This window comes from Echeneis naucrates, chromosome 19 (assembly GCF_900963305.1).
Source record: "Echeneis naucrates chromosome 19, fEcheNa1.1, whole genome shotgun sequence".
Classification (NCBI taxonomy): Eukaryota; Metazoa; Chordata; class Actinopteri; order Carangiformes; family Echeneidae; genus Echeneis; species Echeneis naucrates.
The window spans coordinates 9,709,123-9,781,211 of record NC_042529.1 but is presented as its reverse complement, the minus strand read 5'-3'; the positions used below and the strand labels follow the sequence as shown (position 1 = coordinate 9,781,211).

General features: G+C 41.4%; 3 protein-coding genes across 10 annotated transcripts; 2 read left to right on the top strand and 1 right to left on the bottom strand.

Annotated features, from left to right (window-relative positions):
- Positions 1 to 1,080: 1,080 nt before the first annotated feature.
- LOC115059979 (pentraxin fusion protein-like) lies at positions 1,081 to 3,142 on the top strand. Its single transcript, XM_029527759.1, has 3 exons — positions 1,081 to 1,325; positions 1,436 to 1,496; positions 1,598 to 3,142. Exons 1-3 carry the CDS (start codon positions 1,323 to 1,325, stop codon positions 2,206 to 2,208), a joined length of 675 nt encoding a protein of 224 aa, XP_029383619.1. The 5' UTR covers positions 1,081 to 1,322; the 3' UTR covers positions 2,209 to 3,142.
- Positions 3,143 to 22,380: 19,238 nt separating this feature from the next.
- prr35 (proline rich 35) lies at positions 22,381 to 24,821 on the top strand. Its single transcript, XM_029528388.1, has 4 exons — positions 22,381 to 22,692; positions 22,741 to 23,789; positions 24,065 to 24,435; positions 24,580 to 24,821. The coding sequence occupies exons 1-4, from the start codon at positions 22,381 to 22,383 to the stop codon at positions 24,819 to 24,821; spliced, it is 1,974 nt and encodes a 657-aa protein (XP_029384248.1).
- A 4,720-nt stretch (positions 24,822 to 29,541) lies between these two features.
- mprip (myosin phosphatase Rho interacting protein) lies at positions 29,542 to 71,838 on the bottom strand. Of its 8 annotated transcripts, XM_029527297.1 has the most exons (26): positions 70,997 to 71,838; positions 68,495 to 68,572; positions 66,707 to 66,772; positions 52,138 to 52,289; positions 50,982 to 51,066; positions 47,907 to 47,960; positions 46,688 to 46,913; positions 45,910 to 46,468; positions 44,541 to 44,679; positions 44,292 to 44,408; positions 43,292 to 43,348; positions 43,124 to 43,192; positions 42,936 to 43,025; positions 41,052 to 41,161; positions 38,693 to 39,473; positions 38,490 to 38,606; positions 33,916 to 37,671; positions 32,903 to 33,050; positions 32,706 to 32,811; positions 32,323 to 32,482; positions 32,134 to 32,241; positions 31,966 to 32,052; positions 31,698 to 31,860; positions 31,506 to 31,588; positions 31,197 to 31,279; positions 29,542 to 30,232 (listed from the first exon to the last, which is right to left on the bottom strand). In XM_029527297.1, the coding sequence occupies exons 1-25, from the start codon at positions 71,114 to 71,116 to the stop codon at positions 31,247 to 31,249; spliced, it is 7,464 nt and encodes a 2,487-aa protein (XP_029383157.1). In that variant the 5' UTR covers positions 71,117 to 71,838; the 3' UTR covers positions 29,542 to 30,232; positions 31,197 to 31,246. The 8 variants fall into 8 exon arrangements, with proteins under 8 accessions (XP_029383157.1, XP_029383156.1, XP_029383161.1 ...); XM_029527296.1 differs by lacking the exon at positions 31,197 to 31,279; XM_029527301.1 differs by lacking the exon at positions 33,916 to 37,671.
- Between the last annotated feature and the right edge of the window lie 251 nt (positions 71,839 to 72,089).

Genomic DNA, 72,089 nt, shown 5'->3' with positions numbered 1-72,089 from the left:
TGACCATCTAAATCTCATCCATACCTCAGTCTAAGTTTTGCATGTGCTCGTTCGTTGGCGCTCTCTGTAAAACACATTTTCAGTTACATACTCTCGGTTTACAGCTGAATGTTTGTCTGTGGTGATGTAGGTCGGTGGTTCATGTCAGGGTGCAGGCAGTGTAAATAATGTGCTGGTGTATCTCAGATTTTATTTCTCGACAATATAGGGTTCTTTTTTTTTTTTCTTGAGAAATCCTAGAACTTAAGAAACTGTATTAAATGTAGATATGTTGATAATATCGATGCTTGGTTCAGTTTTCATTTGTCCCAATGAAATCATGAACTTTTAGGTTGTTGTTGTGTTTCTAATATTAGATTACTATTAAAGAGATACCAAGTATGATGGCAATTCTGCTGATTATTGGAAATCAATAAGACGGTCTTCAGCATATAAATTCTTAAACCGCACTACTAACGTAAAAGCTTTGCAGTACAACTCATGGCACAGTCCTGCAATAAATGATGATGATGGACTTGTAACTCTTTTATTTGAATCATCTTTTTATTATTATTATTATTATTGATACCAAGAGTACTCCCTCTTCCCATATTTATGAGTTAATATTATCACTGGTCCTTTGGTGGCTAATGTTCATCAGTGTTGCTTATTGTTCATATTTCAGCCATTTGTCTTCAAGGTGACACTTTTTTTCCTTTTTTTGTTTTTTTTAAATCAAAATTTATTGATTTCTGAAGTGTAGCTTTGCTGAACCTGGAAAATTTCCCACTGTTGGCCCAACAGATATTTTAGTGTTTGCTTATGTTTAAATGAATGAGAAATGAGAGCATGACATCATTGTACAGCAGTTGTCAGGCGTAATATGTCTGCGTCTTTCCCACTGGTTTAATTCATGCTTTAATGTGAAAAAAATGACGTGATGTGGAATTGAACAGCTGAAAACCTAAACTGAACTTCGAATAAAATGGCCATCAGTCAAAAATTATTTAGTTTGAACGATTCATAGTCATTTCAGGTTTTCCTCTTATTCTTCTCTCTTATTTTGCCACCTTCCATCAATTCACAGTTTGAAATGTACTTGTACACATAAAAAATTAAGAGCCTGAAATGTGTGTTGGTCTGTTGTGATACAATCACAGACACACACAAACACACACTCCCAAACAGGTGACCAGTGTGTGTCAGTCAGCGTCACTCAGCCCTCACACACCGGGTCTATTGTCCGAACACCAACTGAAGAGCTGACGTCTTGGCCTGTGCTAGGAGGGCAGAGGACTGAACCAGCTCATCAGCAAGTCAAACAACAACAACACAACATCAAAATGGTAAGAAAATAAACTTTATCTTGCATTTTATCACTTGATTTGGTATTTAATAATCAATACCACAGGCTACTGTCAGGTGATCATGGATGTTCTGTGTTTGTTTGCAAAAGTTGGCTGTGGTTCTGCTTGGTGTCATTGGATTGTCTTTGAATCTGTCCCAAGGAACACAAGGTAGAACAAATACTGTTGATTCTTATTGTGGGTTTGTGTACTTTATTCCTCACACAGATCCAGGCTTCACCATTGTTTCTTTCTTGTCTGTGTTGTTACAGTTGGCCTGAGTGAGAAAGTCCTCGTCTTCCCCTATGAGACGGACTTCAGCTTTGTGGCCTTGATCCCACAGAAGGAGATGGCGCTGAGAGCCTTTACACTTTGCATGCGTGTGGCCACTGAGCTGCCAGAAGACCGGCAGATCATCCTGTTCGCCTACCGCACTCCTGACTACGATGAGCTGAATATGTGGCGTGAGAAGGATGGGCGCATCTCCTTTTACCTGAGCGGAGACGGTGCCTTCTTTCAGCTGCCGCCCCTCACCACCTTCCGCACCAGCCTCTGTCTGACCTGGGAGTCTCGCACCGGCCTCGCTGCTTTTTGGGTTGAAGGTAAGCGCAGCACCTACCAGGTCTACAAACCTGGGCACAACATCCGTCCCAATGGCTCCGTCCTCCTGGGGCAGGACCCAGACAAGCACCTGGGGGGTCTGGAGGCTGGACAGAGCTTTGTAGGAGAGGTGACCGATCTGAATATGTGGGACTTTGTGCTGTCAAGGAGTATGATCCAGGCCTGGCACTATGGCCACAAGGTACCCAAGGGAAACATCTTTAACTGGGCTACTATCGAGTACGAGCTGAACGGGAATGTGATGGTGGTGGATGATGACTGACTCGGCGGGGAGGTGCTGGAAGAGGGGAATGAGGCTTTAGAGATCTGTGTTGCATTTGTGCTGATATTTGTATTTGTTGTTCTAAGATTTGCTGTAGCTTTATGTTAGGTCCCCTCAACTGTTCAGATCAAACTGCATAGTTCACTAGCAGCAAATGCAGTCAGCTGTCATTCCTTTTACAGTTTAATGGACTCACTCAAATAATTAGCTTCATGGCAGCTGCCAATTTTTATCTTCTGAGTCATATCGGTCCTTCTATATCTCAAAGCTTCATCCTCTGATTGTTGTTAGCACACTAGTCAAGATCAAGCAGCAAGGATTTGCCAGATATATCCATAGGGTGGCAGTCTGCACTTGTTCACATCAACAAACAAAACTAAACTAAAAAAAAAAAAGAGCTTAACTGTCCGCTGATGTGATTCTTATTAACTGAAGCTAAAAATAACCAAAACTCAAAAATCAATATTTGATAGCTACAATTCAAATTCAATTTGTGCTTTATTTGCAGAGGATTTTTCAAATGATGAAACATTAAAAAATGTAACTAGCATAAGCTTATATTACTATAAAATTCACAATATAGTGCATCAAACAGCAAAACACAACTGACATGAGATTTTTATAAAAGCAGGCATATTTCATAAATCTGCTTTCAAACATATCACTGAGAATGTATCTCAGTGATACTGATGTTAAAAATATGAATGGGGATGCTTCTTTCAAGAGTAGGCCTGATGATTTAACTGCACAGAGAGACAAACAGAAATTATCGTGTTTAAAATCCACTGCTATAATGTTTGCCTTCAGTTACTGTTCCCACTCATGAATTTTCCATGTTCCATCTGATGTAAGACCACTTTGGGGTCTGAAATATAATCTCATCATGTGCATAACTAATAATGCTTGTAATTAAAGAGAATATTTTGTCTTTGAACTCCGACAATTTTCTTTTAATGAATTATCTTTTTGACACATTTCCAGAAATAATGACTTGTGTCCACAATTCCAACAGTGGACTAAATAAGACGTATGTTAGCCTTTATTTATCTATAATGCCGTTCTTTTTAATGAATTTATTTCTTCTTTTTTTCATTTCTCATTTAGGCTGGAAGTTGTAGATCTGTAATGCCTAAAATGAAATATTTCCGAAGACGTTGGTGAACTGGAGAGAAAGACATATCACCACTTAAATCCCCTTAATCCCCTTTCTTATGAGCCTTTGTTTCCACGTGTTCCCATTTCTGCACTGTTCATTAGCTAACTATCAAAAATCATAAGATGGATGAATTAAGTGTTACTTGCAGAAATCTAGTCGTATGGAGTTGCTTCTGTGAGAAAGGCCCCTCAGAATAAGCCCAAGGTCAGATCTTCTCCATCCAAGTGTAACACAGTAACCCTAAGTTCCTGTGTGCCGTCTCCATTTGTCTCCATGTATCTGTGCACTCATCCTCCCTGCCCACACCATCGCTGTGACCTCCTTGCAGAGACGAGGGAGGAAGTTTCCAGCACACAGCCTGTCCAGGCTCCCTTGAGGGTGGGAAAGTGCTGCATTCTGAGTGTGTGTTTATTCCAACCAAATCCGCCGTTGGCTCTCGCAGCAGCTAAATAAGGAGAAGGCAGGGCCAATGAGTTCTGACTGCGGGTCAGCAGCCAAATGTTCCACCTTCTTGGATGTTGCAATGCATCAATCGCGGTGCCCACTCACTGTGAGGTAACACCTTTGTGGACCATCTGCCTAAGCCTGGCTTCTCAGCCCTCTGGTACACACACACACACACACACACACACACACACATAAACGGCCTGTTATTTCCTTCTCTTTGTCTCTCTGCCCAAAAGGGCTACTAATTCCTTCAGATTTACATATGTATGAAAGAAATGCCAAAGTTTTACAAAGGTTTAACTTTATTGAACTCCTTTTTTGTAATTTTCAAAATAATGGCAAATAGATTTGTATTTATTGTATAAAATATGACAGTAATAGTCTATAGAAACTGGAGACATTTCTGTTTCTGTCACACAAACACTGGAAACCTTTTCATTTAACTTTTGTACTGACACACTCCTCCTTTTCTTCCCAAAAGACAAGCGGGACATCCTGAACAGAAGGACAACGAGCACTGGCCTCTTCCCAGAGTCTGTAGTTATTCTCTCTGTGTCCCTGTATTGCATGTTTTATCCAACTGAGCAAACACTTGCAGGGCCCCGCAGAGGATGCCGTCAGTGTGGGCCTGTGAGATCTGCATATTGGCCCATGGTGGTTTAAGCTGTCTGAGGTAAGGCAGTGTCACTGACTCCATGTCCATGCGTGCGTAGCTGGTAAAAATGTTTTCCACACGAGAGGAGATCAACAGCAAGAGGGAGACCCGCGTGAGCCGGGTGAGGGGAGACAGAAGGAGGGCCGTTCTGGATTCCTTCGAGCAACTCCAAATAGATTTCTAGGCAAAACATATTTGCATACGCAAGACAGTGCTACAAGCTATCTGACTGAGCTCTGACATGTGTGCATTGAACAGATGGATAATTTTTTTAGGGCTTTCTTGCAGAAATTTCAGCCCATTAAATTGAGATCTTAGGCATTTTTCATCCTGCTTTTGTTCATGAAGCCCACAAAGGATAATCAGGATCAAATAGCTCTTGTTCATTGAACGTAGTACGTGACAGATGATCAACGATTAATCAAAAACAATATTGGAAATCTCTGTTTTTTAAATGTACTTCTAGGAGTTAGTGCATTAACAAAGCTGTGTCAAAAGCCTCAGTTACTCAGTTGCTAAAAGTCACTCAAGATGTCAAAATTATTCCTCCGTATAACTGAAGAATCTGCCGTATTGTTTTGCTGTATTTTTTTCCAAAGAAAAGTAAATGAAATTGTCAGAAGGACTTTCAGAAGGACTTTCAGAAGGACGTGATTCAAAACGAGTCTCAGGACCTTTACATATTTTGGAGTTGGTTTGAATCATCTTTTGATGGCAAATGTTCCCCAAAAGCCTGATAAACGATGCCGTTTCTTCCTTCAACCTTGTGTTGAGCCTGAAATCTGCCAGTGTGGTCCCTCGTCCTCCCCCTCTGGGCTGTATGAAAAATTCACCAGGCCTTCCCATTACAGTTAGTCCGAAACAGGGTTGCGCTTTTATCACTCAGCTTTTAGGAAGGCAAATGTTATGTTTATAAAACACAAAATCACAGCAGACACTTTTTTCTTTTTTCTTTTTGTTTTGCTTCAGGTTAGGTCAAACACACATTGTATGTACTGTACACACACATCAGCAGTCCTGAGCTGTTAAAAGCAGATGGACTATACCCTTTTCAGTGCAGGCTTTTCACACTGATGGTGCGAGACCTGACCTTTGCTGTGTGTGAGTGTGAGAGCAGTTGGCTCCGTCCGGTGTGATACCTCCAGGCAGGACGACCAACACCGCACTCTAATCACACTGTACTGTATGTCCTGACAGGGAGACTCAGACTGAAATCAGGTGGAGGTGCTGCAGCAGACCAAGACCAGTGTTTCATAGAACAACCGCCCTGTGACTGATAACGCCCTCAGGAAGTAAGAGGTCATAACTTTGGGGCTATAATATTTGATAGTTGCATACTTACTTGACAGGAGATTAAACTGGCCCTACACAAATTTAACATTTTTGAATAGTCAAATCTAAAAAAAATCTGTGACTTTGATACCACGATACTTACAATATTTATTAGGCTAAACAAATACAGGCTAAAAAGAAAAAAAAAATGCAGCCCAAAAAGGATTCAGCTCCCTTGCTTTTATTCCTCGAACATTTTTTTTATTTTTGTGTTTTATTCTGTTATTTTTTTAAAACTAAGCACACAGCCTGTGTTATATAAGATTGACAGATGTGCTTGCTGACCAGTGAGGGTCTAACATGAAAGATATTTATTGAAGGATCCCAAGTCTACTCACACTGATGTTAACTTTTAAAATATGTGTAATATAGAATAACTGGAATCTGCTATTAATTGAGTTCATTTAATTTTTGAAATGTAATTAATTGGTTAGATTATTTATGAGGATCAATTCCCAAATTTTTGCAGCTACCAGCTTCTGAGATTTAATATGTTTTTGATAGATTACATTAAACTGATTAATCAAAAAAATGTAAAATATCTGATCATCATTGATAAAAGAAGTCATGCCTGATTCATAATGTGTTGACGGTGCAGTGTCAAAATGCAGGGGATGAAAAGTGTCCTGATACTAATTGCTTCAAGAAGTTTACTTGACAAAGAAAAAAGAAAAATGACACCCGCACAAAAAATTATTGTTGCAAAATGTCCCATCTTTCTAACCTTGTTAGTGTTTTTGTGTCTCATCCACCCCAAAGGAAGGCAGGATCAGAGCGAGAACGAGTGTGAGCGTTTCTGTGGTTGAATGCATTGTGGCTTTTAGCAGTGAATTCCCCTCCGTCGCCTCTGGGCTGCCCTCTCCTCTGAACATATGAACTGTGCCACAGCGTGTGACGCTGGGAGTCGGTCCAGAGCCTCCTGATTAAATATTACAGCCCCCTAAATGGATGGAGATTAGCCTCAGTGGGAATGTTAGTTAATTTAGCCCCCGGCCAAATGTGTGTGTATGTGTGTAAAAGCAAGAGAGGGAAGGGGTTGTCGTACATGTGTCCCAGTGTAAATGGACTGCATGTTTCCAGCAGTAGGTCAGTGGAGGATGCACTGTGGTTTCATGATAGGACAAAATCAGAGACAGCTGATCTCAGGTCAACTAAGACCTTCCTTTTGTTATGTCAGTTTTCATCTTTCACATTTGAATGTGACCATTTTGTTTCTTTATTTCCAAAAGACAGAACCAGATTAATCTTTTGTGCTTTTAACTACAACATCAAATAGAAGGAAAACAGTCTGGAGATTATATCTGAAGTGGTAATTTGGAATAAAGTGGAAGGAGACACAGCATATATATGGGCTTATATACCTCCACATTGAGTTGAACAAAATATTCCCCATCTTTATTCCTGGTTCTCAACATTTCCCCACACATCTTAACAGGTTTGTAGACTGTAAATCATCAGTTCTGCCATTTAGTAAATTAAATGTTCATGAAACTGAGCTGAAACTGAGAAAATCCTAAAAATAAGATTAAAAATACCTTCTTATTTTCCTGTAGTCTTATGCCTTCCCTCCTCCATCCTAAGAAACAGTGTCATTGCTTTTGTTGTAATTTATTTCAGTTCCATCATATTTCTCAGCTTTAACTGTATGTGCTAACTGTAGAGAAATAATGTACGCATTTTATTTTTGTTGATATAAACAAATACATTTGCACACATATATGCAGTAGTTTATATAAATCCAACTAATAAAAATTTAAGAAAAAGCCAATTGTAATATATTTGTAGTACTAACAGCCGCCATGTTCAAAGGAAGCCTTTAAAAAAAAAAAAAATCTTAAAATTTCAGTTTGTCAGCCACCAAGGACTGTACGAGACAGATATAAACTGTATTTAACATAAAAAGTGAATCCAGTGTATTCATAGATAAGAAGATCAGTCCACAGTCGTAGTTGTTACTGTCTGGACAACTTACTGCTCCCACCGGTTTCCTTCTGCAGCGCAAACAAGCATATGCGGCTGCACATCATTCTGCTGGACTGCAGGTGTTAGTCGTAGTGAAGAAATCATTTCATTCGCACATCAGCCTGTTATTTTAATTGCAGGCTGTTTTCCGTGTTCTGTTATGCCAGCTCGACGTTTGCTCTGAATTATTGATCGGTTGGTTTTGTAGTTCACCGCGTTTAAAATGCTTTTAAGGATGTGAGTGCGTGTTTTGAGGTCTTTGCATGGAAACCCCAAAGTTTATTATTTATAAAGACACGTAACCTTTATGGAAGGGAGAACTATTTAATCATCCACTCAAAATGGATGTGTGCATGTTGTGCATTCAGTGACTTGGCCTTCACTGTGGATAAACACGTTTCTCTCAGTCTTCTTCAGCAGACGTGTGCATCAGATGCATCACTGCAAGGCCTTGATTCTCTCTTAATTTTCATCCCATAATGGACAAACACATCCATCAAACACACACCACATATGTGCACAGCATCCACAGACAATAACTGTTCACGTGAGCACACCACATGTGCACAGACGCCCGCGCACACAGAAATACACAGAGAAGCACAATCTCACACATGCACAGACGCACACAAGCACTCCGCGCCACTGGGCAGGGACTAGCCTGAAAGATTGAAAGCAATTAAAACTATCATCTGCAGTGGCTCTGGGCAGGCCTGTGGCTGCGAGGGGGGAGCTGCCACTGTGCATCAGCCTCTCAGTCTCAGCAATGCACAGCGACATGAGAGGGAGAGTCGCAGCTCTTTCCAAAAACACACAGTCCCCCCCTCATAACGCACACACACATGCATGCTCACATGGGGCTTTGTCATACAACTGCCATAACACCCCTGCTGCTGATCTTTCACCTGCTCCGATGTTTCAGTGTCTTCTTTTGAGAGCTCAACACACAATGAAGTCCAGAGAGATGAAGCCTCCCGACAGGGGGATTCTCATGTGTGACAACTGAGCTGAAGTGTTTCTTAACTCATAGACAGCATTGTGGAGGTTTAGTGTATGACTTCATAATGGCCTGGCCTGAAGCACAAGGAGGCCGTGTGTCTCTAGAGGTAAACCAACACAAATAATGGAGAAACAAAGTTTAAGTTGCGATGCAAAGATTGTCCAAGATGCCTTTGGAGGTTGGATAAATGTTTTGTTTTGTTTTTTTTTTCATGTGTATGTCTTGTACAAAAAGCCTTGGGTACATGTGCTGGTCAACAGAGCTAATAATTATTGTTCCAGTAAAGACTGCTGAGCTTTGGGATGCTTCATCGGTGCACATACAGAGACACACACCTGCACAGAGAGCTCATCAATCTGGTCTCATTAAGTGGCAGTGCTGTAACTCCGAGCAGTTCAGGCCGAACTTGGAGCAGTTTACCTGTGTTCAGATCCTTGGGAATGGTGGCTGTCTGGCTCTGTCTGGACTGGCCCTTAACAAGTCTCCTCAGGTCAACCACACCCCCATTATCAACTACTGCTACTGTCTCTCCCTCTCTCTCTCCTCCTCCCTTGCCGTCCTCACCCTCCGATCAGCTCTCAACCTGTCACTCTCACTTACCATCGACATTAGCACCGGTGGTTTCCTCATCCTGGTTCTCTTCACCCCTCCCTGCCACCATCTCCCCTTGGTGCGTTTGAATACATATCTCCAATATTCAGCCCCTACTTAATTTGACAGGCCCCTGTTTTGTCAGTCTGACAGGCCCATAGCAGGACACTAATAGGCCACAGAGACCACCAGCAAAGGCACCAGCCAGGGAGGCCCCTGCGGTGCCAGTCCCCATCACTCTCTGTGTCTCTCCGGGCGATGCAGGCAGGAGAGTGGGGGTCAGGGGTGGGGTGGTCAGGCGGTGATGCTGTCACACCAGGCCAGAGCAGACTGGACCCGGCTTCAGTACTGACACCCATCACTGCTCCTCTGTAACCCCCCACCGCTGCCTCAATACAGTGCACACACACAGACACACACACGAAAGAGGGTAAAAAGAGCAGCCAGTGGGGGTATCTAGGGATCTAATGACTACGCCTGCCAGTCACAGCCATGACTGCCGTGGTCACAGACATGGCTGCTGAGAGACTGAATGAACTCACCCCTGTTTGTTTGGTGATGGGCCCACAGTGCAGCAGCTGCGATGGAGATGTGTGTGTGTTTCCCTTTAGGCCGCCTGTCTGACCGATTGCGGCCTGCTAAACTCTGATCATGGTTAATTGGTGGCCAGTGGTGTGAAAAGGTAGGTGGAACCCCAAATTTGAGACTGTGGCTACTTTTCTTGTGCCTTTTTGCTAGACAGATAGGAATCTATACCATGACATGGATGTTGCCACTTTTTTTTTTTTACCAATTTTTTGAATAGACAGATACGAATGAGGCGTCATGCTCCCCTCAAACTCAACCCTCCATCTTTGTAATATTCCCTGAATTGCTATGAAGCTTTGTACAGACAGTGGTGTTTCCCTAAAAATGAAGCCTCTTGACTTTGGTAAACCTTTTTTCAAAGTGAAGTATCCCAGCAACCATTGGATGGATTATCATGAAATCAGATTAAGATGGTTAAATATACACCTTTTATTTAAGTTTCATCCAGCCAAATTTCCAATCTGTCTCAAATTTCGGCCTGTGTCCAAATATGTCCAAATAGTTGAAACAATGTTGTCAGCAGGACGGCCAAGCTAATTTAGCTCCAAACTCTGTTTTGCGTCCTTACACTGTGTTATACAAAACATTTTAGTCTTTTTCAGTCTTCAGATGAGTCCCCTTTTCAATTTCACACTCATCAATATGTCAAAACAATTGACTGAACCCATATCAAGATTTTTATGATTATTGCACGCTATTATTGTGTGATTGTCAGCCTGGTGATGCCTGCAGAGAGATGATGGGGTTATCTTTTTTTGAGCGCATCACAATTTGTATAGTGCATTAGCAAATGGATATTTGATTTACAATAATAAAAATCCTGGTGAACTTTCTCTGCAGCTGATTTTCTGTTTGAAAACAGACAACTACTAATGCAATTAGTGATGAGATTCTCAACTACTGTCAGAGCTTGTTCACCCTGAGTCCCCATTGAGAGGCCTAATTCAATACACATCACATTGATATAATAAATGCAATTTTAAATGACAATGAGAAAAATACCAATGGTTTTAGATTTTTCTGTCAATTGCAGAGTTACAGGATTAAAGAGACAATGTCCAATAGTAATATTGTCAGACAGCTAAAATCCTTCTTTATTCTTCATGTCTTTGACTATTAGCAGGAACTATGACGGTAAAAGAGCGATCCAGAGGATGTCAGCGCAAGGATGTGAACCAGAGACACGGGGTCAGTCGTGGGACTCCCGGGGTCTTTCGTGTGGTGAATTATTAAGGTTTACTAATACTTCATAAATCCCCTCTTTGTCCTGTCCATTACCGGCCTGTCACATCCTCTCGCCACCGCAAGACTGACTCACTTGCTTCATCTAAATGACAGAAGTTAAACTGTGTTCTAGAAGAGATGGGGAGGAGGGGGTGGGGGGGACAGCCCTCTGCAAGTAGGCCTCAGGGCTGGATGGCTTGGTGAGGGTGCGCGTCAGTTCAGATTGTGTGCTTATGTGTGTTTCTGCTTGTGTTTGTGTGTTTTATGCCTCTCTATTCAAAATTGTCATTTCTGTAGAAAAAGTGTCTGTGTGCACTTAAAGACAGTGACTGAAAGGATCAAAAGGGGAATTCACTGTGTATCATTTCTTAGACTGCTTCCTCACTAACTCCCCACGCATCTACACCACCAGTCCTTCACTTCCCCTCCTCCATCTCTCCTTCTCCCAAAACAGCAAACCTTGCCTCAGTGCGTGCCTGGCGGACTCTCTCCGTGGTCTCGACAGCCGAGCTGGTCGTTGCCCCAAGCGCTGAGGAGCTGTCGCCTCTTGTTAGTGTCGCTGCGGTGACCCAGAGTCCTGCCTGCCTGCCTGCCTGCTCCTTGATTAGAGATTGAGGTGGATGGTGTGGGTGCATGTGCATCAGTGTGTGTGTGTGTTTAGTGCTACTCACCCCCCCTCCTCCCCTCCCGCCCCACTCTTGCCTGTAGAGCTGCTTTTAAAGATCAGTGATTTGGTCAATTGGCCTGGCAACTTCAATCCCACGGAAGGTCATTGATGACTCAATGGACCAGTCAGTGTGGCAGGCTGTCATGTCGCTACGTGGGCATGTTTGTGTGTGTGTATGTTGTTGTGTGTGTGACCGTGTGTGTATATGTATATATATATGGCAGTTACCAAACCTCTGACTAAATCTATGGAAACAAAATCTACAAAGATACAGTCAGGATGTCTAAACTCAACAAGATCAAGCAGGTTTTCTCTAATCCACAATCATACATGAATTATAGCATCAAATGGATTTATGGATTATAGAGATACATCTACGGAAGCATTACAGTCTTCTTCTTCCTTAAGTTTATTCTGATGTCTATTACCCTGTAAAGCACTTGGAGCTGCATTTTAAATGAAATACTGCTGTACATGGGGTATCCCAAAGAAATGTAGCATGTACCAGTTCCAGTTTGACTCTGAGCAGGGACCTTTGTTATCTGCCATCTTTTTTCTTATGTTCTCTGTCTCTGTATTGCTCTCCAGTAAAGGTAAACATGTCAGAGGGGGGGAAGTAAACAAACGTACACATAATCTATCTCAAGCAAATATTTTGCCAGATATATGACAAAAACATATAGTGCTATTGTGCTCAGCACAGGAAAGGGGAAATGCAGCTCTGTCAATCAAAACAATGGATTGCTTGCTCGCTTGTCTTTTACTGTGAAACTGTGACTGATGGTGTTTGACCTTGTGAAAAACTTTGGAGCGCCAACTGTCTGTCTGTCTGTCTGCTGCAGGATGGCCAGGTCAGTGAGTCGCAAGACCCTGAGGGAGCCATAAATACTGTGTGTTATTTCACTTCCTATATGCCCTGCCCTGGGCACAGCTGTCCATCTCTGGACAATTTCTCTGCCCAAAGGGAGGACTGACTGACTCCACGGACCTTGTACACATGATGCCCATCTGTTTGCAACTGTCTTTCATTCACCCCCATGGAAGGCAGAACCAAGCAGGCTCATTATAGATTAAAAATCTAGATCTAAATCATTGATGCTTAATGTCAATGACAGTATCTTCCCATTATACCATCGTATCTCATCATTCAGTAAAAATGTTTAGCTAAACCTTCCTCATGGCTCAAGGGAGGGCATGTTGGTGTGCAGGTTAGTAGCTTCACCAGTTTGACCAGTACTGAATTTCAGCGCCATTGAAAGTTTAAAATTATCCCTGGAGCCAAACCAATAAATCCTACATATTGTGATGATCCCCAGAAAATGTATTCTAAGACCAACCTGCATTTTTTATCGATACCTAACCCTGACCAAAACAAATATCATTCTCATCTGCTCAGTTGTACGTTGTGTTAATCACTAATTATCAAATGTCAACATTCTAAACTAAGATGTTCCAGTATTTGGTATCATTCTTAGATTTTAGCTTAAAGCGTCACTGTGCCTCACAGAGATACTGCCATGACTGTGGAGTAAATGCAGTTGACTAATGACCCGTCTGAGTTTAAGTTTAAATCTATAGATGTAGGTGCAAAAAACAAAGGAAAAAAAGGATTGTCTCAATGCAGCGAGGCAAAAACAGAAAGATATCACACCTTCACCCATCGACTGTGACTGGGCAGAGTGGGCAAGCAGCAGTGAGAATATGCGAGAACTACAGCCAATGAGAGGGAAACAAGACTTCCCTCTGGCTATGGCTTCCTGACTTGTTTATTTGCTAACTGGGTGGGGGGGTGGGGTGGAGGGTGAACATATGGTTTGCTAAAACATGGACTTGTAGTTGGGAGGCCGAGGCCCCCTAAGGGATGGAGCTGACGGGCTTTGGTCCCTGTCTCCCTCAATTCCTCCCGCTTGGGCAGCCAGAGCCGAACAGCCGTCCTCCAGGAGTTAGCGGCAGAGAGTAGCCTCTCTCTCTTTCTCTCTTTCTCTCTCTCTGTGCTGTCGCCTTTATCCCCACACCCCTTCCTCCGACAGACCCAGAGATGGAGAAAAGGGGGAGATGAGGCCACTGGCTTTGGGGTGTACATGACGGGGCCCAGGCTGCAGCTGTGACACTGCCTGACACCATCCTCTGGTCCCTGGTCCCCAGAGTGTGGTACTGCTCTGAGCCCTGTTGCTGAGGGAATAAAAGCCCCGGTCCCAGCAGACATGCTGGTACTGCGGTCTCAACACATATGGACGTTTGCTGCGCATCAATGTTCAGATCTGGACACATTTGAAGCGTCACAGATACTCTGCACTTTGGGAATTGATCAAAACTTTGATTGAGGCTGCTGAGTAAGGTCAGGAGTTTTGGTTTTAGGTGTTGAGGGTCGTCAGTGACCTACCAGCTACTGCAGCTATCTTATACAGATCACTGCACTGCGATAGACAGATGCACAGACACACACTCACACACACACACCCTCCAGGTCTATGTGTTTACGGACACACTCACTCAATGGGATCAAGGCGCTACTGTACACACATGATCTCACACACCCTACATTGATGAACAAACATATGCACACACTCGCATAGACTCCCTGTGGGTCAATGACTTAATATGCACATACTTATACACACACACACACGCACACACACCGGGTCAGTTGTTGATAGACTGACACACGCGCATGCACACGCACACCCTGAAGGTCAGTGCCATGATAGACAGCAGTCCTGATGTGCTCTGACAGAATCGGCTGCTTCCTTTCATTTCCACTTGCTTTTCTCCCCATCAGGTGACACCCACAGGTGCCTCAGCAAGAGAGACCCCGCCTCCTGCGGGTGTATCTGGAGGCAGCTGGTGGAAACAGGGGGCGGAGACTGAGACTATGAGCCAAAAAGCGGGCGACCAGGGCACCAGCTGCTTCCTGTCAGTGACCCAACAGCACAGGCCTTGGCGTGAACTCCACCTCTTGTCACATTCAGATATATGAATGATAAGCAGCGCACGTTAGGCATCAGCTGCATCTCATTCCAACTGAATGCCTGCGACAGTCTTAAAGCAACGAGCCCTTCTCACCTACTGATTCTGCTGCAGAGCTACATCCACATCTGACGTTAAGACACGGAGAAGGGCATAGATATCTTCAGAGAAAAATCCAACGAGTCATATGTCCAAGTCATGGCTGAACACCAACATCTGCCCTTTTCAGATATCAGCCCAGCTCAAATTGAAGGCTGCGCTTTCATCCTGGAAAATAGCCAGTGTTTGTCTAGCTGTCATCTGTATAATTGTGTGTTCATTTAAGTGTGAAGCTGAAAATGTCTCACTGGGTGCTCCCAGCACTGTTCCTCCGTTTACCTCTGAAAAGGACACGACTATTTTCTCAGGACCTTTAGAGGCAAAAATGGTCTGATAGCTGTAAAGACAATAACTGATAAAGAAAGTGTTCACACACTGTAAAAAGCATATGAAGATTGATAGCAGTCATACATCTGTTGGGTCAAAATGGTACAGCAGGATTCTGGCTCTGTCCAAACGAGCTAACAATGCTCACCTGCCAGCACCTCAAGAGGCCAGCTACCCACTGAGTTATGTGTGGGACTAGTTGTTGGCCAAGAGAAGACTTTTCCTAGTGATGCCGTGGTGCCAGTGTAAACACAGATGGACGTAGCCTCCAACTTCTGAAGAGCTCCATTAGCATCCCCTCAGTTATGTACAACTTTAAGCCTTAATAACAATTTAATCGCATTATTTATATGAAAATTCAAGATGAAGGATGAAATTTGCTTTAGAGAGTCTCGCAATAGTTTTGTACCAAGTTGTAAACAAGTTTAAGTTTATTTTTTGCTGTAAAGTTGAATATTTTAAAGTGAGGATTGATTCACTTTAGGGGAAAGCAAGCGGCCATTCAAAGGACTGCAGTTCTTGGTGCTTCAGAGGCTTCATTTTTCAACTCCAGGGGCTGCAGCCTGTCGATATTCAAGAAACCGTTGATCACTCACCCACTAAACTGACATTGCCTGTGTAAGTGGAGGTATGTAGTCACTGGCTCACTCTCAGCTTCACATTAAAGTGACAGTTTGGATTATTTGATGTGGGCTTTTTACAGATAACAGAGATAAAAACGTATTCAGGCACAAATATTAAAAGTGGCTGAAACAAGAAAAAGCTAATATTAATTCAAATTAAAATTTTGTTTTTGATATATTCACTGTGTTATCTTGCCATGAAAAGTAAAGGGCAACTTTAGAGCTATGGTTTTTGAATAGCAGAACGACTGTGTTCCTATGGACCAACAAACAGCTACCACACAAACTGTGTTACTCTACTGATTAGTTGTGGGACAGAGCTGAAAGTAGCTGAAATGCAATGCCAACATTTTTTCACATTTTTTAACAGTCCATAATAATGCACATGACTCTGAGGGACTGCTGCTGTCCATAGTTTCAAGCTTCTGGAGGGAAGCTGGGTTCTGCTAAAGTGTCCTTAAGCAAAAAAACTGAACTTCTGTTTGCTCCAGGACTGCTGAGAGCCTGGAAGGAGAGCAAGAAAAATACTGGTGATTTAATATATGCGCTCCAAAACTGTGAAAAATGAGTTCAAACTTAAGTCTACAGTGTATATAAAGCATTTCATTGCAACAATGATGTAAGCCAGTTATTAGCATAGTGTATGAGATTATAAGATTAGTAGAATAATTTGTGGTAGTCACTGCGAAGGAAAGCCAAAGGAAGTCACCAAAGGCATGAGGTTGTTTTGTCTCTGTGTGTTAGTGAAGCTGGGAATGGCTGCTGAAGTTGTTCTCCTTTGAAATCGGGGGAAAGGGGGGAAAGAGGGGAAGGGGGAGGTGAATAATTGATATTTGCTGAGAGCGATATGAGTTTAGTTAATGTGCCCGGCAGTGCAGGCTAAGAGAGGAGCTGTTAGCTATTCCACCTCGGGCCTAAAACTCATGCTGTGGAAAGAGACTCAGTCTGGGTTAGAGGTCACGATTTAGTCATCCCTCTTTCCTTTCTTTCTGTTCCACCATATAGTCCATGTTGTTGAATGGTGGATGCATGTATGTGGTGATTTCTTTTAATTTGCATAGCTTTGGTTGTGTGGCAGTGTGTGTGTGCGTTCGGAGGCATGTGCACAGCTGGATCTCCCTGGTAGCGCCGTTGTCACTGCCCTCAGGTTCCTTTCTCTGAGTGATAATAGAGTGCTCCTGTCAGCCTCCCCAGATGCCGCTCCATAAGGACCGTCAACTCTCTCAACTCGCCAGGAGAGTTCTGTGTTCACGCTGCAACACTCAGCTTCTTCTTCTTTTCCCTGTGAAGGTAAATGCTGCAGTTTATCTTAAACTGAGAACACAAACTTTTTACTTTAGGAGTGGGGCTGCATGGTCAACCTATCTGTGTCAGCTACTCACGGTATAATCTGCCAGTAACTAAATCAGTGAACCAAAGTCAGATCAACGCTGTTAAAATGGAGAGATGATGAAGACATAGATACTTTTTAATATTCATTTTATTTAATGACTAAACAAATTCACAAAACCTCTGCATTAAAATAAAAATAAATACAAAGCAATTATTTAAACAGACATTTTTTGAATATTCAGCCTGGTAAAACTGATCCAGTTTTTTGTCCTCTACAAATATGTTTCCTGGTTCATTTATCAGTACATCTAATTTCTCAAACAGACACTTTTCTCTCAAACTTTCATCAATATATAAAATTAATGTATTGGTGGACAAGACAGCAGTATATCTGCCTAAATGTACAATTTTAGTTTTTCATGTGTGAGAAGGGAAATGTGGCTGATGTCTCACCATCATCCACATTTAGCTCTGAGTAATCCTTCAGTTTCACAGGTATATTGTGGGTGAACAGTGGATGGCCCAAACCGAGGTTTGACTGAGGTTTCTGTCACATTACCACTGACGTTGATGGAGTTCATTCTTTCAGCATGGCTTACTTTTGATCGACAACAACTTCTACATAACTACTATTTAGATCTGTGAACGTCAACAGAAACAATGTCCTCAAATCGGAGCAGAAGTGGCAGCATTGCGGCAGCCAGTCCTCACTTAACACACTCCTGCTAAAGAGAAGATACTGACACCACCTTCCCAGTGAGGAACACTTTCTTATTCTCTGGGAAAAAACTGACATCATCTCCCAAGTGCTTGTGCTTCAAGAAGCAGAGGATCCTTTTCTGTTTCTCTGGCCTCTCTTCCCGCTCTGCTCGCTCCTACATGTCATTGTGCGCTCCCGTCGTTCCCCCTGATTTACCAGACATCCTCTTTCCCCTGCTGTCACATTTAGTACAGATGGTTAGGCTCTATGGAGTGGCCTGTCAGTCTCCATTCGGCCTCCTCGGTGTGACAGGGGGCCTGATGGCTTGTGAAGGGCCCCTGACTTTACCAGCGCATGGACATTGACATTTCTCAAAGGAGTTCGCATGTGTGCTCCCCACCCAGCTGGAGGAGAGAAATGAAGAAGCTGCAGTTGACCCAAAGCCTGCCATAGGCAAGGAGAGCCGGGGATTTAGAGTAGACAGTGTGGTGATCGAGAGGTTGAGGTTAAATTTAGGATAAATCGCATGAGAAGAATGAAAAGAAGATGCGGAGTTGAAGCGGAACAGGGAGACAAAGAGATGAATAAAGAGGGAAGAAGGAAAAGAGGACAAAGAAAGAGCAAGCGTTAAAGAGAAGTGAGTTTGAACTGTCAGGAGAGACATATGTCAGTCATTGCCTGTGGACGTGATCCTGTAGCTCATGACAGCTATCCAGCCAGTTCCTTGTGCCACTGCGCTAATCACTCCCTGACCCAACCCCCCCCCACCAACTGTCTGTGGTGGTGGTGGTGGTGGGGGGAGAACTCTACGCCACCACAAAATACACTTCCACCTACACCACCCAGCTCAGTTTAACAGAAAACAGCTCATCGCTGCTCAATGCAAATATCAACACTGACAAACATTTCTCTGTGGTAAGAATTACAGACATCCCAATCAACTGAAAATATTCTCTAATAATAAGATAACATTTCAAAAATAAATCCCATTGACTTTGACACCTATAAACTCTAGTTGGCTTTAGAAAAATGTCAAAGTCATCCAAAAGAAAATATCCTAATTCTAATCAGAATCGCAATGTGCTGCAAGATGAGAGGATGTCAAATAATCTGTCAGACACTCAGTCTTCTCTTAGCTTCTGTCTTGGTTTTCTGTAAATGAAATAGATAAAATTATTAAATGATCATCTTCATATAATTCTCATGGAAATGTATTCATTCAATAGTTTTTCAGGGGATTGTTTTTCCTATTTCTTGTTATTTTTCTTTATTTGAATACCTATAATTTCTAACAACCAAATGAAATAAGATTAAGAAGACTGTGGAGTCCCTCAGGTCCTCCACCTGCCTTCTCCTAATAAACTCTGATTAAAGTCCAGCTCATTCACTTGTCATGGAGGCTGTTTGGTTTGAATGGAGCTGTTGTAAGAGAAGTCATCACCAAGCAAACCTTTGACAGCATTGTGTAAGTTGTTATATTGCATCCTGGCTGCAAGGTGGAGACTGCATTTGACAATCCAGAGGGGAGGGGGGCGGTTGTAGAGCCTCCAGGCAAAGCTCCCAGTCAATATATATCTGCACTCCGGCTGCTGCGCTCCCATTTGAGCGGGACGCGCTGCCCTGTCGGTGCCGCTGCAGAGGAGACGGACTCACCGGGACTCTCTGTGGGTACGGATCACTTCATTTCCTCCACACCTCCATTCTCCTCGTCACATGCAAGCAGGTGCTTTTGTTAATATCCGGTGATCAGCTGATAGTTTATCTGAAAAAAAAAAAAAAGAAAAAAGAAAGGGCAAAGTAACCTACATGATGCTTTTACTTGTATTCAAATTATTTCGAAGTGCGCAGCTTTCATTTTGGAGTTTTTGAAATATAAATGCAATTATTTTGTGGCTTTTTGACAGTTTTTTTTTTTTTTTTTGTTTGTTTGTTTATCGCTGATAAATCATTTTAACGCGAACGCACGAATATAATGAGTTCACTGATTTATTTTCTAAGTGAACTGTCACCTTTGCATTATAAAAACGTTTTGTTCCTTATAGCATTTTATTTTAATACTCTTATATTAATTTATCAATGTTTATGTGACTGCAAAACTTATATAAATTTTTCTATTTATAATAATCAAATTGAGGTGTGTGTTTCCGGAAAAACCGTATTTCTAAGAAAAATTGCAATAGATAATCAAATCAAAGATTTTTTATAATGCTGAACTTGAATTATGAAAAGGCAACAATCAAGAAACTATCAGAGGAAAAATTGTAATTTTTATTCTTCTTTTCTTTTTGGCAGGGATCTTTTGTCAGAGGAAGGCAGCCAACTAATCCTCCTGATCTTGGGTAAAGTATTTAATCTCATTTTAAATGTATTTATAATAACATTTAGGCCAAAGCCCTTTTGTGTATTACTTACCGTAGGAATAGGCCGTTTCAGAGTTAGTGTCAGTGGTCTAGTCAATGCTGTGTCTGCTGTTGCATGTAACTTGTCAAAGCTTTTACTGTGGTGAACCTCTTTAATTGCAACAATAGATGTTCAAGCGGTGAGGCTTGTTTGATCATCAGCCCTAAAAGCTTAAAACAAGACCGCAGGGTTCAGATATGGGGCAGCAGGGGGGCCAGAGTGCTCAGTCTGCAGAGGGATGAGCGAATAGCAGTGGCCAGGAGAGGGAAAAATCTACTGTAAAAATGAATTTTATTGATTGGCTCGTAGCAGCAGCTGTCAGGCTCCATTATGAGCTCAAAGCTCAGGTCAGAGCCCGAGGGCGGACAAGTAAGCCAATGAAATATTTGGCCACCAGCGGGCCGAATCTGAGGGTCCAGTTTGAAGAACAGTTGGCAACAACCTGCCATCCTGTGCTAAACTCACTCTGTCTTTCATCATCACCTTTTGTACTGTGGGCTTTATTGATGAGGCTGTCCTCTGTCCCTCAGCGTAACAGGCCATCCATCACCTGTGTTTGCTTCACTGGCCGTTATCCCCAATTTTTTTTTTTTTCCTTTTTGTCGTGAGCAGTCTGTGTGAGACAGAACAACAGAAAAAAGATAAGTTGGTGTAGTTTATTTCTGCCTCAGCTTGGACCCTGAGCGTCATCCAGACTTTCATCTTTGAATGACCTGGGGGAAAAGACAAAATAAAAGCCTAAAAGCAGAGTGTTTCAAACCAAGGAGAAGCCTCTTCCTCACATCTTTGACTGCAGGCTTCTCCCACCGGCTTGGCTCAGAGTACAAAAAGATCACAAAGTTTCTGTAATTTAACTATTGAAAAAACATTTAAATTTACATTTGTTTTGAAATATTAGAACAGCGGAAATTAATTTAATTATAGTGGAGAAATTTCTAGGGCGAGAGTCCCGTGTGTGAAAACATCACTTTAAATTAAACTTGCTAAAATGTAGGAGTTTGCCACATATTTTACAAATGGAGGACAAATTCAAGTAATACTAAAAATAACAAATAACAAAACTAAAAATAAAAACTCATAGAGGTTTTTAGCTTCTCTTATGAGACTGAAGTTCTAAAATAATTACGGTAATAAAGCTTTTGAAATTCTTTGTGTATACAAGATGTTTTATTCAGCACAACAGCACAACAGTTTTATAATTACTGTCTATTACAGTCTCTAATGGCAGGATGAGTGAAGTATGACTCCAAATACAGAGGTAGGAAGATGAGACAGGAGAGCAGTTGAACCTATGCACCATGTCCTGACCCAGATATCAGTCCTGGCACTAATGACGCCCTATAGGCATGATGCCAAGCTCTCATTAGGAACCAGACCTCAAACCTCCGACTCGTCTCCCTTCCACACCGCCACTACACCACCCTCCCTTCACTGCCTGTATTCGGCCTTGAAGGGGCCGACCCGTAAACTCAGGCAGGCCTGAGAGCGTCATGAGGGTCCCCAGCACAGGTGCAGAGTCTCCTGTGATGGCCCTGTTTGCCCCCCAGCCCTCGACCCTGTGAGCACATTGTACTGCACTGGAACTAATGAGGAGTGGCAGGTACAGTGAGAACTGAGCAGCGTGGGCCTCCCTGCAGTTAGGTTAGTGGCAGCCCTCAGCTTAGGCAGACAGCAAATGTGCTCTCAAAATACACATATGGGCATAATGATGTATACCACCCTTCAATGCACACAAAACTTTAGCTTGGATATTTAGATTTTGTGCAGAGCTTCATTCCAGCAGGCTGTTTCCTTCTCTGAGAGTTACAAAGAACAAATAAGTGAAGAACATGTGAGACGAGGGTGAAGGATGAGATATCTGTGTTTGTGCTGGTGACGTTCTGCGTTTTTATTCATGCAAAATTGTCTTGTTTGTTTCACAGATTCATCTTCATTTATTATCAAGAAAATGCTCCTTTTCATCCCCATCCACACACAAAACTGAGAAAAAGGCACACTGAATGAAATGTACCCTGGCACAAAAGATAGAAAGTCAAAAACTTATTCAATCTTTTGACTTATCGTAATTTGGACAGAATCAGTGAACGTTAAAAAAATCAGTCATGTCCAAGGACGATGCCTGCAAAGTGACGTCTGCCAGCAAACACAAGGAGCGCAAGCCGAAGAAGCCTCACTATATTCCCCGGCCGTGGGGCAAACCCTATAACTACAAATGTTTCCAGTGTCCATTCACCTGCATGGAAAAGTCTCACCTGTACAACCACATGAAGTACAGCCTATGTAAGAATTCCCTTTCTCTGCTCATAGAGTCAGACTGGCCCTATAAAAAAGGCAACATCCTGCACCCAGACCAACTAAGACCCTTTCAGCAGGCACACGGTCTCCATGTTCCCGGAAAGGATGAGCTGGACCAGGTGACGCGAGCTGAGGACAGACAGAGGCTGAGGAGGAACACGGAGGAGGATGGAGAGGACAGGGAAAGCCAGGGACCGGAAGATGAAGAGGAGGGAGGTAGAGGGGAAGGAGCAGAGGTGGCGGAAATGGCAAAAGAAAGTTCCAGTAATAGCAGCAGCAGAGGAGACATGACAGACTGCGCCGCCAAAAAAAACAGACAGCCGGAGTCCGAGTTTCTGATGGCAGACATGCTCTCCCTCGAAGACCAGCTTTTACGAGCGCGCTCAGTCGAAGTCGAGGCCCAGCTGAAACACTATAAGCTTTCCAAGACATGTCTAACAGCTCCCGGGCTGCTGTCGGAGCAATGGCGGCTGTTAGCCTCCAGCCAGACGAAGGCCAAATCAGAACCAGCTCACCCCAGAGTGAATAGTTCAATTCCCTGTTACCCTCCCCCACCAAACCTGGTGGACTACCAGGACCCCACCGGACTAAATCTGTCAGTGCTTGGAGTGGGCTATCCCATCAGCCCCAGCCTCTTCTCCTACATGAACTCAGCCATTCCCGCTGCTGCCACAGGCGTCACTGCCCAGACCCACGCACAGCTCGCCCAGCTCCCCTTTCTGGCATCGGCTGCTCAGTTGATGCACCCGGTGTCTGGAGCGCACACAGACAGAGCTCTCATCCCCCCTCGTCTCTACTACCCATTCCTTTGTGAGCACACGTTTGGAGCAGCCTCCAGTCACACCGACGCTAACAAAGCACTCAAGACTTCCACAAACAATCTGGAGGCAACTCCTCTTTCCGGCTTCCAGCCTAAAGTCAACCTGTGGAAAGTGCCTGCTTTGCGGCCCGGGACCACCACTGTTCCCCCGGCTGGCTGGGTGTCACCCCAGAGAGACTCCCCTGACCAGGGCTTCAGGCTGGGGGACAAAGTGCAGGCCACAGCTAAGGAGGGCAAACCATGCTGGGGGCTAAAGAGAACAGGGGTTCCTCTGGGGACTCACGAGGCAGCCGCGGAGAAGAAGCCAGCCTTGGGCTTCACGTTGGATATCCTGAAGAACATTCACACAGCATCAGGTCTCAACATGGCAGTAGATAAACTTCTCCTCCAGAAAAGGTAAATCATTTCTTTCGCTTAAATGTTCTTAATTTATAATTATTGCAGCTACTGTAGCAAAAAGAGCAGCTGGACAAGTTTCATCACAGTTTCTATTCAGATTTCAGAATCAGTATCAGAATTATTGGATGCATTTGAAAAGTTAGATCTATTTTATTCAGTTTTTCTCTCTTTTATTAGTTCATACATTTCTAAATCGCTCCTATCTACAGTTTACAGGATGCCCAACTTCAGACCCTGTCGTCTGAACTGTGGTGTAACGATTCTCTCACCAGCCCCAACAGTCATACACCCTCTCCATCAGCATGTGGAGGAACCAATAACCAAGAAGCGGCTGCTGCTCGAATGATGGGAGAGGGAGCCTCAGAGTCAGTGGCCGCTCTCCTTAGTGACCTCTCCAAGGCTTTGCAGGAGTACCAGGAGGCTGAGCGCAAAATCTCCCACCTGGAGAAGGAGGACCTTCCTGCCCAGCGCCACCTCTGGGAACACCTGAGCAAAATCCGCAGTGAGCTCTCACACATCCACCAGGCGCTGGAGCGGACAGCTCGTCAGAGTGATGGACCTCTGGACCTGTCAGTCAAGAGGGATTCAACAGACCTGATCGGTGAGCAGGGCATGAGAGAGGACAGCAGTGTCAAGGACAACAGTACAGAGACAGAGGAGGAGAATGAGGAACTGGAGGAGAAAAAGGAGGAAGAGGAGGATGAGAGTGAGAGGAAGGCAATGAAAGCCTCACTGGAGAGTCGGAAGCAGTCATTGGACATGTTGATAAAGATGAGTCAGGCCTCAGCGTTAAACACTGAGGTTTTCTCCCCTGGTGGTCTCAGCATCAGGTCCAGCCCAGCGGAGACTCTGTGGCCAAGCAGAACCACCAAGTGTGAGGCCGACTCCAGCGTCCTGCTCTGTCCTGACGGCCGATCGGTGGTGTTCACAGACATGGCTGCCTCGGCTAAGACCTCAAAGAGACCCCCATCCATACAGCGACTAGAAGCTCAGTGTCCTCCGAGCCCTTTGACAGCGACTGACAACTGAAACGCTGCTTTTCTGACTGTAAAATAACTGATTTATCACGTCCTCAAATGCAGTTGTTTTTGCTGTCGCTGGCATGCCTTTGATTTTCACTGGCTGGAAGAGGACTTTCACTCTCATTCTGTCTTTACCTTCACACAAACCTCAAACATTTTGCACCTTATAAGAAAATGAATGCTAATTTGAAAAAGGATTTTTACTGAACTAAGAACATTGATTGTTACAATAAGATTCTTCTTTTAAATATGTAACATCAGCACAAAATAATTTCCAGCAGGATGATTTTAAACAATGAAGTCAATTATAATCAGACCACGAGACAATCCTTTGAATGGATTTGTAAATATTGTAATTACAATAAATGTAAGTAAAATGTTTTAAAAGGTAAATGGTTTTATATGGATGATGTCATACTGAAATTTCGCATTTCGCTTGATGCAAATAATATGTATTATACACACTGTATTTCTTTGAATAAACTGAATAAAAATATGTTTCTTTCTTTTTATGAAAATGAAAACAGAGAGAAAAAGAAGACCAAGAAATAAAATAAAAAAAAAAAACCCTATACATTTTGAGTTCATTATAATACCTATCCTATTGTTTGAAGATAAAATCGACACCTTGCAGTTCAGTCTATTTTGGAGAGAATATGAGGCAAGGTACTACCATCGGTATTATTTGAGGCAGAATGAGACAAACAGATCCACAGTGGCAGCTCCACCTGACTCTCCTCTATCTGCCCTGACATCATCGAGTAGCGGTACTAAAGGTGAAGACGTTCCTTGAGCTAAATCACCTTCAGTGGGGTTACCTGTGCAAAGGTCAGGGCCCCTGGGGCTGAGAGCCACGCTGATTAAAACGGGAACAGCCAGCGTTGGGCCGCCGCTTCAGCACGTTAACACTAAAGACAGAGCAGCAAAGGTCAGCTGCCATGACCAGAGGAGCAGGCCGATGTTAACATATGTTATCAAAAAACAAACTGATATTACAAACACATGTTTACACACACACACACAGCAGGCCATTGTAGAGTGAGGTGTTGATTCTGACACAATGAGAAAACATCCATGTGGACGGAACTGTCTCCGACACCTGCGGGTTTCCACATCCGGGCACTTCCGTTAGAAATCTGAACGTCAGCCATTTTCTTTTCCTCTCAAAGAGAAGATACCACGCAAGTGACGGGTGAGTGTCATGCCGATATAAATGAGTGTTTGTGTTGGCTCGATATTTAAAATACAGAAAAAAATGGCGGTATTATTGTTGTCTGACTAAAGAATAACCGCCGCCGCACATGCAGGCTAAGCAGACATGCGCCTGTCACTCATGTTTCATGCTAACGTTAGCGCTTGCTTCGTCTCTGGACACGGTAAAGAAACGGGAACGTAAACTAGTATAACTCTGAAGCTGTTTGAGTCATCAGCAAAGAAGTTCCGCTTCGATTTTCTACAATTTTTATGATTATGAATGTGTTTTCATCCCAATCTTAACACTGACGCACACGTTACTGTAAAATGCAGTTAACTTTGTCTGCCACAGGCCCCAACAATGTTCCCAGCCTTCAGGGAAGTGAAGGTAAAAGTTCCTGCAATGCAAATACAAGTTACATTAATATCCCTCAAAATCATCTAGAGGTGGCTTTGGTAGCCAAACGTTGCACTCAAGGAAGAGTGTGATGTATTTCTCCATAGTTTTGAAATGAAAGAAATGATACTATCCACAAGTTGTTTTTTTTTTCTTTCCACAGAGGGATAGTGACTCCTGCATGTCCTTCCACTTCAGCCCTCTGCAAACAGAAGACAGAAGGTCAGTGCAGCTCAGGCCATCAGTCTTTTTCCTTGTTAATGGAAAATAAATATTTTTAAAGTGGTTATTTCACGTACATTTTAACTGATAATACCAGTGGTCCATATATCCTCTGTCAGCACCACAATAAATACTAGTTAAGTATGCATTTTACTGATCACAACATCATAGTGTTGATTAAAAATAAACTTGTGTTAATATTTTTTGGTTTGTGAAGTAACACTGCCACAGTGCCAACTAATCACAATGTATCTGCATTGGTGTCACAATTTTACACTATTAGAGTGTTTGAAGTAACACTGTTGTTGAATTAATTAATTTAAATCCATTTGGGTGTTAATATTTTACACCATCAGAGTTTAAGTAACACTATTAAAAGTTTTAATTTAGCTCTGAACCAGTGGTTCAACAAATATTTGTCTATTTAAATATTAGGCCCCTGCATTTCATTAAAGTAGAGCTTTAAAAATGATTTGACAGATCCTTAAACCCCCTGAAATTTGATGTAACCAGTTTGTAATCATTCATTGATTGATTGATTGCTCTGGACTGTATCTTCAGTAAAACCAGCACCTGCTGTCAGCGCCCTCATGTGGAAAAAACATTTAATGCCAAATGACTTTTTCTCATATCTCCTGCTGATAGATCTGACCCCATGTCCAAAAGTAGCGAGATGAAAAAACACCCCCCCACATACACACACACACACACACACTTCCTCAAAAATACATTGCAGTCATATATTTAGATAAATGCCTTTTTAAAAGGAAATGCACTTGATCAAATTACAGCAGCTTCAGGGGCAAAATAACACACTGAAAAAAAGTAGAGCTGAAAATGTAAGAGGATTTTCCCATGCAACAAGGCAGAGATGAGGGTAATTGCTTTTATGTATTTATTTATGTAAAATTTGTCAGTGCTTTTCCTCTTTTTTTTTTTTTTTTTTTTTAATTTAATTTTTTTTTTTTTAAAGGAAGTTGACCGTTGTTTTCTCCTTTTGAATCTGTGCCAGAGGTGGAGTCAGGAGAAGATGGTGCAATCCATCCCGTTCCTGCTTCTACTCAAAGCCTCGGCCTGCTGGGCATTTGGTTTTCAAGGCTGCTCTAAGAACCAACCTGCAACCAACATCGTGTGGTGCTTCAACCAGAACATCGCCAACCTCTCTGAAGTCATCACTATGATCCCTGATAACATAAAAGCAATGAACCTATGCAGGAATAAGATCAGAGTCATCCCACCTGCATCATTCAGCCCAGCTGGTGTCTCTTAGAGGAGGAGAATTCAGAGGCCTGGATGTCCTGGATACTCTAAACCTCACCAGCAACATCTCAACAACATCAGACTTCAAATGCTCCTTCTGCCCGACAACAAACTTGCAACAGTTTCACCAGGTATCTTTAATTACCTTCCAGCAATTCAGAGAGTCGATCTGTCTCTCAACATGCTTCAGTCTTTCAGCTGTGTGGACTCTGGAGGCTCTTCCATTCTTAAGAGTTTCCATCTTTTTGCAGACAACATCCAGAGGGTGAATGTGAGCTGTTTCCCTGACCTCGAGTACACCAGGCTGTCCAATAACTCAGTGCTGGAGCTGCAGGCAGATGTTTTTGCCTCCAACCCAAAGTTGACAAGGCTGCTTCTTCAGGGTGTCAAAGCAGAAGCTCTGGTAGGACTTTGATCAGACAAAGTCTGGTGGGCCAGCTTGATAAATTTGAAGTATGTGAATTCTTTTTGGTGTGAAATAAAATTGTCTTTATGTGCTTTAATGAAATATGTCAATTTCATTTCACACAGGTTGACCTGAGAGGATCCAGATTACCAAAACACATCTTCAGCCTTCTGGACTGTGCTGCACCAGCCATGGCCATTTTTATGGATGCAAACTTTGGTAACGTGGCCCATTACGAGCTCAATCTCAGTTTGATCAATTTCATTGAACAGGATTCATTCAAGGAGCTGTGGAGTCTCAGGTCTTCAACCCTAGCCCAAACCAAAATGATGTAAGAAGTTGAAATTAGTAGCCAAAATATGGAATATTTTTAAGAATATTTGTAAGCGAAATAGCCAAAATAGATAAACCTTAACTTGAACAAGATCTACTTGCTTATCTTTCAAAATCTGCAATGTGCCTCTGTACTCTTAATTACTGCAAGGCTTTTCACAAAATCAGGAAACCACAGTTACTGAAACATTTCCAAACACTTCATTTATTTGACGTTATACATTCAAATGAAAATAAAAAAAATTCATATATATTTATATATATTTCATATAGAGCTAGTGAGCAAGGTACAAGTTTAAAACAAAACACAGAAGTTTTCCGTGTGGCATATATATATACAAGGTGTGGTTTGAATACTATACAGTGTGTATCCATAGCTGCACAGGTTTCATGGATGTTTTTATTCTTCACTCAGTTGAGGCACAACTAGATTTCAGTGAGAGGTCAGGGATTGGGCCAAGTGCTTCAAGACTGCTGCTTACAGTAAAACATTTCAATCTCAACACCTAAACAGTAGGACTTGCAAAGCAAAGCTTATTAGTGTAAAGAGTTCCACACTAAAGCATAAAGAAGGAAAATGAGGCAACATGATCATTCAAATCAAATTATACTATACAGTCATGCAAAGTCCTAAATAGTTTCAGTTTTATGAGACGATATTCTCACACCAAAGTCAAAACTGAGCAAACACAAGTTCAGGTTTTAAGAAATTAAAAAGAAAAGAAAGAAAAAAAGAAATCCAGTATCAGTAACAAGTCACAACTGTTCACTAAGTTTGACAGAAGTCAAGATGTTTGGTTGCACTGCAATGTTTGACTCCAAGTCACTACACCAATTTGAGACGGAAAAAAAAAAAAAAAATCCTCAAGTAGTCAAGTGATAAGTGCGACACCCCCCCACCCTCCCTTTCACCCCTTCACACACAGACACTCCAGTTTTATAAAACTCTCAAACACAAGCAAGTTTAGCATCACATTGTTTTCTACTATCAATCAAACCATAGTTATAGTACAGCAGATGCCCCAACAATCAACAGCAAAACCATACTCTTACATATATCCAGTAGTTATGTACAACAGAACTGGTGCAACATTAAACACATAAAAAATTATTAGATAGAGAAACTGCAACAATAATGAAATACAGCAGATTCTTAATTCATACTGGGAAATATATATTATTCATACTTTGTATTGCTGTCAGTTTTGGCATTGTGGAGGATCAATAAAATGCTATTGTGTATCCCTCTCACAGCTGATTTGACATATCTCCAGCTTGGACAGATTATACATCTATGTGTTTTTAGGAAATCTAACACAGGATTGATTCATTAAAACTTTTTCCTATAAAAAAAAATAAAAAAAAAATCGAAAAATATTATATGACAACTTATCAGAGGCATGGAAGCAGCAGGTCCATGTAAAGAATTGACCTTTATAGAATCCATCGAATCTTGAGCTGATGCTGGCACGACTAGCATCCGGACCAAAAACCAAGGCCGGGAAAGAGAAAAGAAACTTCAGATTCCTGCTTTTCAAATCTTTTTGGAATCTTTTGCCTCAAAAAGCTTCATGCGCTCCTGCACGGTTAGTCCCTCTTTAAGGCTCTGTTGAAGAGAAGGAAAATGAAGTTATTTATTTTATACAGATAAAGGCACATGTGGGGAAAAAACAGCATTAAAAACTCAAACACAAACACCACCAAACAGCGGACGTCGATCACAGACATTTTCCTGCTCTTAGTGACGCCCTTCATTTTTAGAGACGACAAAAAAAAATTGTTATACTGTAACATGTTCATGCCACACAACCACATGGCGTACACAAGACTCAACATTGATTCAAAGAATCACAAACAGACGAAACACAACAGTCACTATGGAAGGTTTTGCACATCAACAGAAAAATTAAAAATGGAATTTTGAAACGTGAGATGTTACATAAAAAAAGAAACCTCAAATCCCACCATAAGACAACATGAGATAGTTCATTAGTCCACAAGACCGATATTTACAAGCTGTTTGTACTTCTGCCTGTCATTACTGTACATTTGCACTCAGGAAGCCTATGTTAATATTAAATATTACTCGTAAAGAGTTGGATTACCAGAGAAGTTTGTGTGCTTAACATGAAGCTATAGCCCGAAACATGCATGGTAACGGGGTCAACCAAGACATCAGATTATCGGTGAGCTTCACAGGAGCAGATTGTCATTTTTCCCTTGTCTTGGTAGATCTACTTCTTACCTTCGCAATTTTTTCATGCTAAGCTAATTGGCTGCCAACTATAGCTTCACAATGAACATGAACGGACATGAGGGTGATATTGATTGTCTTATCTAACTCTTGGAAAAATGTGAATAAGTCAATTTGTCAGGTTAAGCACATTGGAAGGGAAAAGCCTGGAACCACAGAATTCTTTGCACGACATACCAAGAACCGTTAATGCTCACAACTGTGATATTCATCTGAGGGGAGGTGCAGGTTGGAGCAAAAAGGAAAGGGGGGGTGGTAAGGGAGACCATGCGAGGGTGGTAAGTGCATGCTTTGCTCTACTTCATGCTATACCTACAGCACATCTTGGTGCAGGGGTTGAGGGGAAATCACCCCACAATGGGAGTGTCAGCTATCCCATGAGACCTGTTCAGTGACAGACTGACGGACAACACAGATAAATGACAACTTATGGGACAAGAGTCTTGCAGTGACGTCCAGATCAGCTAACTCTGAAACACATTTCTACACGAGGCGGTAGTGGCGTTACAACAGTCAACACTGACAAAATCTGCACAGCGCAGCCCTGAAACACACTGTTACACGCAAAATGGAATGGTCAGTTTAGATCTGAGGTCAAATTAAGGTTAATAAATTGAACACTCACCTTTGACCTTACTCCTCTCAATTGCTTGGAGGTTGTTTGTTCTTTCTTAATGAAATCCGGATTACTTTTAGATTTCATGATATCTGAAAACACATTGAAGGCCCCATTGTTACAGAGTTGCATGATGGCATCACCAAGTGTAATTCCAAGTCCTTGAACTGGTAAAAACAGGTACACTGAATATCTGCTCACCATATCCAGACGTGACTGTTCCATCCACGGTCCTCTCACCTAAAGCTTCTGTGGCAATGATCAGTTTCTCTTTCAGTTTGCTGATGTCACAGTCAGCCTTTGCCTTCACAATGCTGAGCTCTGTATATATGTCTTTATATTTGTCTGTCGCATATTTCTTGTCCTGAAGAAATGAAAATCAATGATGTAATCTTTTTTTAGATTTAATTTTAAATCATTAAGTAGTACACCTACATAACTTCAATCGATGACAATTTGTTTTACTTACCCTTAAAGCAGACTGTAGTTCATCTTTCAAAGAATGGATTTCCTGTTTAAGATACTGGATCTCTGATTCCTTAATTCTCAGCAACACCTAAAGATGGAAACAATATCGTAAAATTAAAAAGTAAGTTATGAGTATGTGTGTTTCTTCGCATGATGTGTTTACACATACCTCCAGTTCATACACATCTTTGCCCTGGGTGAGTGGTGACAATGCTGTTTCGCCGCTGAAACAGGATCGCATCCGAGTAATCTCTGCACTCAGTCTGTTATTCAATTCCTGTTTGGCAGAATAAAGTTGTGCTACATTTCTGCGGACAGACACACATTTGTACATATATGTGCATGTGTGCATTCATACCTGGTTGTGACCATTTAGCTCCTGGTTCTCTCTCTGACACTGCCTGAGGGCCTGCCTCTCAGCCTCCAGGGCCTGGGCAAGGTGGGCGTTCTCAAGGCATTTCTGAGAGTACTGCTCTGACAGCACCTCCAGTTCTCTCTGGATGGACTGCAGTTCCTCCCTAGACAGTCAGGTAATCATGGTCAACTGAAGTTCACTACTGATGTTTATGGCTATAGGGATTCATTATCCATCATCCACTAATATGAGGAGATAAACAATCTTAAGCTCTTAACCTCATTTTTTTTAAACATTGATTTAGTATAGTCATTTAATAAACATATTCCATTTTCCAGAAATTGCTGCCTTGTAGTTTGTAGATCATGTTTTTGTTCAAGACATACTCATATTGTAAGCGGAGCTCATCGATGTCAGAGTTCAGTCCACTTAATTGTGAGCGCTGGGTCTTCTCAAGTTCTTCCTTGTGTGCATTTTTCATAGCTTCAATAGCTATATGACATATAGGTTACACAGAGTTAATGATAACATAATCTGGTTTAAGTACAACAATTAGCTGTGGTAAAAGAGTAGATTTCTTTACCAGCAATTGTTGCAGCAGTCTCCTCAGCTAACAGTCTCTCTCGCTCTTCCATGAGTTTGGAAATTTCCCTCTGATGCTGCCTCTGGAGGTCTTCTATCACCTTCTGATGAGTTTCTTCCATTGCAGCAAAGCCACGTTCACAAGTGGCCTACAGAAAAGGTTCAAAATTCTGTCAAAATACATTTCCATTTATTTATTTAAGCTTGCACAATTTTTCACCTCATTTCAAATTGTGACTGAGTGAAATATAAATACTAGAGTACTACATGGTATGTTATGTCATGGAAAATCATTGACAGAAGCCATGCAAGCTGTTTTATGATCTGTAGCCAGATATATTAGTAAAAGAGTGAGTTTAAGAAGTGAAAATCTATATTAACAAGGCTGCATTTCTGTTAAGAGACCATTCATTAATTCTGTTACTGAATGTGGGAAATGGTGGGCCAAGCTAGAAGGAGTAAACAACGTCGTGACAGCTGTTTATTGTCACTGCGTGGATGTGTGATGACTAACTGCAACGGACTGCTGTACTTAAATATGTAAAAACACTAGGGATGTGATCGGTTGAAGCACACATTTTTCCACTTATAATGCATGAATACTTCTGGGACACAAAGAATCCAAATCTCCAAATTGCAACATGTGCTATATGTTCAGAATGAAGAGCTTAATTTTAAAATTAATGTTATTTTTAATTATCTTATAATGGACCCTATCATGCTTGGAACTTTGAGACTATGGGCTGAGTAACAATGCCACTCCTGGAATGAGACTGCTAATGTGGCTAAAGGCTAAAGGACTGATAAGGTAGGACAGCAAATTATATTTGGACTCGCAAATCAGACCACTTCCACAACCCTCATTAATATGAATATGAATAGATAGATAGAAGCAACAAGTTATGTATTTCGCCATCTATCTACTACTCTCTCCTTTAATAATAATTAAAAAAAAAAAAAAAAAACTAAAACCAAAAAAATGATTCACTAAGGTAATATTGAAAGAACAAAAACCTTAAGACTTTCAAAGTCTCTCTGGTATTTCTCTCTCAGGTTGGCTCCATCTCCTTCAAGGTGCTTGTTCTCCAGCTCATCCCTCATGGTGTTCATCTGAGTCTCCAGCTCCTGGATCCGGTCTTTCAGAACCACCATGGAGTCCACTTCGGACACAGTTTGTGCATCCTCCTGCCTTCCATGTTCTTCCTCTTCCATTGGCACATTTGCCTCATCACACGGTGGCAAGTGGGAGACCTCCAGTTCTTTTTGATCAGGCAGTTTCTCTTTGACACAATGAATATTTTCCTCATATTCCGAATATAACTTTTCAATCTCATTGTTGTGAATGAGCTGGAGCTCACAGATCCTCTGTTCAAACTGCTCCTCCAATTTTTTCACGTGACTCTCGTGTCGCTCCTTCATAGTTTCCATGTCCAAAAGCAGAAGCTCTAACTTTCGCTGGCTGTCAGCTATCGTCTCCATGAGTGCTAGTTCTGTTGAAGCACGGCTTTGCTCTGCCTGCCGTAGCTCCTTCTTGTGCCTTTCATTCAGCTCTCTTGTATCGTTCTGGTAATGCTCCTCCAGGTGGGCCAGTTGCTCCTGCTGCTGGGAGATCTGGTTCACACGTTTCTTGATCTCATTTTTTAGTGTCTGGTTCTCAATCTGGAGCGTGTTCACTGTCTGTGTGAAGCTCAGGCGCTCCTCCTGTAAGGATGCTTTGTATTTTTCTTGGATTGCACTGACGTTTTGGGCATGCTGCTGGACAAGAGCCTCCATGCTCTGACCCGTCTCTTTGCACCAGCCCAGGTCTTGTTCATGCATGGCCCGTAATCTGCATGCCACATAAGCCACTTGAGCCTGGATAAGAGCTTCACGCATACACAGAGAGGTACTTGTGAAGTTGCGTGAAGTTTGGTGACCAAAAAGTGTGTGGATCATTTTTGCCAGTCCAGGATGGTTACCACCACTCTCCAACTCCTGAGCATACTTATGGAGGATTGCTGCCTGTCTCTGGAGTTCATTAGCAAGGATGTCATGTGCATTTTGCAATGTTTCAAGTGAATCAACTCCACAAGAAGGCATTTCTTCAGCCAAGTGCCTGTCCACGATTTCCTCTGCCAAATCTTCAGCCGATTCCATTTCAATCTGCTCCATGTATGGCGCCAATTCAGGAGGTCGAATATCAGCTAGCTGTTGTTTACTGAACCCAAAGTTATTTTTGACTTCTTTTATTACATTTTTCAAATCAGGCCTTTTGGAAGCTTCGATAATTGCTCTCAAAGCCATTTCCCTTTGCTGTAGGTTACTGTATGCGTCAGTCAACTCCCGCTTCAGTAATTTGAATTTTTCTTCATAGCAAAGTTTCAGGTTTTGAACAGAGAAGGCCAATTCTGCTTTAATGAAGGTGTTAAAGATCGTGGCATCAGCATCCATATCAGCTGACACACTGCTCAATGCACCCTCTTTGCATTGAGCAACATCAGTTTCAGCTTTCTCCAACTCTTTCCAAAATGCACTCTCTAGCATCAACTTCCTGGTCAAGACATCGGCATAAACTACAGCCAAACAATCTTTGTCATTCCTTTTAATGCTCTCTATGTCTTCCCATATGTCTGCAAGAGCCTGTATGATGTCAAACTTTGAAGTCTGAATTAAAAAAGCCATCTTGTTTAAAACTACAGCCTCATAAGACAAAGTTTTGGCAAAGAGGTGCAAAGCTTCTTTATCTACAGTCTCTGGGGATTGATTTTGATGAACAACTGGTATTTGATCTTCTAATGTCTTTTGTCCTTGTTGGATATACAGTGAAGCATTGAACAAATCACTCTCTATCTCTGACAGTGAATGCAGCTGTGATCCAGTGGTATCATGAGATCCACTGAGAATAGTCTTAACTTTCTCTCGACAATTTTCCACGCATGTCAGGGCTTTGGTGTAATGTTTATTGGCGGCACTACTCTGTATTCCACTATGGCAACTAAACTCTTTCCCTGGGTATTGCTTATTATCTGACAATTTTAAATCCACCTTTGATATCTCATCTGGTTGGGTTGTTCGTTGCTCTTCTAGATTCTGTGTGAGATTTCTTAGCTTATCCTCAGTGGCAAGCAGTTTGGTCTCTAGGGCATGTATAATGGAGATAAACTTCTCCGGGTCACTAGTATGTGGGAATGTGATATCAGAGGAGATATTTCCTTCTGTTAAACAGATGTCTTCATTTACATCTCTGTCAACCTTTTGTCCTGTGTCCACAAAAGGACTTCTCTCATGGTCTGTGACCAGGCTGTCTAAGCTGATGTATTTTTGGCACTGAATACTAGAAAACCGTATCCTTGATCTTTTAGCTTGAGATTCCTTATCATCTGAGTTCTCTTTCTTGGAATTATTGTCAAAGGAAAGTGAAAGCTCTGTGTTTGGCAATAAAGGGGCAGATGATTTCAAAATTCCTCTCTTGCTTTGTTCTGGGATTTGCTGTCTTTCCATGTGTAGATCAGCATAGCCCAGCTGCAGGGCATTGAGATGCTGCTCTAGTTCTGCAATGCGGCCCTCTGCAACCACAAGCTTTGCTTGTAGATCCTTTTCAGCACTACAAGGCGCGACCTTATCCAAGAGGCTTTGACTTATTTGACAGAGAAGCTCTTCCTTAGCTTGCAGCTTCTGTTCTGTTTCCTCCAAGCTGTTGCCAAGTGCTGTCATTTTAACAAGTGCTTCTTTTAGGTCCTCTTCTTTGCGTTCCACTAGTCTCTCATACATTTCCTTAGTCTGCCGGATCTCCTCCTCTTTGTCCCGAAGAAACTGGCTCATTTTCTGAAACTCTTGTGTAGCCCTTTCATAAGAATGTTCCAGGGTGTAGTAATCAGCTTCTTCAGTTTCCAGTCGATTGCGGAGCTTATTCACTTCACGGTCTGCTTCAGCAATCTGGTTAAGAAGCTCCTGACAGCGGCAAGTGAGATGGCCTTTCTCTTCCTCTAGCCTACGCACACTCTCTCTCAATGACTCAACCATGTCAACCTTTTGGGCCAACTCCTCTTGCAACTTCAACATTTCGTCCCTGCATTCTTTTCCTCCAGAGGTCTGCCGCCCTCTCAGCAGAGCCTCTACCTGCTGCTCAGCCTCGAGCAGTCTGTCTTCCATCTCTTTCTGTGCCATTTCAGCTTCAGCTAATTTTTTGCAAAGATTCTGTCTTTCCCTCTCATGACTTTCTTGCATACTTTGCTGCTCCTTCCTCAGGCGCTCCTCCTTCAGAGCTTGGCCCTCTTCAGTAGCACATAATCGAGCAGTCACTTCTAGCAACCTCTCCTGCAACCTTTGTACCTCTCTCATGTGGTCTCGTTGCAGAGCCTGCTGGCGTTCCAGATGCCTAAGGGCCTGGTTTCTCTCTAGGAGACTGGCCTCTACTTCACGAAGTCTGTCTTCACTGTCCTTCAGCTGGGCTCGTAGTGTGGCCTCACTTCTTCCATATTCCACTTCTTGCTCCTTTGAACGCTCCTGCTCTAGTTTAAGTTCATTGCGCATTCGAACAACAGCCTGCTCACTTGCCAAGATCTCAGCCATGGCAGAGGCCAGTTTACTCTGTAGAGCTTGAATATCAGCCTCATGGCGGTCCACAGCATCCTGGGCTTCGGTGTAGCTTCTCTTTAATGTCCGAATTTGCTGCTGAGCAAGGTCTTGTTTGCGCTTTTGGGACTCCAATTCACCCTGCAAATCTTGATTAAGTCTGTGCAAGCGTTGCCACGGCACTCTGTGTGGTGAAGAGGAAGGGGGTGTTGCACTCTTGAAAAAGATTGATGAGACAGTTTAATTAATGACATCCCCTTACTTTCCCTATGATACACAGAGAGCCACATCTCGAAGGTTACCAGTAATATAAGTATTTTGCTTTTCGTTATAAGAATCTCTTTGATCAGTGTGTTCCAAAGCTTCCACTGTGCTTTTTCAGAGGTGACTTTGAAATAAAATGTTGGAATGAATGTCCCACCCCCAGCAAACAAAAACAAACCCTCAGTGAGTCAATAACAGTGATTTTGAAATAAAAACCTACTGAAGCAACTTGAAGAAAGTAAACATGATGACCTGTTTCTGTGACAATATTAAACTATACCTAATCTTTGGATGATGTAACAAAAACAAAAACAAACCAGCTATTAGTTAAGTATGCAATATGAGACAAAAGAAAAAGCATGCAGATATCAAGCTTGGAAAGGACACACACAAGGCACAGATGAATAAGTGGGAAAAAGCACAGCGCAAGACCCATTGATCAAGTTGCTTACCTTAAGCATATCAGATCAAATCATTTGTTTTCCCAGGAGATGTGACACTCCATAAAAAGTTAGTGAAAATTCATGCCAAGAACACCACAACCATGCGAAACAGTTTCAGAGAATAAGCACCCACACCTGTTAGTAGAATTTCATAAATTACAGTTGCCACACATCACTCTATCATATTAAGTGTACCTTGAAATCATTACAATACTATTTCAACATTTTAATGCTCAATATGTGTGTAAAATTCCTACTGCAATACTTCTTGTACATGGTGCTTGTTTAAAACATTCGATCCTGTTTGATGGATGATGACTGTTGTACCTGCAGTACATAGCCCTCTCTGGCACTCTGTTCTCTCCCTAGCGCGTCTTCCAGTTGCTCTTTTAAAAGGTTGTTCTGCTTTTGAAGTTGATCTAGCTCCTTCTGCTTCTGTCCCAACTGAACAAAGAAATAAAAAAAAAGTTAATCATTGGTGCAATGTACTTTAACAGCATAAATGTGATGTTTACATTCAGTAAACACACCTCTTTGTCGAGCAGTGCAGCAAGTTCATCTGCAGGCAATCTGTCGGCGTTACCCGAGTTTCCTAACGTTGTGGTAATGGGTACTTGCTTCTCCTCTCTCAGCGGTGTTGTCTCCACTTGATGCCAGCGCTGTTCAATCTCTTCATGGACACCTGAGGTTCTGATATCTCTCTTATCCTGACTTGCAGGATGCATGGCTGTGGGGTGGTCTACTTCCATCTGTCCTTGCTCTGAATGTTCAGGCATGGATGGCTGTTCTGGTGGCATTGGGTCTAGCGAGGAAGTCATGGTAACAGTGACAGTATTTGGCATGTGAGTTGCACTGGTTGTGCTATGTGGAGGGACACCCCTCCTGGCAATCTCCTTTTCAGCTTCTTCTGTCATAGGAGGTGGGTGAGCGCTTGATAATGAGGAGGTTTGGAAGGAGGAGGTAGAGATGGGAGAGGACGCTAATGAGGAAGGTGAAGAGGAGGGAGAGCAATATGAGGAGGTTGTGGAGAATGATGAGCTGAGGTCGACAGTATCTGCTCGTTCTTTCACAGGCTTCTCTGTCTTTTCCATTTTGAATTCAGACCAATCAAAAGTCTTAGAATGGCCTTCTAGTTTGCGGTCACGAACTCTGCTCTTACGGGGCTCAGAGGAAATGACAGAGACATTGTTACCAGCTGCCTGTCTGTGGACATCCAACTTGGGGCCCTCAGAAATGAGGTTTAGCTCGGGTGTGGTCTGTGGACATGGCTCCAACATAACCTGGGCTTTTAGGTTCTCATCAGGGAGGGACCTGAATGGACAAAAACATAATGCCAAATGAAAAACACATAAATTTTTTTAATTCATTTATTACATAAAGCTTTGCTGGACAAAAGAAGGCAGACAGTTCTGGCAGCGCTGCATTGATTAACAGTGCACTGACAGGATTTCTGCAGGGTTCATTAATATCTTGTACCAATCTGTACCAATACTGAGGTATGATCTGAAGATTGGATGGATGATGAGGCCTGGACGTTTTTATCAAATTTTTTCAGTGTTTTCTGGCTTTATTGGACAATAATTTCTAATGATAGGCTGAACCCTCCCCCCCAAAAAAAAAGGGTTGAACAGCCTCCTGCCCACTAAGCTTGCCATCACAGCAATCCCATTTTTAGTTTTTAATGTTTCCCAACCACCCAAATAAAAAGAGAAATTATGATTGACATTACTCTCTATGGCTGGTGAGGGAAAACATTGAAGATTTTCTAAAAAACTGGATTTAATAGGCTATAATTTTACTTTATTTTAAACTTTTCAAGACCTGCAGATACCCTGACTTACAAACAAACAAATATACTTGTGAAATGCATCAAAACATTTATAAAGGCACTCTATGCACTAGGCTGAAAGCTGCTTGGTTTTCCAAGTGATGATCAGCGGTAGGTCTGGTGGTGGACGTTGACTTGGGATTACCATGTTATTATCGTGTCTGTAACATAATGGTTTAATATGAAGAACGTGTTTGCAAACGAACTGCACACGAGCCCAAGCATTTTTAAATGGGAGACCTGACAGAATGATCTATTTTTACCATGCTGTGTGGAGGTGTCAGGAAGAGTGAGTAAGGGGAAATTGAGAAGGGACAGAACTCAAGAATGAAAAAGAGGTATCTGTGCAGAAATGCCAAATATATCACTTATTCTCCCCTTTGAGAAAGTGTGTGAGCCAGTGAATGCAGGTCAGAGCGTGGTCATATGTGGTCAGGCTTTTGATAGGCAATACTAAATTATTGCAATAAAAAAGGGAAATAAAGGATGAGGTAGTTAAAAGAAAACTGTTGGTTTGGAACACCTCCCAAAAAAAAAAAAAAAGAAAACTGATATATCCCAGCTCTCTTCTCCATCTATTCAGGGCCTCCACCTACTTGAATTCATTTATTTTGTTGCTGTTTTGACACAGAGACACAGTCACATAACATGGATGATTGAAATTAGTCTCTGTTGGTAACGAGGGCTGGTTGGGTGAATTATTCTGGTATGCTGATGCGAATGCAGTACGTGTCACTACAGTGGCACGACCAGCAGGGAGACATTAATCAACAATCATATGACAGAGTAGGACAACAAACACGCTGGGGCTGACATTGCTGAGCAATTACATCACTGTTTGAGGAGGGGGAGATATTCAACACATAAGCACTCCAACCTGGGCTTCAGAACGGATAGTTTCAGAGAGATGTTTTTCCTGGAAGCAGTGTGAAATAACCAGTTGAAAGAGGAAGAGAAAGAAGGAGAGGGTGAGGGGGAGAGAGGAGTTAAAATAAAATAAGTGAGAAAAGGAGTTATTTTATCTGGTGGTGGTCAAAATGTTAATCATCTTGGGGTATTACCGGGTGACATCAGGGGCAATAGTGGGTTGCACATTCTTCATAATGGCCTGAATCCAGTTGCGACGGATTCCAGAGGTCATGGCAGACAGGGTGCATGCTCCCTCTTTACACTGAAAGCAGAAAGGTATGACCTTAACACACCGATTAAAATACCTCTTTAAAAAATTAGAACACGGGTCCATGTATAAAAAATTCTAATAAATACTTGGGGAACTGCACACATTTCTTTCACTGACTGTAAAGCAAAGCTAATGGCATCAGTAAATGCATATTTTCTAACCACCTCTGGTTAGAAAGTAACTATTTGCAAAAGTAGTTTTAGTTCAGAACATGTCAAACCTGTATTAGCAGGTAGCTATAGCACTTGCACACAGAATGCAGTCATTTCAGCATTTTAATGTCCTTTGATTTAGTCGGGCTGTGTTATTGAATTTAATGAGGTCAGGTTATGAACACTTGTATAAAAGCAGGGCGTCAAAGCACCACACTGATACTGCTGGCCCCCAATTTACCACAATGTTGTGTCTAGCAGAGGCATGAAATTTTAAGTCAAACCATTTCTTTTATGTAGAAAACTAAGTATTGTTGAGCTGAAGACCAAATGCAGTATATGTTTCGAGCTTAACAAACAACTGATTCTTTAAGTTAAACGTGCTTGCCAAAAGTCCAGGTTCAGATGAACTGAATATACAACGTCTTCTCAATGGAATGCAATGATTTCACCTTTATGGCCGACTCTGTAATATATGACTCAAGGAGACACTTTTGACCATTTATGTATAATTTTCCACTTTCACAAATACCACATCATATGAGTTGTGCTAAATGTAAGATTTTTATATAAATAGATACACTTAACTGGTGCTTTCTACTTTTGATGGTCTTACCACTCAACAATATTGTGTGGAATTAATTGAATGTGATGTACAGTGACCTCTAGTGGCATGTAAGTGATATGTGCTAGACCACAGTTGTGCATTAAAACCTCTGAGGCCACAGTGCTGAGCATACTCATGAAGAGACTAAGTACTTCATTACAGAAATCTGGATTTAAACTTGTGTTCAAATCTACACCAAGGCTAAGCCAATGACAAAACAAAAGCAACCTTCAGTCTGAACACTGAGAGTAGATATAAATACTACAGTTATTAATTTCTTGACACTTAACCCATGTTGTTCTTAGCCGAAGAGACAACGATCCCCTTGACTTCTCTATTTCTGACTTCCTCCACAAAATAGCTGTGGTATCTGCTTCAGGCAAATGTAAACAAAAGAAATGACCTTGAACCTGCTGTTATCCTCATGTAGGATTAATATGGGAAGTTTACATCTATAAGTGGCAAGAACAAAACCCCAATGGGCACCTCATGCATAAATATTGCATTCCTAGCAACTATAAATGTCTACTAAACATTTTGCCAGTAACAAATGCTAAAAATGTTTAATAGCCAAAGGATTACATAAAATAAACACTATGTTCACAATGGTATCAAAACAGCATGTCTGGCTTGTCATTGGGGACCATAGTAAAATTCTTTCATATTTTAAACCATGGGCAGGATCTTTGATTGTATGACATATTGTGAAGGATGAGGGGCACATGAGAGACAAGTGAGGATGGCAACGGCTGTTGCAGATTTAGACGACCATGATGTCAGCCTTTCACAAAGAGATGACAAGTAACAGCCTTCATGACAGACATGAGAATTGTTTCAAAAAGAGAAATGGCCAAACCTGATATCTATAGTTGCACAACATGGTGTCTAAAGCTGTTTATAGACTCACAGGAGACAGCAGAGGTAAACCGCTCAGACGACAAGTTTCATCTTTACTTTTGACTAATGATGCAGAAGGATTGACGACATGACAAGAATTAACACTCACCAAGATTTGGAATCCATAATTTCTCTGGACTGGGAACTCTTTGACATCATAACATGTAGTCAGATCAATTTCTCCATCCAGTTCTGAAGCCTAAGGAGGTTAACAAGCAAGAAAATAAAATGTTAATGGCAGATTAACTCACATAAATAATCAAAGAATATATTATTGGCTTTAAAGACAGGTCAAACCTCTTCTGCTATTGAGTCCTTATAGTACCTCAGACTCTGGTCTGTCAGGACAAACCAGTGTTTCTTCCACTGTGGGGAAAAAAGAAGCCATAAAGTGGATTTCACTATGACTCTCTTCACTTCAGCAGAAGGGAAAAGCATTTAATCATACTCATGATAACACATTACCATTCCATCTTCATACAGTTTGGTCATCCATCCTTTCTTGAAGTTCAGCAGATCTGGCTATAATCAAGACAAACCAGAGTGATTAAAAAAAAATATATATAAATAAATAAAAGTAAAAAAAAAAAAAAAAAAAAAGACACTAAACACATAAACATGGATAGCATTTTGTTGAGGGAAAAAAAAAATATATATATATATAAGTCCCCATCAAGTAAACGCCACTGCTCACTCAGTGATGTGATGAAAATGTAGAAGAGACACCTCCCTAATAACTGATGCCATTATGTGCATTTGTTTACATTTAGGCTGCCACCTCAGCTCAATCAGTAAATGTATCATTTCTTGGACCAAACAGATCAACTGTCAGGAGCTGGACTTTCCCTGTGAAACACAAACTGCTGCACATTGGAACCAAGCTCAAATCTGTTTATAGACCTGAATTATTCATCCAAAATCTGCCCACTACTCACTCAACAATACCTTGTTTCTGTTGAGCTTCATCAGGTGTGGTGTCACCGTCTGGCACAGAGTCATTCTGACAGCTAACAGCCCTAACTTCATATGTTGACAATCTGTTTCTTTTCGTCTGTCCTGGGGACATACACACGTCTGCGCCTGCTTCTGTGCTAATGCTATTTATAATTATTAGTGGCATGGCAGCATTGGTGTGTACATGAGTGCGGAGGCGTGTGTCTTTCAGTGGGTGGGGGTTCTGGCAGCTGCCGCTCAGCCAGAGAGACTAACCACAGGCTGACTGGATCACCCCTGTCTAAACAAACTTGAGATCAGTGGCAGTTTGTCAGACTGGTAAGGGTCAGCTGTCAGGAGGAAATCAGTGCAACCTTAAACAAGTAGTAGGTTACTCTAATCCCAGTTATGAAGATGAAAGGGAAAGAAGTGCTAGTGCCAGAAAACTGAAACTTTTTTTGTTTGTTTTAAGAAAAATATTATGTCTGTGCACTGATGATTTGCATATACTTTAGAAGTATGTCAAACTCACAGTCATTGAAGACTCTGTCACTCTGCGATCCAGTGACTTGGCTCTTCTTAAATTGGCAAAAGTGGAACTGGACACATCAGGGACAGAACGATCTTTTCCTGCATCTAGTGACATCTCCTATAATTACACAATTAGCATTAGAAATCACAAGTAATTACATAAAATCTAAGTGTGGAAATTATTTCTGACTCTTACCAAATAGTACATGTTAAATTCACTAAACTGTGTGATTGTGATTGAACAGCATACATGTTTGTTAGCCAGATAGCGTCTCTCGCTGCGACCTTGTCTCTGGATTTGCACGGTTTTAGTAGAGGGTTCGTTGGAGCTGCTGTTGTCCATTCGCTCATGTTGACCCTCCTCGAACCGGCCGATGATTTGAGAACGCCTTAGACACACAAAAAGTTGTTCTTTTTAAAGATGTACTCATTGCATAGTACATGTTTCATGTGCATAAATGAAAATGAGCAAAATATCAAGATAATAAAAAAACTGTAGTAAATTAAACCAGCTATTCTTAAAAAAAGATAATAAAGCAGCACTTCAACCCGAAATGTTGGCGGAATCAGTTAGCATATAAACAAGACCAAAGCTTAATATGAAAGCAGTATGAAAGTAGTGTCAGTTTATTGTCTGCAGAATTTACTGCCATTACTATGCAGTGTTCACTCAAATTATGTTCACTGTCATTCAAGGCTCAAATACCTTCTGTGGTCATGAATGTGCAACATAGAACAGAAGAATAATAAAGAGATATACAAAGGATAGAAAGAAGTGTTACAAGAGACTGAAATTTAGAAGAAAATGAAAATATCTAGGATGGGATTAAACAAATTGGAGAAGTAGCAGCAATGGCAACACAACTGTTACCTTAAAGCAGTGTACTTGTTAATGTATATATATTTGTGTCTGCGGAAGAAAGGAAAGACTAAACATTCTGTATAACCAACTCCAATAAACATTAGCATGTCTGATTGTGCAAAGTGTAAATGCTAAACCAGGTACATTGAACAGTTTATGTGTATGCTTCCGGGCAGAGATGAAATGACAGAAAGCAGGAATCAGCGGTGACCAGCAGGGAACAGCATTGGGACAGGAATGGAAGGGTTGGTTGAGCATTAGATCTGAGAAGCTCTGTTCAGAAGCCCCTGGAAAAGATTGAAATGATAAAACAAACTAGCAAAGTAGCAAGAGCAAAAGGTAGAGACAAATAGAAAAAAAAAAAAAGGAAACACGTGCATTCAAATCCCAGATCATTAATGGCAAACCACTGTTTAGCTCAGGTACAGTCGCAGCAGCATGCTAAAGTAGTAGGAATGCCTCAGGGACAGTAGTCACAGGGGAGTATGAAAATACTCCAATGCCATATGTCTCAAGTGATGCATGAGCTGCATTTAATAGATTCCTAGTATATGCTTTAGGACTGTGCCAAGAGTTTATGAGCAGTGGCTCATTAATGATTGTCAATCATGTTTGCCATCATTATCAGAGGTCTATCTGAATTCATATATTTGCCATGTTGTACGGGTTCAGCATTGATCTGATCAATCGGAAAGCACATCCAAGGCATGAAAAATGTCTCTAATATTTTTTGCAACTTGCTGCTTTAACCTCTCACCTGCGCTCCTCCCCGAACAGCCGCGCCACCTCCTCTCTGCCAGGACTCCGTGTCCTTGCCCTCAGCTCTTGGCGCTTTTTCTCCGAGCGGAATGCCTCTCGGTAGCTCAGCCTGCGAGCCCGTGGCACATCCGATAGTGCAGCATACTCCCTGCCAGAACGGCCTACTCTGCTTCCTCCGCCACTGACACTAGTATTGCTCCCTCCACCACCACTGCATCCCTCCCAGGTGGCTGTACTGCCGCTAGGCTCAGAGTCCAGCGAGCTCTGGGAGGAACTGATGGTGGAGTAGCTGGGTGAAACAAGTGCACCTGAAGAAGGGAGGGGGTCTTGGGAAGGTTGACAAGGGGAAGTTTGGGGTTCTGACTCAGAGTTGTACCTGGGACTGGGAGCTCCTAAAGAGGAGGATGATGCTGAAGAGGACAGGGGCAGGTGTTGAGGTGGCTGGGGTGGCTGGGAATGCTGTGCAGACTGTGGAGAAGGTTCCGACTTGGTCTTCTCCAGGGAAAAGTAACCGCTCTCAACTCGTACCTTACGTCCAGCACTAACGCTGCCACCATCTAAAACAAGGAGACCGGACCATTGACATGAAACACCCAAAGCACTTTGTTAATAATGCTAAATAAAATTTGATTCAAACAATTACAGCTACATGGTTAAATTAATGAAAAGTCTGATGCTGTAGTTTCAAAACAAGATTAAGCTACCCTTTTCTTAAGCAAAAGCTGAATTATATTTACATTATTCTCAAGAATTCACATGCTTTTATCAGTCCTCACCATCTTGAGTAGTGATACTGTGGTCTGGTTGGTTTTGACTCAGCTGGCTGAGACAGGAGGCACTGCGGCTGCAGGGGATGGCGGCCCTGCTCCAGCGGTTCTCCTCCTGCCACAGAGTGGCACGGCTCATCGGGACACGCTCAGCACTGGCAATACTACTGGGCAGGCATGGGATGCTACTTCCACTGCTGCTGCTGGTCACTGTCACCTTGGCGGGGCCAGGCTCCTAAGTAGGGGTGTGGGTTGGAAGGAGTGGATAAGAAGAGAAAATGACATAATTGGAGGTAAGGTCACACATCCTGCAGAAAAAAAAATATAGGAAGGAAAAAGATTAAAGAGCAATTAAACACTGCAAAGTGGAAAAAAAAAGTCTCAAAAATAACTGCCTACTTTCAACTCCAATGATGTTAAATCATGTGTCAGTCACCCTTGCAGCTGCTCCTTCTCTGTTTAACATGATGCCATTCAATGAAATCAATCCCTGGCATAGCACAGTGATCTCTCTTGTTTGGAGAGGTAAGGAGGAGACTGCTGGTCTTGAGTGGCTCATGATTTCGCACAATTGCTCTGTTTATCTCTTTGTTTTTGACTGTTGGATTTATGTGCAAGTGTCAGGTTGATCCAATATCCAAAGCAACAAAAAAAACTTCTTATCACTAATAAAATGTAAAATCCTCGGAAGAGAGAAAGAGGATGCATGTGAAAGACAAAGAACTGGACATCTTGACAAAGAACAAAGATTTCATTCAGGATTTCATTCAAACACACCTGTACAAAGAATAAAAACCAGAACAAGGGTATTCTGAAGAGTTTGACTACATTGGACTCCAATTTCAATGACAAAAACCATAGATCGTCTCCCCCAATTAGTGAATACAAACAAAGCTCAATATTTAGCACGGTTGTGTTCAAACTTTAATGTTCTTGTAAGTCCCTTGATCAGAAAACCCAGAGAATCATTTGAAATTTTAAGAAAAGAGAGAAAGAAGCACAGTGACCTCTGAAACTATTCTTCAATCAGTCTACTTCAATCAACACAAACATGCTTTTGTGCTAAGAATTACTCCTTCAGAATCAGAGAGAAGCAAAGAGCATGTCCTTATTCACCCTTCACCTGGACTGATTGGGATCGGAATAAATATAGATTATTAGAGTTGGGATTTAAAGCCACTTGAGGGTGAAGCAGCACATAAAACAAGGTTGGCCAAGCTGAACTCACTGGGTGTCCATTCATGTCTTCAGTGGAAAAACACTGGCTTGGAGTTACTCCACCCTGCCAATCACAAAAAGCCTTTGATGTTAATACGTGCTATGCAGTGTGGATTTTATTCAATACAGGTTAAGCCAAAATCTGTCTCCACGACTCGACAGTTTCTATATTATTTCTATGTGCTGTTATGTTTCATTATAAGTATCAAGTCAATTACTATTACAAGTACTTATGCACAGAAGAATCTCAAAGTACTCTTTGAGATTCTTCTCTGTACTGACACTTCCGGTTACACTATGTAACACAAGCAGTTATCACTGTCTCCTGTCATGCAATTTTTGTCTACTTAAGGTCAGGTGCTTTAAATTAAGGAACACCACCCAGAAAGCAAACATATTACTGTGCTCAAGTATTTATAACCATCCCTGAGCATATGTATCCAGTAACTCCAGGGAGGAGATCTTTCAGATGGAAATATGAAGCATGGAAAATTTCAGCCTTAACTTGTTTAACTGTGAAAATGTTCTTATCCCAAAACAACTGAACAGCTTGGTTGACAATGATAGGAACTGGCAGGCAACAAACAGTGAAAGCCTAATCACCCCACACATTATCAACGCTAATTATACGACTTGGCTTTGACTATTTGAGATTACAGTTATTCCGAGTAACACCTATTTGAGACAAGGAAAAAAAAAGATTTCCTGTTCTTACTGTGCTAGTAGATTTCATTAACTCCTTGAGCAAAAAACAGTGATAATTTTGTGTCATTTGAAAATGTTAGATCTTAAGTGCTGCACATATAGAAAGCTGTCTTGTCTACTATGTGTCCCTGTCATAAGGTATGTCTATGTTTAGTAGCACATGAAAAAATGTTTTAAGATAGTTTTAAAGTAAAAGGGATCTGCAACTTCAAGTATTGCTGCTAACAAAGAAAAGAAGACATAATAAATCATGGGGTTCACTTGGGACGCAGTGCCACTGTTGTGTCACCACTGTTCTGCAAATGACTCTGGGTAGTATAATTAGTGGAACCACACAATGAACATTGAAGAGATTTTTTTTTTTTTTTTTTTTGGTCGTCATTTTACCACATTTGGCTTTTTATCAAAAAGGAGGTTGGAAAGGGTGAAACTGCATACCAGAATGGGTGCTCTCTAAAATTTCTCATGATATTCCTACAGTATATTGCACTTTGTCATTGAAGCCATTACTATGATAATACAGCTTTAAGTAGTCATGTTTTTCCTCACTACCAGGGAAATCCTTATATCACCACATGCAATCTTACACAGACACAAACACTTCATACATTCAATTGTTTCCTTTGAGCACTGTGTGTTTGACAGATGATAGACTGCATTGACCTTGCTGCAAGCCTTCTGAATGTGACATGTTTAACTTCTAGCTCATCAGTTTTGTGTGGCTCCACTTCATTTGATATATTTTCCTCATTCTTTCTAGATCCATTTTAGGGACTTTAATGCTCTCCAAAGAGGAATTCCCTGGCTGGCTCTCCCTCCTAAATGGTGAATGTGCAATGTCAGCTAATGAATAGCCCTTACAGGGATTCAATGGCCAAGTCCTGAAGTACATTTTTATTAAGATCTACAAACTCGTGGTCTGCGAAGGTTCACGGTAGGAAAATTGGTTAATCTTAGGGGTTTGACTGTTGCTGAATTACCATTTAACAGTAAGAATGTCTCTGCTTCAAGAGACGTGACTTTAAACTACTGCTTCATTCCTCCAGAAGCCTTTTGAGACACTGCTTGAGCACACACTGACTCGCTCTCTGAGGGCACATGTGTGATGTTCATATAAAATCTGTGCTAAATTGTTGATGTAGACCTTAAACACTCAAATATCACAATGTTACAGTCCCAAGCCTTTGGAACTCCTGCGTCAAAATTCCTCAGGGCGTCAATTAAAAAAAGCTATTGTTTTCACAAGACCAAGAAAGTCAATGATCATCTAAGAGGGAGTTATTGCAAAGATCTGGAAGTGTGGAAGCAGCTTTTGGACATAATGATGAAAAAGAGCAAACCAGTAAATTTATAAGTGAGAGCATGGTGGTCATATTGCTGGAGGTTTCTGCTGAATGTTAGTTTAGGCTTCCGTCATCTTCAGTGTTTGCTCAGAAATATTTGGATAGCTTACAAATGTTTTCTGTTAACTAACCAGGTGATGTATATTTATGAAAATACTGTTGTCTGTTCTGCAACTTCATTACTAACAGCATAATGCACACATTTGTAATACACAACCACCACAATACAATCAAATATTACCACTGGGATTCTTTTACTACATTAAACCAACAACCACTGAGATTAATTAAGATGAGCATGAGGTATGTGATCTAATCATCCATCAAGATTGCCACATCTTGTGACTCAAGAATGCAAATATGTATTGCATAATCTGTTGAGCATGTCACAGGCAGAAAAACAATATATCTCTGAGGGGACAACAGCTGGTGTAGTTTAACTGAGTGAAACGCCTCCATTCTACATAGCTGTATGGCACATGTTGTCCTTAAAAAAAAAATATATATATATATATTTTTTTTTTTTTTTTTTTTTTTCTTTCTTTGTTGTAGCAATGGCTCAGCTATCACATGTGGATCATTGTATATAATATCCAGTTTATCACTAATAGTGCTGGTATAAATTCATATCCACTCATGAAATCCTACTGGCAGCCAAAAATAACTTTTACGGTCTGTCATTTGGAAATAGTTCAATTTTAATACTTAGTTCTCAAACTCGCAGAGATACTGAACAAGCTTTAAATCAAAATGTTGCTCTATCTGGTCCGCATTTGATTTGATCGCCTCAATTGAATAATCTCAGCACGCTGGTCATGTATACTCTTGCATCGTTATCTGCTGCACAGCTTTGCACAGGATTTCTCTGGTTCAAGCTGGCCAATGCATCAAGAGCCGATCTGTACCAAAGAGAAAGTGACCGCAGCAAAACATCACATGATCTTCATCTGGACATCTACTAACTTTTTCTTTCTGTCTCTTTCAGTGTGAGTCAGGTAATAGCACTTCACCATAGGTAGTGTTAATGGGTGTATTACCTGGTGTGTGGGTGCATCAACCTTGCGTTTTTTCTTCTGGTTCTGCTTGTTGGTCCTGGGGTACACAGTCAGAACCTCCTGCCACCTACAAATAGTAAGTAGTCAAAATGTAGTAGATGCAGACTATACAAAGCCTGAACCACTAGCGGATCAATGCATGACTAAGGACAGAGATGTCATACTCTCATCTGGAACTGGGACAAACAAATGTATGACCTAAAACTACAAAAAGTCTAAACTGCTCATGATTTACTTTGATAAATTAAATCATGTCAAGTTTTGCTGTACTATGAAACTGACTGAATAAAATCATGATGCTGAAAAAATAATACCAAACTCATATGTACTAATGTCAGCCCTAATAATAGTCACATATTATATATTCACTCCACCCACTCCATAATAACTGAAAGCATTTGGTGTCATTGACAGAAATAAGTGCACAGTTAGAAGTGAATGAGTTGTCTGTATCTAATGTCATGAGTCAGAACATCATGAGTCAATTCTAAGGAACCTAAAGAAAACACACAAAATAATACATACATAATAAAGAAGTCATGCTTGTGGACAAACATAGTATGATGTCCAAGAAGTAACACTTGGGAGCAAGATGACAGGAGAGTGGAAGATGTACAGTGAGAGAGCAAGTAGCACAACGGAGAGTGGGTGTTGTGAGTCACAGCTCCCTAAGAATAGCCATAATATCTATGCTACAGCCAGGGAGATGTGCAGGAATACAGTTTGAGTGTACACCAGTGGAGAGACGGTACAACAGAAAACCATTTTATGAAGCCTACAGCTCCTGTATTGTGATCCGTTTCCAGGCACACAAGGATTTTGTGAACACAGGGAGTGGGCTGGAGGGGCAGAGAGAGGGAGCAGTTCAAGAATGTGCACTGTCACTGCAGTGTGGATTTCATGTCTCTGAAAAGCACAGCCCAATAGAGACAGCAGGGGGCAGAGCAGATTTGGCTGCCATAGCATTCGTGCACAAATCTTCTCCCTTTCAGAGTCTCTGACATCCCTATCCACAGCATAAAAAAGGGGGGCAACACAAACCATCTTACAAGTCCCTGTTATTTTACATGATATTTGTGTAGACATACTGACAAGCTGTTTACATGTAATTCCTACACCATTAGCTCACATTCCTTACCCATTGATGATTTCTTTACATTCAGCCCGTATGAAGTACTCTTTCTCAGAGGTCAGGATGCACAACGAGTTCTTCTGGCCAGTCCTGGTCTCTCCATCGATGACATCAGAGCACTGGTTCATGTTGATTGTACCTTGGGGTAAAGTGCTGGGCTGTGGGACATTACAGGAAAAACATAGACAGTGTTAAAAGGGGGGAAGAGAACAGTTGTGACCACTTATCTTTCCACATGGCAAGCTTGGAGCAGATCATGTTGTTGTAACAGTCCAGGAAGTGAACGAAATAAAGTTCTTCATCAGATTCATTATAATATTTTTGTTTCTTTCAATTAATTCTGTAGCACTATAAGGCAAAAACTGAACAAAATCATATGTATATATGTTATCTATACATATAATATATATATGTTTATGTATATGTTTTTGTATATATGCTTTTTTTTACTTCAGAAGCTCAGAAATGATGTACTTTCTGAAGCTGCTGATGAAATGAATTGATTTTAAGTGAAAACAGCGTCATCCCTGTTACATAAGCTAAGCATGAATGTTAGAAAGACTGCCAGTCCCATTTACAAACCGTTCAAGTTCATGGGTTCACCGCACGGTTTTGAGTTTAATCTGTCTGATGCCGCCTAGCTGTGAGGTGTAAACTCAACTATGCACACTGACAGGGATGCCATCTGTCAGCCATAAATAACATTACCACAGGACTTGTGGTGCACTTTGTGTACAGTGCCTTAAGGTTTTACATGCAGGTTTATGTAAGCATACAATGGCTTTGTATGTGGACACGGCTCATTTACAATCAATGGAAACATCCTGGCTCAGTTTTTCTAAAAATATGCTCTCTGAGAGCACTTGTCAATCAAACACTTAAAAAGGCAGCACCTTTAACAAGGCAAAGATTTGAGCATGTTGCCATGGCAAGTATTACTGACTCAGAAAACTGTCTAATCTACGTATGACTTACTCAAGCAATACAAGAAGTGATAGTTTTATGTTGACTGAGGGACTTCCATTTGTTCAGGTAAGTGAAGTAAATAAGTACTGTGTAACTGTGCACACTGGAAATGGGAAACTTTGTGAACAACCTCTGGGGACTACCTTCACTGCACTAAACATACAGGCTGAATTATAGACACCAAGAAACCACAGTGGTTCCAAGCTATAAGTACTAGTTAGCCACAGATGATAAATTACAGTCCTGAGTGAATCGGAATATATTAGGATATAGAGTTGGGAACAAAATTAAAAGGCATCACATTCAAGTTAGGCACTGACCAAATAAATCTAACACAAGGACACAATTTGTGAAACCTAACCATAGCCTGTCAGTTAGGGAGCAATTTAAGCCTGTGGATGGCCTGTCATGTGGACAGAGAAGTCAATAGTTAACAGTTTGTGGTAATCCCACCCTGAGGGCAGATGAGAGGCCATGTTTACTTCACTACTAAATGTCACTTTCATTCTGCTATCTGGATTGCAAAAGGAGAGCAGTGTTAAAATTTGGCACAGCAAATTGGAACAAGGTTGGTCCCCCCAGGCCTGACCAGCAAGGCAGCCTAGCATGACAGCTGGAATGACCTTTACAAATTGTACTATGGCAAAACACAGAAGCAACAACTCAGTTGGCCATTATGTTTTGGTTCAACTTCTTATGTCTATAGCCTCTTCACTGATGATGATGGTTCATCACTGAAGAGCTCTTGATAGTGAGGTGAGAGGCCAGGGCAACAGCCGGGCTTGACAGAGGGACAAATAGACCGTGGGACAGCTGGGCGAGGGCCTAGGGCTGCTTCAGAGTGGACAGAGGGACTGGCGTCAGCTTGATTTGAGAGCCCTGTCACTCTCAGACATACAGAGTACAAGGCAGGGACGAAATAAGGAAGTCTTGAGCTGGTGGTCAAAGAGGAAGTAAAAGTAACATAGAAAAAAAAAGGGGGTGGGGTGGGGGTTGTGGAGTATGACTTTGGACTTTCAAGCCATCTCTCTGTGTAAACAAATCAAGAGTACACTACACATGAGGGCTTGTCCTTGAGCTAGAGTCAGAAGAGGATCAACAGCAAAATATTTCAAATTCTGGGAACAGTTGTACAAGTAGCTTAAGCCCTCAGTTTTATAATCACAGCATTGGATTCTCTAGGACACTGAAAATAAATGAAACTGACAGAAGGTCTGATTCGAAGCCTATTTTGATAAAGCTGCTCACCTCAGAGAGAGATTCGAGTGCTTATATGAAGTACTTGGTGGCTGTGTGGGAATACAGTATACCTTTTGCATTGGAGCTGGGAGGCAAGCAGCACGGGACTCCTGTCACACGTGTGCACCCTCCCTGAACCGGCACTGTTGTTAACTGAGCACCAGTACTAGTCTGTGCTCTGGGCCTGCCACCGCTGCTCAAACCCCCAGACCCAGGCCCCTGAATCCACACCTCTCTCTGTCACCTACCCTAGACCAAGTCCCCTCTCCGCAGGCCGCCACTCTCCACAATGGGCCCTTTGTGAAGCAGCGCCAGTTCACACAATGTGGGATTGTCAGCCGCCACAGTCCATAGAGCCACTCCTCCCCTTAACGCTCAACAAGGAAATGACCGAGAGACAAGAGGCCCAAACAAGTGTGCTTTTGTGATCATAGCATGGAAATTATGAAGCCAGCATAAACTTATTCTTGTCTCTGAAGTTGTTCTGACAATGGTATGAATACTGTCTCGATGGGAGTCATTCAGCAAAGTCTCAGGGGACAAGAGACGAATCAGAAAAAGATTTGGTTCCTCTTGACTAGTAGTAGTGCTATAGATTGGTAATATTAACTGTCATTCAACTTTATAAGTAATTATCTTTACACGGTCATTATAATTATATATAATAATTATTTTTAAAAGCATTAAAATATTGTCAGACTACTTAATCATACTTAATTGGTTCCATTTTCATTATTTAGTTTCATTTCACTCTGGGTATACAAATAAAATCTAACAGAATATAATTTATAATCTTGTAGTATCTTGGAGTATCTATTTATTAATTATTTTTCAAAGTTGTATCTTTTTTAAAGTACAGACTGCAATTTAACAAAGAAATGGCAAATTGGCAAGAGGCAAGACTATTTCCAGTTAGCCCACTCTGATGGAAAACATAATATCATGGCCAAGGTGCCTTCAAAATAAAAGGTTCTTTGAAAGTTCAACACTGCATTTCTATGGTCCACCTCGCTTCTCCTTACCATATTGTGTTCATATCTTTTGTGATCTCTGTCCAGATGTTGTGTAGCATTACAACAGTGCTCATTAGGAACTAACTCTGTTTAGAAAATGGTAATTGGTAAGCTCCACGCATGCATGCATACATGCATGTATGCCTTTCACCCTTGGCATCCTTCACTCTTGGCCATTCCACAGCTTAGCAAAACATCCCATTCTCCCTTATGACACAGTGGAAGAAATATTTGCTTCTTTTGGCCGCTGACTAATAGCCTACTTTCATTTTTGGTTATGAAGCAAATTCTCTTCCTCTGCCATCAACATTTTTGTGTTTGACAGACTTATTTCTTGTCACGGAAAACAAGAGTACAGTTAAACTGACTCAAGAGGAGAATGACAGAATGAAATGCCATTCAGTGAATGTGACTGAGTAATATACTACAATATCTTTTCCTCACTTATCGGCGACAAGGATTAAGACACCAAAATGTTTTCCAAATAGCCATGATAGTTAAGAACACCTGTAAACTGATAAGGGGACATCTGTTTCTTAGTATTAGGTGCCAGTTTGTCTGCCAACTTGTGTGGTGACAAATTCAAATGATATGAGTGCTCTCATCATCTCAAATCACTTTTCTTTTAGGCATGTACCATCAGGATGCTCACGCATCATTTCGAAATTTTTCACCCTTCATCTACAGGTCATTAAATCCCAAAGGAAAACTGATGAACTGGCACTGCTTCATCTTGACTCATGAACATGGCCTAGACTCAGGTCTTCTCAGGGTCCAACTTCCTGCTCATTCCAGATAACAACAATTATGCAATAAATCTTTCCTTAGCAACGTATGTCAACATAGGTAAACACAAATTTTTGATACCAGTGAGTATGCCAATAACCAGCTGCAGGGAAATATCCTCAGGTGCCAGACAGATGGAGTCACCTCTTGTCTTGCTACAGAAGGATCACCCTCTTTCTCTCTCTCCCCCAACAAGGATCACACAAACACAGATATACATAGCAATCAGGCCAGGAAGTAGAGCTGACAGATTGGTCATGCACAAGATTACAATCATCGCTGTCCCAGAGTCCTGACACTCCTGTAATTTAGCCTAAATATCAAGATGACTTCAAGCCAGCACAATCACACATGATATTTACCTTAGCCTTGGCTTTAATACTATCCTTAACCCCTGCTGTACCTTAGGCAAACATATAGCTCTATAAAAACCAGAATACGCCATTTGGTAGATATCTGACATCTCAGCAGAGCCAAGTACAGTCCTCCAGGCATTTTTAAATACACCTCACCCTACTGGTATGCATTCAAGACATACAAATGAATGTTAAACTATAGGCATCTGCTTTAAGCCTGACTATACAGAAGAAAAACAAAAAACAATACAGGCAACTTACAAGATGACTACCATAAAACAACATTGTTAGAAAAAGTAAATATGAAAGATTTCAAGCTTATTTGTTCGAGATATTTCAGAGAGGACTGTGGGTGGTAGCAGCACTGCTCCTCTTATGGAGAATGGTGAGATGATGTGGGTGGTTTAATACTGTGTTAGGAGGCAAGCAGCCGACAAATGCAGAGGAGGAGGAAGAGGAGGGAGAGTTAGAGGATGAAGACCATTTTCTCTTCTAGGATGGCAGAATTCTTTGCAAATGGAGGATAGGATTGCTCGATCAATCAGATGCCCCTGTACTGACGCGACCAGAACAAGACATCTGGTTGCTCACAATGATGACACGCCCACTATGAGGTGCACTAATTACATCCATGTGTGTCAATTACTTGACTATGTTTTTTTTTTTTTTTTTTTAAGATGGTAATATAAGCTTCAACAAAAGTGCTAATGCAATGTCTGTAATAATAATGACCTCATGATGAATTGTGAGAAGACAGACTATGAGAAATCAGTCTATGTCTGGGTGGTGACAGAGTAGATGGACCGGCTGCAGAAACAGGTGCTACAATCGAGTTGTGTCATGTTGCCTTGGCTAGTTCAGTCACACTGTCTAAGCAGAGTTATTGTGAGAGTGTGTGGTTTCCCAGGCTGGAAACTTTTTCCTTTTTGGCTCTTCATCTCCCTCTAATTTTCATCAAAGCTGATTCTTTCTTCTTTCTCTACACACTTGTCAGTGCCTTACAATATCAACTGTCCACAGTTCAATGTGTTAAATCATTTCTTCTTATTATTTATTTCGCTCTTTTCTATCAGTGATGATTGAAATCTGAGTTCTTTCAACTCGCCCTGCTTAGCAGTTCAGTCTTTATACTCTAATCTGGACTGTACAGTAAGTGATAACGACTATGAGAGCATACTGAATGTATTCCTTAGTAAGTGACTGCTACGACCTAAATAAGGTGACACGAGAGACATCACAGGCACAAAACTACAACCTGCTGAAAGTGAGGTGACAAACTATATACCGAGGATAGTGGACCATGGAGAGAGGAAGGTATGGCTTATCTTAGTCCTTAAGTGGCTTGCCAGTCATTGCACAAATGCATGTCACACAAATGCCACAACTCCTAAATAAAGCACAGCTTTCAACAGCTTCTTGTACTAAAACAAGGTTATTGCAACTGCCACTCTTACAATGGCAATAATTATTGGATGTTGCACACATGGAAGTGTTTTTTATCTATCTTATATCTTACTGTTCTCTTACTGAAGGGTAGAGCAGTAAACCCTAAAGGCAGTATCTTTACAATAAGCTTTCTGTTTCAACAAAGAAATTAAATAGATAAATAAATCAAAGTTTTCTTAGATCACAAATTGTCCCAAAACACCAGTGTCTGGCTTACTGCAGTGTCCCATACAAGGCTCTGACACGGCATTTTGGAAAGTAGGCCAAGGTGAACAGACACCCATTATATGCTGTTTCTATTGTAAAATCATGGGATCCCAGAGAAAGGTACTCCACTTAGACAAGAGGCACATAAGAGTAATTAATTTCAGCAACTCAATTACCAAGAAGCTAGTCTCATGTTTACACTTTGTGAAGAAATTGTATAAGACCAGCACTCAGGCTTCAAATACTTGTTTGATAATAACTGCAAATCTGCCAAAGCCTCACTAAGCTAACGCAACTTAGCCCATGAAGCAGAAGGGAAAGGAAAATAAAGGAGGGATTGGAAAATGTTCCTCTGGGAACTCTGCTATATCTCACTTTTGGAGTAGGCTGTTTTTCCACAAGATCAAAAACCAGCTTCCTACTGAACCAGGTCTACCAGTTAACAGTTAACCTCAGGACAGAGGAGAAGATTCAACAGGTAAAAGATCTCTATAACAAAATGATTTAGAAGTGGTTAACATGTGGTTAACATTCAAAAGAAAAAAAAAGCCAATACAATACTAATAACCAAATCAAAGCAAAATATTCTCACAGTTATCAATGAATGGGCCATGTCTTGTTTCAACATAAACAGCTAAACAAGGTCAAATATGACACAATAATTACTTAAAAATTATTGTCACAACAAATAGACTAAAATGACAAAAGTCTATGCACAAGAATAATTAATGTTTCATGAGAATTGCACGATTAGTTCCACATAAAATATTGTGGTCATATGTAGATTATTCAAACAGTACAAAGGTTCAACACCAATTTGTTATCCATAAACATGTAATATTATAAACCATCCCCTCAACTAAAAGGAAATTTTGCCCTTTTTACATTTAGTATATTTAGTATATTTCAGATCACTTGTCTTGTCAATCATGGGTAAATATTAGCTGAATACAATATTTTTGCTATGTGGAAGAACAAAACTGTTCTCAGTTTACAATAAGAGACAAGCTTGCCTGTTGTGTTTTTTGAGTTTGATTCTTCTGCTAATATCTGACAAACGTTGCTGTTGCAAAAGCTATCCTGTCCATTTTGTTATTAGTTTATTCTGATACTATAAGCAATGGACATTTTATTAAAATTGTATTCATTGATTACAAAAGGTTTTTACCCATTTGGTACTGAGGTTCATTCAGGTAAACAGGACATTTCTGCTGCTTTCTCTTTAAAGCCAAGAAAAAGCACAGAGGAGAGCGCACTAAGCTGATTAGGTGCGGAGGCTGGAGGGAGGCCAGTCCATGGCTGCTGGAAATGGGAATTTTGGGCCAGGTCCTGATGAAGCTGACGTGAGTTATTAAAGGGGATGTGGCTCACCCAACTGCAATTAGTAACAAGCCAACACACTTCAGTTACAGGTTATGTGGAGACCCAGAATTATTAAAAAGCGCCTGAACTGTTAGCTATTTTCTTGAAAGTATTCTCTTTAAATATTTCATGATATGATATGTAGCTCAGCCTTACATGAAACATCACCAACTCCAAATTCCAAAGCTGCACTTTCTGTCTTTCTAAAAATATCTTGGCTGCAGAGCCCAACCTTAACAGGTGGTTGGATTGGCAGGTCGCCAGCTGAGGTGAAAGGTTAAAGGTCATCCAATACACCTGCACCTGTCACAGCTCTGACAGACCTTCAACTGCAGCTGTGGCTACTGCAGCACATCACAAGGCGGCAATTAAATAGATACCCAGTCTATGGCCTTTGTCCAACTGAAACGTCTTTCTAAAGTGATGTAACTGATCAAATCTCCACCTCCACAACCTAAATACCACAGTTACAGCTGAGTGTAGTTCAGTGGTATTCTGTGTTTTAAGTCTTGTGCAGTCAGAACTCTAAAGTTAAATTGCAACACACAATTTGTTTTTTCACCTTCCAGGTTGGAAATGCCTCTCAAGTGTCCCCTCATCATTGCACATGCAGACAACCCAACCCACCTTCCCCGCTGTTTTATTAGTGCCCGTCTCAGAGCTGGCTAACCCCTCTGCCTGATGCTTTAAATGAAACCTTTTGTCAGGGTCCTGGTCCAGTGTTTAGAACAAACTGAGCAAGCAGTCTGTCAGGCCATGTTTGGCTTTATAGACAAGAGAGGGTTTGGGGGAGAGAAGTTACACAATACTGCTGGCTGCTCTCTCGAACACAAATGATTTATTGGCCAGAGAGAACTGGAATGAAAGACAGAGATACGAGAGAGTGGCAGAGTAAGAGAAAGTGAGGAGGTAAAAGGAAGGGAAAGTGAATCAGACTGAGTAATGGGAAAGTAAAAGTGAGGGCCATGCAAGTGTGAGTGGACACTGGTTTAGCCAAAGCCTCCTGGAGCCAGCCTTTCTCTGGATAATGAATGGCTGGAAATCATTAAAAAGAACAAGAAAATGAAGGAGGGTTTAAAAAAAAAAAAAAAAAGGTAAAAAGACACCCTGAAATAAAGAGCCTTTTAAGGACTTCTCACCATGGCACAACAGTGGGCTACCATGAAGAATTGAGCAAAACCCCCACACAGGGAAATCATAACCACCCAGAGAAATTTGAAAGACAGTAGAAATTCACCATCAAATGGAAGCTCAAATTACTAGAAAACTGATACCTATCAAGAAACCATTATCCTTTCAATATAAGCAATATAGTACTATTTTACTCAAGGTGCTGATAGACCTAGTACCCTGTGTTAAATGATCCTGTCTACAGCCTCGTGCAGCAGTGAACACAATATAATAATAGACCCGAAGATTGAACTGAAGGTCTGTCTTCACTTCCTTAGACCCTACAATTGTGAGGGTAGCAAGCAATTGTGGAGTGACTGGTACAAAAGTTTGATTTAGTTTTCTATGTGACAAGAAAATTTTGTCCTTATTGGGGTGTAATACAGAGCAAAGACACACCAATTTATCGGCATATTTCAAGATCAGTGTATTCCAATTAATTCAAATAGATTTTTAATGTGTTTTATTAACCTTGGTGACCTACCTAGACAACTCTTCTGCTCATCAAACTGCTTTGTCCCTTTCTGTGTATTCAACTGCTCATACTGGCAGACAATGGTGTTTTATCTGCTGTAATTGGAATTTAGTTAGTGTAATTTGAAAGCCATTATTTATGGCCTCATTAAACTTTTTGGCTATTGAACACATACACACAATAAATGGAAAATGGGGGTTGAGATGGGTGGTGGGGAGGTCAGCAAGGGAACATAAAATGTGTCCCTGTCCTTCTAGCTGGCCTCCACAGGACGATTGAATGCATGCAGCTTAATCATGCTCTCTGGTAACGGTAAACTTTAGCACAACACTCAGAGGGAAAATGGACTTGCATGTTGGGTCACCTGGAAGACAATTAGATCCCTAGTTAGCTATCAATGGTTCTTGCCTGATTTTTTTTTTTTTTAAAGATATAGGCAAGTTTGAAAGTAAGGCACATTCCTTGACTTGAGTCTAATCAGAGGACTCGGGCTGGCCTACATGGCACTTGGTTGCGGTGGATAAAACCTTGTGAAGTAGATATTGAGATAAAAACTTAAAAATAAATAATTACATGGAGATCTAACTTGAGTCACTAGCTTGTCTATATCGATGCTTGTCAACATCGAAATTTTCAATATGGAATCAGTGTATGTTGGAATATATCCATTAATAATTATGTTATGCCAAGAATCAGACATTCGCTCAAGAGTTCAGTTTGTTTGCTGTATCCTATTGTGTGTTCATGGTTAGGAATGATGACAGCAAGAAAGACGTACCCTCTTTTCTTGCTGTACTTTGAATTCCTAATTGTTAGTCGCGGTATCTACACAGTGGTTGGTACAACTGGAGAGGATTGTGTTGCACCGTCCCATTGAAGCTGATCGTGGAGAGGCATCCCTGGGCCACTAGTAGCCATGAGAAGAGCTACAGTCCACAGGAAATTGGTAATTCTGAACCACAAAGCAAGAGAAATGCGTACAGACGCTCACCATTTCTATACATGGAAACAAAAACAAGGGCATTTTCCTTAAAATAAAAATAGTGGGCAATAGTTTTGCAGTATGGGGTTACCATTGAGCTGAGTGGCAGTTACAGTCGACCCCAATGAATACAAGTTGTATGAATGGCTGTTCCCATGGTTTTGTGGCTTTGTGCAATGGGAACAGTGACCCCACTGTAATCCATGGCTGTTTACATTCCATCAGTTCCTACTGGAACCATGGGGAAGGAAGGGCAGGGGTTAAGGAAGACTCTCATGTACTATATCTCTACTAAGCCAACACTCACCTCTCCCAAGACCCGCACTAGGTAAACAATTGACAATGATGCAATATCGAAGGCTTACACCATCTTATCAACACAGTCTATGACCAGGATGTGTTCTTTAACCTCTGTCCTCTAAATCACCTGCTCCTCTCCCCTTTTCACCTTTCAATTCCAAATTATTCATCTTTGCATCTTCTGGAAAGAAAGATTCTTGTTACTTCTAACCCCATTTTCTTTCTCACAGCTAGCATTAGGTGGAAGACTAGAGTTTTCCTATAAGTATCCATAATTTGATGGAGTGGGTTGGTCAGCCTCCACTCTTTCTCAGAGTGCCTGAAAGCAACAACACAGCTTAGAGGCCCTGCCCACTCGTCCATCGCCAACAAAGCTCTGCTAGTTCCCAAACCAACATAAGACAAAAGCTCCACAAAACTGTTTAAAAAATAGCCCTTAATTTCATGTTTGACTGGAACAGAAAAGGGAGAGGGTTGATACATGTTCCAGCTTGCCAAAAGGTCTTACAAGTCTGAGGGCAAACACAGGCTGAGGTTGTATATGAGCATGTCTGAGAGATTCAAGAGAGGCAGCAGAAAAATGTGCCTCAAGTTAAAAGAATGTACAAATGTGTGGGAAATGGAAGGAAGTTTGTCAAAACTCTCAGCTCTTGGACAGTGCTTTGGTGCAGTGGTCCACCATTTGAATTCCAGTAAACACAGGAAATTATTTGAGTTAAGATGAAATGGGAATGATTTCAACAGCTAAAACGTCATAAGAACATCATGTTCATGTTGGAATAACAAGGATTATGGTCATTATACAGACATCAACAGCAGTCAACACAGTCTAAAAGCAAATGCAATTCGAGAGCATGTGAATGGGCCTTTTATGTGCTGCAACTCAATACCTAGCATTATTTGATTTGCAGGTACAATGTGCTTGTTCAGTCTGGACTGAAATACATTAACTGAGCAATATGAGAACACAAGGTACACTATCTTTTCCAAGCACCTGTAAATAAAGTGAGGGAATATTTCAAACAATACACCAACAGTAACCAAACTGTGTGAGCACAGAGGCCTTCCTAATCAAAGGTGATTAAACAAAGTCTCAAGACCACAACACATGCTGACACATAGTAAGGAACCCACATCACATGATGCATGCATGTGTGAATAGTTTATAATTAGGTCAAAGTATGGTCAATAGGACCTAGGTGTGGTGTGGGGTATTTACAACTCCATAGTGAAGCAGTTATTACAGTGTGGGTGTGATAATTTTAACTCACACTGATGTCATCAACTAGGTTTCATGGAGCTGGAGAGTTCTTTACACACCCACATACATGCTTTCACCACAAGGTGATGGATTTTGTGTGTGCATGTACATTTCTCACATCACTTACACAACTTGGAACAGCTTATGGCTGTGCATGGGTGGCCCATTTTCATACTGTTAATTTTTCTTAAATATTTCTATGGCTGGTATTATGTAAAGCTGCTAAAGCTGAGGTCAGTTTGAAAAGTAAGGTCTCTTTGTAACACCTGCTCCTGACATGGCCTCTGCAGTCAAGCCCCCTCGGTCCCAGGTGCATTCACTCACGCACAAACACACACCCCAACAAGCACACAGAAACATGTTCAGCTCAGCACAAACCCTAACTCTGTCAAATCCAACCATGCACATTTGTTTCAGTGCTGCGTTTGGCATTTTTTCTCTACAGCTACTGTAGAAAGGCTGGCTCACCATATGACTGAGCCTAGAGACATCCTCAGCCCACACACTTGTGTGTTGCTTCCAGAGTGTTCTGTCCTGTATCCATGCCATCAGGACAGACACAGCCAGAGCTCTCCATGGAACAAATAATAACTCTGTCCTGTGTAATCCATGCCATGGTTTACTTTTGATGGACAAAGGGACAAAACATGTTTCCTGATTGGGACTGAAGTGGATTTCAGGTATATATTTATGGTATGTCAGCTAATCAACAATGCTGTGCTAAACTTTAGTGGGGTAGTGGAGACTGATTTAATCTCCGTTCATCAGGACTATATCAAGATAGCACCAACAGATTAGCACTGCATGGCAGCACGTGTTCTATGTAGGCCAACATTTCCTGCTACCCACCCTCTCTCTTTGCAATAATAGAGTTTCATTTTGTCTTACTCATGCTGGAACTATGACTTCTTTTTACCACCTGTCTCTAACACATATCAATGATTGCAGTGGTGTGGATGTTCACTCAAGGTGGGCAACCGTTCTCCCATAGCTGTGTCACAACCTGCAGGTTGGGACCACAGCCTATCCAAGCCAGGTTAGATGTAAGACAGAAGAGCAACAAAACTAGCTTGAGAAGAAAACGGAAGGGTAACCCCCCAACCCCATCTACAATCCCAACCAGTGGTCCCAGCTGGGGGCTCTGATGTTGTCTGGAGCAAGCTGGTAATGTCAAGATTTAAGCCAATGTCACTCATAATAAGGCTTTAACTGATCATAATGTCTAAGAGTCTCTTCCTTGTGCTTATTGCTTACTCTATTTGAAATGTTGGATTATAGATTTTAACTGCTTGTAATGAGTAAAATAAATAATATAAAACACTTAAGTGGTACAGGCTGAAATGCATGCCAATTAGCCAAGTTTGTGCAGCTGTGCTTTGTATGGCCTCTATGTTTAGGATCACTTGATAGTTCCAGCTTCAGACCCCACAACCTTCTCCTTTTGATCCTCTATTCAGAGGGGAGATGAAAAGATGAAGAGTGACATCCAGAGAGAATAGCGAATGGAAGAAGGACATCTGCCTCTTTCCTTTGTTTCTTCCTGTAAACACTTCATCCATCCTTTTTCTAATGCCTCACAATTACAACAAATTGGCCATAGTTGAAGAGGTCATTAAGCGCTGTTTCATGCCATGTTTTTTATAAGAAGACGTCCCCTGCTCTTGGATACACTATGCAGATAGTAGACCATTGAAAATATAGCTTATTTCAGTAGGGTGAATGCAATGACCCTTATGAGCACAGACTCCAGCTTTTGCTGCTTTTATTAGATAAAACATTGCAGCATTTCTCCTCTGCCAGTGAATGCCAGATGCAGTAGGAAAGGGTCAAACACACTAGAGCAACTACTTCTGCTTTTTCCTTGTTTCAAAGCACACTGCATGTTCAGAGAAAATAGCGGTTGAGCTTTTTGGGTCAATCAATATACAGTGTACCCACATGATGCACTGCATATAGTACTAAAAAACTATCACAGTCAGTCAAGCAATTGACTGAAAACTAATGGGTTCAAAAGAGACACAGTCAGTCCACATATTCATTACTTAATTATTGTATAGACATTTGATTACTGGCACCTGTAAAGATCACTAAATACATAAATATTCCTGGCTTTGAGTGGGTTTTCCAGTCAAAACAAGAACTGCCACAGTATCATTTCATTCCTTTTAACACTGCTGTGCTAGCTAGCTTTGAATTTAGCACATTCACTAAATGCCGTTTCTGGCAAGAAACAACTGGTGTTAGCAGTGTGGTGACTGCCTGGTCTACTATTAACAGAATCACTGAGAGGGGGAAAAAAAAAAACAAACATCTAATGGCTGGTGTTTAAAGTCAGTGAAGGAATGTTACATCTAAATGAAAAACTGTCAGTGAGACCCAAACCCACCTCTTCAGCTAAAGTTAAAGAGCTAAAGAGACCAATTAAATATCATGAAATATAAAATATAGGATATTAATCAATTAAACCTAACATACTTTGTAAACATCCTACCCACTATTTGTGACAATTTATCATTCAAAACAAAGACCATATTTCTCCTGTTTTACATTTTTATGTTTCAGTAAAGAAGCCTCACTGGTGTGTGAGTTGTTCCTATTTATTTCTAATAAATACCAGCTATTTGCAGGTAATGAAAATCCTGAAAATTTCTCCACCAGTTTTACATTAAACACTTAGAGGTCTTTAACAGCCCTAATGTCATTTCATTGACAAATACTGCCCATTAAAAGCTGTTTAATAGAAAAATGATAACTCATAGTAATCAGAAGCAAGAGACAAGTGAGGAGTGATGATAACTCACATGCCAATGTTCCAAATGAGACTGAGCACAGTTAATAAAAACTTTGCCATACAGGTGACTTGATGCCAGCTGTAGGGCAAATATTTAATTTACTAAAATAGGCCCAATTAACAATCAGCATCAACTTTCATTTTGGGATTTATTTTGTTGAGGAATTTTTACTCAAAGCAAGCAAAGAACGGTACATGGCAGTAAGAAAGCTTCAGCTTACCATTTCGTCGAGAGCATAGCGAAGTAAGCCATGCTCATAAAGGATGAAGAACCTCCTTTGCCACTTCTGTAAAAAGAAAAAAAAGGGAGAAATTATTGAAATATTGACAGTATCACTATCATTTCAAGCAGTAAATTAACTCACCATTTTATATCGACTGAAGCACCATGACAAAAAGTGGTTTAATGTGTTAATTTACTAGATAAAATAGATAACTATGGACGGATATTTTCATAATGATTGTTCATTGAATCTTTAACTTCATATTAAAATTCTGAATGTTATTTTGCATACAGATTTGGTCAACATAAAGTGCCTTTTGGAAACAGTTTTTTCAGTACTTTCAGCACATAGCACATCCCAAAGTTTTAAAGATAGCTAGATGCTGTTGTACCAGTATTAGTTTAAAAATGTATCATTCAGTCTATATGAGGATGGAAAGCCTATGTGCAGAACATGGTGGGAAATGTCCCTCTTACAGGATATGCTTGTTGAATTGAACATCTGATTGTAAATACATTTTTACACACTGTTAATGGGCCCTAGCTGAAGAGGAAGAATGTTTTTGTTGATAGTCATAAAAATGGCATGGTAACTGATTTCATTGATCTTCTTTACCATTGGCTCACTCAGCCAATCAACCCCACTATCCACGTTTTGTCTCAGTGTTAAGTTTCCTAGGCTCCGATTCCATCAGAGCCCAATCCATGAAATATTGAGAGGTGCTTTGTAACCTAAAAGGGGATGTTGATAACCATTGCAGCTGATGTTAAAGGAACCTTCCTGCTAAATCCATAGATTTATTTTAAAGAAGTGAGAGATATGTGGGTTGTATAGGGCCACGACAGATCAATTTTATCCTCCCACTTACACAAAATAGAGCCACAGACCTGCAACATGTCACACTAAAGTGGTCTTAAAACATGACTCATGGAAAACATCAGCACTTTTTCCTCTGTTATTTGTTTGTTAGTCAGTCAAAAACCTGACCAACAACGCTCACCTCAGCACTACGTACATTATACGTAATTATACCCCCACAGTGAAATGCTGAATGTAAGAATAGGCCAATCACAAGTGATGATGTCAAAGCAGCAGCAGACTGTAGACAGTAGTTGAGCTGAAGGATCCCGAGGTGCTTTTTCCAAATACCCATATGGAAGCCATCAGTGTGGCTGTGAGAACCGGGACTTTTCCTTCTCCTCCCCCACATTCCCCCAACTCCTCTTTGGGATGCACTGCCACAGTATAATCCTGGAGCTGATAAAAGTAGTGGTGCGGCACAGCAAAAAGCTCCCATTACATGATGCCAGGGGAGCAGGATTCATGAAATAAAGTCAATACTCAATATTGCCGGAATATGAGGCTTAGCCTGACAAATGGCCAAGCCTCCCACAGGAAGCTGCAGCAGAAGCGGCAACACAGACCTCCTGTTTGTCAAATGTCAAATGAGTACCAGAATGGATAACAGAATCAAAAGAACTGACTCTTGAAGCAAGTTAGCTTTTTTAAATTACCTAACAGACTCTGGCCTGCTGATACTCTGAAAACTACACACCCCTTGTATATTTTTAACACAAAATCTTTTTCCTTAATTCTCTGCATGAGTACTACTACAGGCCAATGAAAAGTTGTTCCCTTTCAAGGATACTATTGTGTATTCATGAAATTTGTGATGCTCAACCGAATTTCCCTTCATTTAAAAAAAAAAAAAAAAGGGAAGTTACAAACAATGCTCACTTGTGAACACATTTCATTTAAAGTTCAGCAACTTATGAAACTGCTTACCCGAGATTTGTGTAGGGGATTGTCAAAATTTGTTCCCTCGGGGGCCAGCAGCAACCAACCTCCATATATAGGTTTTGCCTGGTGAGGGGAAAAGATAATTACACTATTGAAAAGGAAATGCAAAACAAAGACAATAAAATATCGATTAACAGTGTAATTATTTACATATTAATCCACTGTAGGCCTGTCCCTGGGCTACACATTGTGGCCCAATATCAGACAGAACTAAAACACACAGCTTAACTGTGTATATATACAGTGCGTATTAGTCACTAGCTGCCTTGAATTGACTGCAGGCTACATTCTCCAGCTGGCTGTATTCCAGCACACCATGCTGCCCTTGAAAAAAATAGAAGGAAAGGCTAACACACATGATTTTCCCTCTGATCCTCTAAGTGGGTGGACTGGTGGGTGGAGGGTGCAGTAAGAGGCAGAAGTTAGCAAGAAAAACAGTGGATGAGAAACAGAAGGGAAAAGTGGTCGAAAGCCTTGGAGTTTTTGTGGCTACAGATTTGCAATTCAAACTCATCCAGAGAAATGAGAGTTGACCGGGCAGTCTTTCTTAAATAGTTCTGGTACATACTTGAACTGTAGCCATGATAGTAGTCAGCAATTGTTTGCTGAGCTAAAAAAAGGGCCATGCCTGCAGTATAAAGAAGTGCAAAATTTACTGTATGTTTACAAAAAAAAATCTTACCTACATCTAACCAGATTAACAAAACAAAAACAAACAAAGTCTGGTGTGTAATTCAACCGTACTTCCAATGCTATGGTGCAGTAGTCTACAAATAAAGTTGAGAAGCTTTGACATTTACAGCCTCCTGGCACCTTGGTGTTCTTCCATTGGTGGTTTTGATTACAGTCATAATTTCATCCCATGTAAAGCCAAGTAAATCCGCCAGAAAATCCTCTTTCACTTTGATTGCAGAAGGTACAGCACATTTCTCAGCTGAGTGACTCAGTAAACAAAATGACATAACAGGAATTTTTGTTCATAAATCCCGGGTTACCATAACAAAAGTAAAGGGTTTGCGCAGACTTGCAAAAGAAACAGCAACCAACTTTTGTTGCACATAAAAAAAAACCTACATGGTGAAGGCACATGAATAGTACCTTTCAGATGGTACAAAGAGTAAGAAATTTGATAAGCTGCAAGAAAGGCCAGTAAGAGCTAAGAAGCAATCAAATAGATACTCGGACACTGGATATATACATTCCTTTGGAACATTACTATAAAGCCAAGTAGAAACACTAAGACTCAGTACAGCTTCAAAAAATGTCCCATCTCTCCTCACATGACCTGACAGAAGGCCCAATGGCAAGGCCTCCCGAGATAGAGAAGAAGACTAGATGAATCTAGGCCATTTTTTACCCTTCACTGGTTCAGTGTTTAAACTGAGTAATTTGAGTGTGTTCGTGTGTGTTCATTTAGCAACGCCCCCCCCCAACCTCTGATTCCCTCTCATCATAAATGACTATGTAATACTGCACCAACAGCGTGGGCCTTTTAGCGGTAATGTGGGGAGCAAAAGGAATGACAAAAGTTTGGGCTCAGAACATACAGAGAAAGACATTCACAGGCCAACTATATCTTCAACTAATGGGATTGTGAGTTAAATTCTGCATGCCTTGGGTCACCACTCTCTGACAACAAATGATAACCTTTCATCAAGTGCAGTCATCACAGGATAAGCTTGATAACCAGTAGGTCAGAAATTCCAGTGGGTCGGGGAAAAAAACAACCCTCAAGACTATTTCCATTCCAACAGGCAAGAAACTGGTCAGGATGGGAAAACTTTAGAGGAAAATGTGTAGCCGTATGTTCACCTTCACATGTTAAAGACATTACCAGCTTAAGAGGTGTGATTCAGATAAACTGTCAACCTGGATACAGGTAACTCTCAGCCTGCCCTGTTAAAACAGATTAGCAGAAAGAATCACCACAACTCAAGTCAACAAGGTTCAGCGGAATCAGATGCCAGATGGCATAACCTGCCAATGACAACATGGTCCAGCAGGGAGTGTATGTATTTTACATAAAGGAAGACATCAACACTGCCTTCCTTACAGCCGGCCATGATCACATGTTTTGTGATTTCCTGTGTTGACTTAATTATCTCTTAATTTGGAAATAATGGAGATGACAGCTTGGCAAAGAATACCAGAAGGAAGTTTTTTAAAAGATTTGAAAGATAAAAGTGTAACGATAGAAGCAGCAGAGAGGGCCACTGTGCTGGAGGGCATGGGGCTGGGTGGAGGCCTAGATCTACATGAATTAAGGTCAATATGTGCCCTTGGGCTGGAAACTAATTATGTCCAATTTACCTAACCTTTGCACTTCATGGTCTGTTGACATGACTAAGTCTTTGAAATGTTCACATCAAACAGAAAGACACAAACGGGCTTCCCTATTTTCCCGCAATCACACAGACAGAATCCCCAAGAGAGGTATGAAGTGTTAAAATGCTAACGTCAGCATGTACAGTGGCAAAATTGGTTCACCTGATTTAAGTCTTCGTCGTTCAGTAAGTGCGACTCTCTGGGCTTAAAGCAGTTCTGGCATTTACTTTTGTTGAAAATGTTGGCTTGAAACTTCCGACAGGGATTGTCTTTGAATGACATGGTGGACGAAAAAAGGTCACGCCTGATGAGAATTATTGTTCCAGTTATTTTCACAAAAAGTCTTTGAGAGAGGAAACTTCTCAGTCCTTGCAGACAGGTGAGTTGGCGTCAATTTGCGGATGTAGAAATACGACGTGCGGAGCGTCCAGTCCGTTAAATAGTGCGTCGTTCACCTGTCCGAGGTTACCTGTGGCGGTATGATGACCTCCTGTTAGGTGATATCTATGACGGTCATGCTGAGCTGGGGGGGGGGGGGTCACCTCCTGCTGCTAACGCTGACCAGCTAACTTTTGTTGTTGTAGCCGAGCTGTGAGAAGTTAAGTCAGGTAAGTTGTCGAAAGCGAAGAGGAGACGTGCGCGGTCCTCTTCCTCAGTTACGCCCTCGGACGAGCTGCGGACGTTTCCCAGGTGACAGTCCGGGCCTCGAGCTCTCTGCGACGGTCCCGTCTGCCTCCATCGGGCGGAGCGGCTGTACCGAGGGAGGGGGAGTCCACTTTGGCCCCTCGCTCTCTCCCCCCCCTTTCCCCTCTGTCTGTAGTCTCGCTTTCACTCCCTTGTCTTTTTATCTAACAAGCGATACCGTAGCCATAGCCGTTCAACTCGGAGTCTCTGCTTAAGGCCAAACGTCGCGGTCCAACTTTCCTTCCTCCATCGACGGGGCTGTCATGCCGATGTCTCCATAGCGGAGGGTCCGTCGCCGCAGCCTGCTGTCCGGCTCTGCTGCGCAGTCTGTGGACTGTTGACGTGAAGGCGGGGCGGCGCTCAGGAGAGAGTGGGGCGCTGAGTGGCAGCGGCCGCGACCAATCAGATCGCAGCAACGCGCCCACCCACCGCGGCTTCGTCCAATAGAAACGCCTTAAAAAAAAAAGCTCCCATACTTTCGCTCAGGCTAGGTGGGCTTTAAAGAACCCATCACAACAAAAACACAACGCTGTGATGTTGTTATGGATAACAGCCTGAGCTAATATTTTTC

Bases quoted from the DNA above. Each gene is read 5' to 3' on its own strand.
- mprip (XM_029527296.1), bottom strand. From the start codon at position 71,116: ATGTCATTCAAAGACAATCCCTGTCGGAAGTTTCAAGCCAACATTTTC. The intron at 44,409-44,540 runs GTATGCTGTTCA...GTGTAATTATAG, and splicing joins GCTATCTGGCTAACAAACAT to GAGATGTCACTAGATGCAGG. The intron at 33,051-33,915 runs GTTTTTGTTCTT...CCTTTTCTGTAG, and splicing joins GAGACTTTGAAAGTCTTAAG to GCCACTTGTGAACGTGGCTT.
- prr35 (XM_029528388.1), top strand. From the start codon at position 22,381: ATGTCCAAGGACGATGCCTGCAAAGTGACGTCTGCCAGCAAACACAAG. The intron at 22,693-22,740 runs GTGACGCGAGCT...AACACGGAGGAG, and splicing joins GAAAGGATGAGCTGGACCAG to GATGGAGAGGACAGGGAAAG. The intron at 23,790-24,064 runs GTAAATCATTTC...TTCTCTCACCAG, and splicing joins AAACTTCTCCTCCAGAAAAG to CCCCAACAGTCATACACCCT.
- LOC115059979 (XM_029527759.1), top strand. The intron at 1,497-1,597 runs GTAGAACAAATA...GTGTTGTTACAG, and splicing joins TCTGTCCCAAGGAACACAAG to TTGGCCTGAGTGAGAAAGTC.